Source organism: Zingiber officinale, chromosome 1A (genome assembly GCF_018446385.1).
Source record: "Zingiber officinale cultivar Zhangliang chromosome 1A, Zo_v1.1, whole genome shotgun sequence".
In the NCBI taxonomy this organism is placed as follows: domain Eukaryota; kingdom Viridiplantae; phylum Streptophyta; class Magnoliopsida; order Zingiberales; family Zingiberaceae; genus Zingiber; species Zingiber officinale.
Window position 1 is genome coordinate 161149178 of NC_055987.1, and position 72089 is coordinate 161221266.

At 36.3% G+C, this 72089-nt stretch overlaps 2 protein-coding genes and 1 pseudogene across 2 annotated transcripts; all 3 read right to left on the reverse strand.

Moving 5' to 3' along the window:
* Positions 1–14894: 14894 nt before the first annotated feature.
* On the reverse strand, positions 14895–17457 carry LOC122038216 (annotated as a pseudogene).
* Positions 17458–18718: 1261 nt separating this feature from the next.
* Positions 18719–24915, reverse strand: LOC122038213 (phosphoinositide phospholipase C 6-like). The gene is made up of 9 exons (XM_042597857.1): positions 24400–24915; positions 22450–22646; positions 22175–22310; positions 21840–22082; positions 21505–21734; positions 21215–21332; positions 19485–19637; positions 19300–19386; positions 18719–19185 (listed from the first exon to the last, which is right to left on the reverse strand). Exons 1-9 carry the CDS (start codon positions 24715–24717, stop codon positions 18892–18894), a joined length of 1776 nt encoding a protein of 591 aa, XP_042453791.1. The 5' UTR covers positions 24718–24915; the 3' UTR covers positions 18719–18891.
* A 1576-nt stretch (positions 24916–26491) lies between these two features.
* On the reverse strand, positions 26492–43341 carry LOC122038217 (dnaJ protein P58IPK homolog B-like). Its single transcript, XM_042597858.1, has 9 exons — positions 43013–43341; positions 40742–40907; positions 30989–31190; positions 30737–30897; positions 30571–30664; positions 30261–30473; positions 29019–29099; positions 27613–27831; positions 26492–26990 (listed from the first exon to the last, which is right to left on the reverse strand). The coding sequence occupies exons 1-9, from the start codon at positions 43110–43112 to the stop codon at positions 26808–26810; spliced, it is 1419 nt and encodes a 472-aa protein (XP_042453792.1). The 5' UTR covers positions 43113–43341; the 3' UTR covers positions 26492–26807.
* Between the last annotated feature and the right edge of the window lie 28748 nt (positions 43342–72089).

Here is a 72089-nt window from a genome sequence, read left to right on the forward strand (position 1 = left end):
AATTAAATCTACTAAAATTTTATTTGCAGTTACATGGTCTATTATTTTTTTTGATTGTGTCAACATAATAGTTAGGCTACCTCTACCGTAGTATTCTAGGCAATTTTTAGGATGGTCTGAAGCAATAATGCTGATGTGCTCACACACCCATACCTACAATATGATTATAAAAATAATTCATATTCATTACAAATTTCGTGATATATATGTAATCGGACTTACAACCAAAATATTTGGAAATCCCTTGAGCAAGGGGGCCTTGGGTATTGCATTAGCTTCCTGTGGTTTTAGTCTTAATGTAAGCTCCAAGCCAATGGCGTCTAATTGAGGAGTCATGAAACTGTATACTGCATTGCACCAGTTAAGCCTAGCTAAGTTGTCAAAATCATCTACACAGTCAATTAGGGAGAGCACAGGTATTCTGAGAATACTGCTACTACTACAAAACAGAACAGTTGCAAAAAAATATAGGATATACAGCTGACAGTGTAGCTTATCATTTGATCTCGACTTCCTAATCAGTTTCTCGAAATGTTTGGTAGAACAATCCGAATCTTGGAAAAAATCCTTGTACAGTGCGGTGGAAGCCTCATTTAAATCGAGACGAACTATCTCTCCATTATCGGGTAGGCCAAGAATCAACCCCACGTCTACCTTTGTAAATTTGAGTATCTTCGCATGGAAGATAAAGTTTTTTTCCACCTGATCCCATTTATCAAACATATTTTGGACCTGAGCTCTTACAAAAGCACTATTAGGGAGGTCGAGGATCCACGAAAAAGGTGTGTCTCGAATCTTCTGTTCTTGTTCTACAGTCAGTTGAACGGAAGAAATAAATTTTCTGAAGTGACAAATGGTACTTTTCCAATTCATTCTTTTAGTTCTTCCTCTATTGACATAACTTGGATAACTTGGTCGATTAGCACTCACACTGGTCAACACCTCTTTTGTAGGCATTGTGAGCTTAGCTACCGTATAACCACACCCAAAAAAACAACACTTAGATTCCGTAATAACGACTATGCTTTTATTCTAACATGGTCATAACAGTAACACAAACCCTAGGTTAAACCGTTATAGAAAGAACCACTAAATGAGCAACGGAGCTACGTACGAAACCGATGCTAGAACGCCAGTGATGATAGAGTCACACCTCGAACGGAGCTACGTAGAATGCCTTCGAGAAGAAGATGACGACCGAAGCAGGAGAGTGTGTGCTTTTATAGATTGAAAGTTGGGCTTGATATCCCATAATAAATATTTTAAATTTATTCGACTCGATTAATTTGTATGATTAATTATTATTATTTTCTAATAATACTCTTTAATATTAGGCCCCACGTTGGGCCTGATATGCGCTCATATCAGGCCCACGTTGGGCTTGATATGCTCTCATATCAGGCCCAACGGTGGATTATTTTTTTTTCAACACTTCCTACCACACATATATAGATTTAAATCATGATTTTCTAGCACTATTGAAATCCTTGCAATTTCATAATCCCACTCGAACTAAAATGGGTCAAATTAGAGGTGTGTAGGTCCATTAGTGGGTTTTGACCAAAACCCACTGATGTCCCTCCCCTACTTGGATTTACCTAGAATCAAGTTCCCTGTGAAGGTCTGAGTGGGGAGATGGTATATATGGTGTCAAAACGAATTTATACACCTTGTAAACTAAGTTATGGCTCCGTGCCAGTTGGGCCTGATATGCTCTCATATCAGGCCCAACGGTGGCTGAATTTTTTTTTCAACACTTTCTACCACACATATATAACTTTAAATCATGATTTTGTAGCACCGTTGGAGCTTTTGCAATTCCATAATCTCACTAGAACTGAAATGGGTTAAATCAGAGGTGTGTAGGTCTATTAGTGGGTTTTGACCAAAACCCACTGATGACCCTCCCCTACTTGGATTTACCTGAAATCGAGTTCCCTATGAAGGTATGGGTGGGGACATGGTATATATGGTGTCACAACAAATTTATACACCTTGGAAACTAAGTTATGGCTCCGTGCCAGTTGGGCCTGATATGCTCTCATATTAGGCCCAAAGGTGGCTGATGTTTTTTTTCAACACTTGCTACCACACATATATAGCTTTAAATTATGATATTCTAGCACCTTTGGAGTCCTTAAAATTCCAGAAACTCACTCCAACTGAAATGGGTCAAATCAGAGGTGTGTAGATCCATCAGTGGATTTTGACCAAAATCCACTAATGGTCCTCCCCAACTTGTATTTACCTGAAATCAAGTTCCCTGAGAAGGTCTGGGTGGGGAGATGGTATAAATGGTGTCAAAACTTATTTATACCCCCTGGAAACTAAGTTATGGCTCTGTGCCGTTGGCACAGAACCAACTGATGGTCATGCTGTAGACTTAAACCCTATGGTAGCACCTTCAAATGTTATTTTATTTTATTTTTTTAAAAGGACCATGGTAGTACGTGTTGAGTTTATAGAAGGGGGAGATAGAATCAAGTTTTAAGAAATGATTTAATATCAGGCCCCACGTTGGGCCTGATATGCGCTCATATCAGGCCCATGTTGGGCCTGATATGCTCTCATATCAGGCCCAAAGGTGGCTGATTTTTTTTTAACACTTGCTACCACACATATATAGCTTTAAATCATGATATTCTAGCACCTTTGGAGTCCTTGAAATTCCAGAAACCCACTCCAACTGAAATGGGTCAAATTAGAAGTGTGTAGGCCCATCAGTGAGTTTTGACCAAAATCCACTGATGGCCCTCCCCTACTTGTATTTACCTGAAATCAAGTTCCCTGAGAAGGTCTGGGTGGGGAGATGGTATTGTTGGTTAATCCTAGGAAGATCGTACTGGTTCCACTGTACAAAAATTTTGTACAAGCGTCGAACCTTTCCTAAATAACCTATTGTATTCTTTAGAAGTTAAATTAGGAATCGCAAACGGAACTTAAAATTATTGATTCCAAATTTAATTTATCTATTCTTAATGGTTTAGACTTGGATCACAAGCGAAACTTAACACTATTGATCCAAATCCACCTATGTTATAAATTCAATTAAATATTAATTTCCAAAATTGGCTTCCAGGTTAAACATGGCGAGACACTATGCTTTCTTGGATATGGGAGCAACCACCACTTCCTAGACAAAGCCTTTTAAGGAAAGCTAATATTTAATTTCCTTATATAACTCTAGGTTTAACCAAAAGGAACAACCAAATCACAAATTCGAAAAAAAAACACAAACTCGAATAATAAATTTGAAAAACTAGAATCTAATGCCTCTTGTGTTTGGAATTCATACAAAGAAAAATAACTAGCATGATGCGGAAGAAAAATACTAGTTATACCTTCTCTTTGTATGCTAATGACCGCGAGATCTTCTACCGTATTCCTCGCCTCGCCTTGTGCGACGATCCTCCAAGATGAATACCACCCAAAGAGCTTCTCCTTCTTCTCTATGTTTCGGCCACCACCACCACCAAGGAGCAAAAGAGAGCAAAGGGAAAAGAGAGGGAGAGAGGGCCGACCACAAAAGGATCACCAATAAGAGAATAAGAATTGTTATCTCATGAGGCCTCCCCTCCCCTTCTTTTATATTATTTGGCCAAGGCAAATAAGGAAAGACTTTTTTAAAAAATTAAAATCTTCCTCTTGTTTTTCCTTTTTCCTTTTCTTTCCTCTTGATTGATTCAATCACGAAACATGGATTGATTGGCTTGATTGATTTAATTTGGCCGGCCCCTTACTTGGGCACCAAGCAAGGGTGGTCGGCCACTTAAAAAGGAAGGAAATAATTTTTGTAAAAATTTTATAAGCAAAGAAGTAAACCTCTTATAAAATTTTACAACCTCTCTTTTAATTTCCTAATGTGGATGTTAAAAAGGAAAGTTTTAAAAATTAAAACCAAGTTTTAAAATTTAAAACTTCTCTTCTAAAATTTTCTTTTTTAACATGGTTAGAAAATTTTCAAATTTAAAACTTCTCTTCCTTTTTTCTTAAAACCATGAGGATGGTTAAAAAGGAAAGTTTTAAAACTTTTAAAATTTCTTTTAAACCATGTGGCGTAATTCAAATAAGGAAAGTTTTATATTTTAAAAACTCTCTTTTAAAACTTGTAGATATCTACAAAGAGAAGATTTTAAAAATTTAAAATACCCCTCCTTATTTGAAATATGTGGCCGACCTTCTTAAAGAAGCATATGGCCGGTCACCTCAAGGAGAATATGGCCGGCCCCTTTAGCTTGGTCACCAAGCCATGGGTCGGCCCCTTCTTGGACACCAAGATGGGATTTTTATGAATGGACTTGAGGCATTAATGAGGATACGACAGGGACCTAGAGGAGAAATCAGTTTTGGCCTTCCAATGAACTTGAGTATCCCGTGTTCACCCCGAACACACAACTCAAGTTTATCAATAATAACTCATTCCACTAGAGAGTTATTATTGTACTACCGCACCAATCCCAAATTACATTATGGGCTCCTACTTATCATGAGTGTGTTAGTCTCCATGTGTTTAAGATAATGAATGGCCATTATAAGTAAGTTACTGACAACTCACTTAATTAATATCTAAGTCCAAGAGTAGTACCACTCAACCTCATTGTCATGTCGGACTAAGTCCACCTGCAGGGTTTAACATGACAATCCTTATGAGCTCCTCTTGGAGACATTCTCAACATACATTACTAGGACACAGTTTCCTTCTATAATCAATAACACACACTATAAGTAATATTATTTTCTAACTTATCGGGCCTATTGATTTATCAAGCTAAATCTCACCCTTTGATAAGTTAAAGAAATAAATACTAAATATATATGTTTGTTATTATATTAGGATTAAGAGCACACACTTCCATAATTACTAAGGTCTAGTTCTTTTATTAAGTCAGTATAAAAATAACTTACCTAAAATAGTCCTACTCAATACACTTAGAGTGTACTAGTGTAATTTATTAGTCAAGATAAACTAATACTTAATTACACTACGATTATTCCAATGGTTTGTTCCTTTCCATCTTAGTCGTGAGTAACTATTTATGATTTATAAAGAACTGATAACATGATCTTCTGTGTGTGAAATCACACACCATGTTATCTACAATATAAATTAATTGAACAACTACACTTAACAAATAAAATATAGACATTTGACCAATGTGATTCTTTTATTTCAAAAATAAATGTTTACAAAAGCTAGACTTTTAGTATACACTCTAACAGGTATAAATAGTGTAAAAACTTATTTATACCCCCTGGAAACTAAGTTATGGCTCCGTGCTAGTTGGCACAGAACCCACTGATGGTCATGCTGTAGACTTAAACCTTATGGTAGCACCTTCAAATGTTATTTTATTTTATTTTATTATAAGGACCATGGTAGTGTTGGTTAGTCCTAGGAAAGCACACCGGTTCTACTATACAAAAATTTTTGTACAAGTGTCGAACCTTTCCTTAAATAACCTATTGTGTTCTTTAGAAGTTAAATTAGGAATCGCAGACGGAACTTAACATCATTGATTCCAAATTTAACTTATCTGTTCTTAATGGTTTAGATTTGAATCGCAAGCGGAATTTAACACTATTGATTCAAATCCACCTATGTTATTAATTCCATTAAATATTAATTTCCAAAATTGGCTTCCAGGGCTGCATGGCGAGACACATGACCTTCTTGGATATGGGAGCAACCACCACCGCCTAGACAAAGCCTTTTAAGGAAAGCTAATATTTAATTTCCTTAAATAACTCTAGGTTAACCAAAAAGAATAATCGAATCATAAATTCGAAAAAGAAGAAACACAAACTCGAAAAACTAATTCGAAAAACTAGATCTAATGCCTCTTGTGTTTGGAATTCATACAAAGAAAAATAACTAGTATGATGCGGAAGAAAATTACTAGTTATACATTCTCTTTGTATGTTAATGACCTCTTGATCTTCTACCGTATTTCTCTTCTAACCTCGGACGTTGTGTGGGCAACGATCTTCCGAGATGAGAACCACCAAGAACCTTCTTCTTCCTTCTAGGTTTCGGCCACCAAGAGTCCTTCTTGATGGATAGGTTTGGCCACCACCAATGCTCCAAGGGATGCTAGAGATTAGGCTTCCTTTCTCTCCTTCTTCTCCTTGCTTGATCCGGCCACCAAAGCAACTCCACCAATGAAGAGGTTTCGGCCACAATAAGGAGAGGAGAGAAAAAGAGGGGCCGACCACACCACCAAGGAAGAGAGGGAGGAAGAAAAAGAATAGAGTTGTTCCCTTGAAGGCACCTATACCCCCTCTTTTATATTCCTTGGTCTTGGCAAATAAGGAAATTTTAATAAAAAACTTCCTTAATTCCTTTGCTATGAAAAAGAAAATTTATTTAATTAAAAACAATTTTCTTTTCTTAATTATAATGGCCGACCACTTTTAATCCACAATCAAGGAAAGTTTAATTCACACAAGAATTAAAACTTTCTAATTTGTTTCCGGAAATTTATAAAAAAAATTCTCTAATAATTTTTCCCTTCATGATGGTTTGTAAAAAGGAAATTTTATAAATTAAAATTTTTCTTTTAAACATGTGGATGATTTCCAAAAAGAAAAGTTATCTTAAAAAATTAAAATCTCCTTTCAATCTACAAATAAGGAAAGATATCAAATCTTTTCTTAATCTTTTGTAGAAACTAATAAAAGAGAATATTTAATTTTTAAACTCTCTTTTAAATCATGAACATGGTTAAAAAGGAAAGTTTTCTCAAAATTAAAATCTACCTTTCAATCAACAAATAAGGAAAGATTTCAAATCTTTTCTTAATCTTTTGTAGAAAGCTATAAAAGGAAAGATTTAAATTTTAAACTCTCTTTTAAAACCATGGAATCCACATAAGAAAAATTTTAAAAAATAAAATTACTTTTAATTTAATAGGGTCGGCCACCTAAGCTTGGGTTCAAGCTAGGTCGACCACCTCATGAACCCATGAACCATGCCTTTGGCCGACCCTAGCTTGGACTCCAAGCTAGCTTGGCCGGCCCCTATAGGATGGGTAAGAAGGTGAGTATAGGTGGGTATAGTACTCTATAATTAAGAGGCTACGATAGGGACCGAGAGGAGGAATTAGTTTTGGTCTCCTGATGAAATTAAGCATCCCGTGTTCGCCCCGAACACATAACTTAATTTCATCAATAATAATTCATTCCACTAAAGAACTATTATTGAACTACCGCATCAATCCCAAATTACATTTTGGGCACCTTCTTATTATGCGTGTGTTAGTCTCTCTGTGTTTAAGATATCGAATGTTCATTAATTCAAATGAGTTACTGACAACTTACTTAATTAATATCTAAGTCCAAGAGTAGTACCACTCAACTTTATCGTCATGTCGGACTAAGTCCACCTGCAGGGTTTAATATGACAATCCTTATAAGCTCCTCTTGGGACATCATCAACCTAACTCTCTAGGACACAATTTCCTTCTATAATCAACAACACACACTATAAATAATATTATTTCCCAACTTATCGGACCTTTTGATTTATCAAACTAAATCTCACTCATTGATAAATTAAAGAAATAAATATTAAATATATATGTTTGTTATTATATTAGGATTAAGAGCACACACTTCCATAATAACTAAGGTCTAGTTCTTTTACTAAGTCAGTACAAAAAGAACTTACCTAAATGGTCCTACTCAATACACTTAGAGTGTACCAGTGTAATTTATTAATCAAGATAAACTAATACTTAATTACACTATGACTATTCCGATGGTTTGTTCCTTTCCATCTTAGTCGCGCGTAACTATTTATAATTTATAAAGAACCGATAACATGATCTTCTGTGTGTGACACCACACACCATGTTATCTACAATATAAATTAATTGAACAACTACACTTAACAAATAAATGTAGTTATTTGACCATTGTGATTCTTTATTTCTAAATAAATGTTTATACAAAAGCTAGACTTTTAGTATACACTCTAACAGGTAGCACGTGTTGAGTTTATAGAAGGCGGAGATAGAATCAAGTTTTAAGAAACGATTTAATATCAGGCCCCACGTTCATATACGACCCAACGGTAGTTGAATTTTTTTTCAACACTTCTTACCACACATATATAGCTTTAAATCATGATTTCTAGCACCTTTGGAGTCCTTGCAATTCCAGAATCCCACTAGAACTGAAATGAGTCAAATCAGAGGTGTGTAGGTCCATTAGTGGATTTTGACCAAAACCCACTGATGACCCTCCCCTACTTGGATTTACCTGAAATCAAGTTTCCTGTGATGACCTGGGTGGGGAGATGGTATAAATGGTGTCAAAACTTATTTATACCCCCTGGAAACTAAGTCATGACTTTGTGTCAGTTAGCACAGAACCCACTGATGACCATGCTGTAGACTTAAACCCTATGGTAGCACCTTCAAATGTTATTTTATTTTTTTATAAGGACCATGGTAGCACGTGTTGAGTTTATAGAAGGGGGAGATAGAATCAAGTTTTAAAAAATGATTTAATATCAAGCCCCACGTTGGGCCTGATATGCGCTCATATCAGACCTACGGTGGGCCTGATATGCTCTCATATCAAGCCCAACGATGACTGATTTTTTTTTCAACACTTCCTACCACACATATATAGCTTTAAATCATGATTTTCTAGCACCTTTAGAGTCCTTGCAATTCTAGAATCCCACTAGAACTTAAATGGGTCAAATCAGATGTGTGTAGGTCCATCAGTGAGTTTTGACCAAAATCCACTGATGGCCCTCCCCTACCTGGATTTACCTGAAATCAAGTTCCCTGTGATGGTTTGGGTGGGGAGATAGTATAATGTTGGAGTGTATACTGAAAGCCTAAGCTTTTGTAAACATTTATGTTAAATAAAGAATCACATTTGGTCAATTTATCTACATTTATTTGTAGTTGTTCAATTAATTTATATTGTAGATAACATAGTATGTGGTGTCACATATAGAAGATGATGTTATCAGTACCTTATAAATTATAAACAGTAGTTCACGACCAAAATGGAAAGGAACAAACCATTGGAAGGTCGTAGTGTAATTAGGAATTAGTTTATCTTGACTATATAATTATACTAGTACACTTAGAGTGTATTGAGTAGGACCATTTGAGGTTGTTTCTTTTATACTGACTTTATAAAGGAACAAATATCTCAGTTATTATGGAAGTGTGTGCTCTTAATCCTAATATAATAACAAGCACATATATTTGATATTTATTTCTTTAATTTATCAATGGGTGAGATTTAGTTCGATGAATCAATAAACCCGATAAGTTGGGAAATGATATCACTTATAGTGTGTGTTGTTGATTATAGAAGGAAACTGTGTCCTAGAGATACTAGGTTGATAATGTCCCCAAGAGGAGCTCATAAGGATTGTCATGTTAAACCCTGCAGGTGGACTTAGTCCGACATGACGATAAGGTTGAGTGGTACTACTCTTGGACTAAGATATTAATTAAATGAGTTATCAGTAACTCACTTAATTAGTGGACATTCGATATCTTAAACACAGGGAGACTAACACACTCATAATAAGAAGGAGCCCAAAAATATAATTTGGGATTGGTGCGGTAGTTCAATAATAGTTCTCTAGTGGAATGAATTATTATTGATAAAATTAAGTTGTGTGTTTGGGGCGAACACGGGATGCTTAATTTTATCAGGAGACCAAAACCAATTCCTCCTCTCGGTCCCTATCATAGCCTCTTATTTATAGAGTACTATACCCACCTATACCCACCTTCTATACCCACCTAAAGGGGGTCGGCCAAGCTAGCTTGGAATCAAGCTAGGGTCGGCCTAAGCATGGTTTAAGGTGGCCGGCCCTAGCTTGAACCCAAGCTAGAGGGGGCCGGCCATATTAAATTTAAAAGAATTTTAATTTTAATTTTTATTATGTGGAAGATATAATTTATTAAATAGAATTAAAATTAAAATATCTCTCTTGTAAAGAATCTACAAAAGATTAAAAAAAGAGATTAGATCTCTTTCCTTATTTGTAGATTGGTGAGATATTTTATTTTCTCTTTAAAAATTATTCAAATGTTGAAAAATTAAAATTATAGAAATTTCTTTTTATCAACCATGAAGAGATTTTTGAATAGAAATTTTATTTTTAAAATTTCCGGAAACAAATTAGGAAGTTTTAATTTGTTGATTAAAACTTGTCTAATTTATTCCTCCATGATGTGGCCGACCATTATAGTTTAATTGGGAAATTTTATTTTATTTTTCTCAATTAAATCATGTCAAGGAAATTAAGGAAATTTTATTGTAATTAAATTTCCTAATTTACCAAGGCTAAGGAATATAAAAGAAGGGGTGGGGGTGCCTTCATTGGAGACAACCTCTATTATTTCTCTCCCTCTTTTCCTTGGTGTTGTGGCCGGTCATCATCCTCTCCCTCTCTTCCTCTTGTGGTGGCCGAATCCTTCATCTCCCTTGGAGTTCTTGTGGTGGCCGGATACTACTTGGAGAAGAAGAAGAAGAAGGAGAGAAAGCTTGCATCTCTTGGAGCTTGGTTGGTGTTTTGTTCTTCATCTTTGATAAAGCTTCCTTATTGTGGCCGAACCTAGCTAGGAGGAGAAGAAGGTGGTTGGTGTTTTCTCATCTCGAAAGATCGTTGCCCACACAACATCCGAGGTTAGAAGAGGAATACGGTAGAAGATCAAGAGGTCTTTCTAGAAGGTATAACTAGTAATTTTTCCTTTCCGCATCATACTAGTTATTTATGGAAATAATACCAAACACAAGAGGCTTACGATTCTAATATTTCGAATATGTTTTTCGATGCTGTGTTCTTTTGTTTTATTTATCCTTGTGATTTAATTGTTCTTTTCGGTTAACCTAAAGTTATTTTAGGAAATTAAATATTAGCTTTCCATAAAAGGTTTTGTCTAGTCGGTGGTGGTTGCTCCCATATCCAAGAAGGCCGTGTGCCTCGCCACGTCAGTACTGGGAACCAATTATGGAAATTAATATTTAATGGAATTAATAACTTAAGGTGATTTGCGTTGAACGTGTTAAGTTCCGCAGGAGACCCAAGTCAAAACCTAAAAGAACGAATAGATTAAGTTTTGGATCAAACGTGTTAAGTTCCGCAGGCGATCCAAAATTTAATTTAAAAGAACACATGGTAGCTAGGAAAATGTTCAGACCTTTGTACAAAATTTTTGTACAGTGGAACCTCTAGGTTTTTCGAGTAGCAACCAACATATAAATGGTGTCAAAACTTATTTATACCCCCTGGATTAGAAGTTATTGCTTCGTGCCAGTTGGCATGGAACAGTGACCTGTTTTTTTTTCAATGACTCCTATCTTATTTTTCAAGGATGACTACAATTTCTTTGTCTAAGTTTGAACTTATTTATATTTCAAAACATATTTACATTACTTTGAAATTTCAAACCCCTTCCTGTTGAATTGAAATGTAGAGATATACTAAACCTATATGGTGTGAAGTATTAATTATGCCTTGCAGGTGATGGTTGACACTTCTCATACCTACAATACCACTGTATCATAAAATAAATACTACATAAAACGATATAACAGAAACATCACTTTCCAAAACTATTTTTCTTACAATCCTATGTATGTACTGCATACAAAACATATGGGTCAACTCCTCAAATTTACAATTAATTCAAGAACCAGGGGTTGGCGGCATTCTACAGGTCCTCCGATTATGACCCAGTTGTTTGCACCTGCTGCATTTGACTTTTACTTTCCCATTATGTTTTGACTCGATCCTTGCCTTTTTTCGCCTACCCGGCTGCACAAGGCTACGAGGACATAGAACTATAATGTTGTTTACTCCCCTAGGCCAAAATTCCTTGCTTCGACAAGGGTAAATACAATCTATGTATGTTGCATTCCAATTCTGTGAATGAAAATAATGTTCACAATATGAGAGTGTATCCATGTTCCAGTGAATGATGACGACAATTGCATGTGAGCAAGACAATCCTGAAATTTGAAACTCCCCGCAGTTACAATATTTTCTCTCCAAATCAACAATGTATGAAGCGCCCCATGTCTCTACTTCCATTTTAGATTGAGAGCAGGGGTGGACTTTATATCGTCTAGCTTTCTCCCTCCTTGATTCCATTTCTTTGGTAGCATGAGGTGTCAATGCAACATACCATTTCAACACTTCCTCCCTACGGTTAAAGAACCATTGAGCAACCTTTCTTCTGGTATTATCAATTAACCTGTTTATGGGAAGTTCACGCGTTTCCTTGAACAAAGCATTTAAACTCTCTACACAACCGGTTGTTAGGATTATGTACCTTCTGCCACTAAAGTGTGCATTAGCCCATCTTTTAGGGTCAATGTTCTGAAGCAATTTATGAGCATCTGGATGTTTTCAAGCATGGACTGCATTATGAGATCATATTGGAGTGTTGTGTTTGTTCGAGCTGCTGCCCAAAACAAGCCCAAACCTGACCTACTGCCAGTATCTGTTACCATATTGCAAGACATGTGGTGGCAACAAAAAATATGATTGGCGGTAGGGTAGACTTTCCTAACTGCTGATATAATACCGCGATGTCTATCTGATACTATAGTCATTGACTCTGGATCAACATCAAAGAATCTCTTCGTATGATCCAAAAACCACTCCCATGTAGACCCACATTCAACTTCAGCGATTCCAAAGGCTACTGGGAGGACATTATCATTAGCATCAATTGATATATCCATCAACAACACACCCGGATATTTGCCTCGTAGGTGTGTGGCATCAATTTCAATCAATTTGCGAAGATACTCTTCTACAAGCTCCAAAACCCCAAAAACAGCATTGAACTGATTATCTCCATTCCTGTGTAGTGCCACATAGGTTTCAGCATCCCTGACTCTTAGCTCACGCAGATATAGTGGAAGATCTCTATATTCTTGGTCATAATCTCCAACAACTTTCTTTATCGCTTTTTCTTGAGCTATGTATACTTTTCTGTATGATATGGTCACTTCAAACCTAGCTTTTATATCTGCTATAATTATACTTGGCTTGTATTGTTCATTAGCAAGAAATTACTCTTTAACAAAAGAAGCTACAAAGGATGAAGAGCATGCTTGATGATCAGTATTTTTCCTAATGGTGCCACATTGGTGTTCCTTTATATATTTCGTAACAATGAACTCTACATCCTCCGGGCAACTACTCTCCATTTACACGATTGATTGAAGCAGACGACTTTTACTTTATTTTTCCGTGTGTCAACTGGGTTATATCTCATATGTTTAACCATGGCATGTTTCACAAGTGCATTCTTGAACTCTTGTCGAAACGGAAAAATCTGTCCAACAAAAAATTCATGCTCATATGTTGCCTCTTCAATTGGCTTTTGGAGCAATCGAGAATTTAGAATATATGGATCATCAGCTATTGGGAACTCCTCCTCTAAGTCACTGTACTGCTATAGAGATATTTCATATTGTTCAATCTGCATATCATCAGCTAAGAATGTACAATTCTTGTACATCTGTATTACATTGCAATTCCTCTCTAATTCGATTATAATACCCTTCCTCCTCACTCTAAGTAGGCTCAAAGTAATGATCAAGTATTGTACAAGGATTCAGAACTTCATCTTCTTGAATACTAACTTCTTTATTTAGATCAAATGTGAAATTACTGGTTCTATTTCTATTTGTGTTAGGCACACAACTATACTGCGAAGATGATGGAATATTTGTTCTGGATACTTCTCCTACATTAGCTCCATGTCCAATGCTAGAATTTGTATCAAGTGTATTCCATATCTCAGAGAGAATTTCTTCAGTTATATGATCGTCCCTGATAAATAAATTTCAAACTAATTTAGTAAATTTGCAACTACATAATCAAGTGTTGTCGTTAATTTGTAATTTTGCTCAATTGAAACCACTAGGAAGGGTTAAGCGAGGAAAAGATTTATATGATATAAAATCCAACTTTTAACCAAAGATCACGTTGGGCCTGATATCGATGATATCATGCCCACGTTGGGACTGATATTATCGATATCAGGCCCCTACTGAAGTAAACACTTCTTGTAAATTATGACCACCACTGACTAAGCCCTAAATCCTAAATAAAAAATGGTTAGCCAAACTTAACTATCAACCTCATAAACTAACAAGACTTAAAAATATTACATCATATTGAAGGTATTGTTGAATATTTATTCCCCACACAATGAAAATAAACCATAACAATCATTTTTTCCACCACCCTTTGCTACAATACTGTAATTTTTATTTACCATCACTATCCTAATTTACAGTAATAAATCTATACATACATGTCTAAATCTTTAAATGTATTCTTCTACTAATTTTCCTCTTGTAAGAAGTTTGTCCTTCTCGGCTGACGTTCTTAACTGCAGTTGTCCTTTGGCCTCCTCTTGAAACTCTTATGCCAATATCCCGAAAAGGCGAAAACCTAACTGGTCTATTGCAATCCCGCCAACCAGCACGAGCAGTAATGGCAAGCGCAGGGTTCATATTTCTTTCGTGTTTATAACACCATGTAGAGGGATGGAGGGAGAGAGTCAATGAGATGACGTGTATCCGAATCATAAATTATTTTTTTAATTCAATTTGTGTCTTGGATGCTTGAAAAATGGTGATTGAACAACGTGGTTACCAGATAGTCAGAGGAATAATCTAAAAATTGAATTTGTTAAATTACACCTTTTGATAAATATCAACCTACGATGTACTTTTTGATAAATATATTATACCATGTACCCCTTTGATAAATTGTCGTTTATAGAAATAAAATTTGATGCAAGGTTTTTTATTTGCGATTAAGTCCTGTATTTCTATATATAAAAGAAACGCGTATGATCATTCTGATTGATTTTATTGATCACTAGCAATAAGCATGAAATTAAGCATTTAATTAATTCCAAAATACGCGTAGCGACTGGACTACATATGCATGAAAATAGAGGAAATTATTATAATGTTAAAATTATTAAAGGCCCCAAATAATTAATGGAACCATCCTGCTGCAGATCTCCAGTTTATGCTAATCCGGCGAGAAAAGGCACGGAAGTCAGCCATTGATCCCCCTGGATGAAGGCCGCCACCGTGAACTTGCTCGCCTCGACCGAGCTGTTGATGACCCTGTAGCCGGGCCAATTCACCCGCGGAGGCGCCGCGCCCGCCCCCTGTTCATGTACTCCCCGTAATACAGAGTTTTCAGCGCGAAACTCCCGTTCCACTCCAACCACCCCGCCGGCGCGATCAAGCTGTCGAGGGAGGACTGCATGAAGACGGTGCGGGAGTACTCCTTCCAAGGCCGACCGAGGTAGGTCCGGAAGCTGGACTGAACCGGCGCCAGGTCGGAGGCGGCCGCGACCTTGCAGTTATGAATGGAGATGCCGGTGTTCTGGTTGGGGTCCTCCCGCCCCTGCGCCGTGAAGATGTTCTGCTGGTTGTCGAGGGGGCGGCGGGCGTAGAGGCTGCAGTTCTGGAGCACCACGGCGGCGTTGCCGAAGATGAAGTCGACGGTGCCGTAGACGTCGCAGTTGCGGAAGAACTGGCGGAGCGAGTGGGCGTAGAGGGTGTCCTGGTAACCCACGAAGCTGCAGCGGTAGAAGGCGGATAGGTCGGCGCCGACGCGGAGGGCCACGGCCTGGTGCTTGCTCGGCCCCGCCGAGTTCTCCACCGTCAGATCGCGCATCAGAAACCCGTCGCCCACCACCGCTTCATCAATCACCATCAATTTCATTAGTCAAACAAGCAGTAAAGGACATCAATTAATGCACGATCGATTTGTCTTTTCCAAATGACTCCGGAAATTACGCTGTAAATTAATAAAAGCACTAATTAATTAATCAATCAATCGGTGGAAGGAAAAAAAAAAAAAATCTGCGTTCACGTTCTGTCGGAGGAGTGGACAAAACAATTCTTGACTTCCGAACGAGGGTCGAACCAAATTGTCCTAGCCGCCGTGTCTCCTATTTTAATGGGAGCCACCATGTGATGTTCGTTTACTTTAAAGTTTAAAGCGTTAGTTCTCTCTATATATATTCATGTTCTGTTTCCATAATGCACTTTAAAATGCTTGCTCTAATTGGGAAACTGCTACTTTTTGTGAGATCTGCACAAGTTTACTGATTGTTAATGCATGCACTCCTCCTAAATGGCAAAAGGGTTTAGCAATTAATATGTTGTAATCCACAGCATGAGTGCAAGGAATTCATAGCAATTATTTAGTAGAGATTCATGCATAGCGAATTAAAAGCAAAAGGAAAAGTCAAAAAAAAAAATGCAATTAATTAAAGCTGTCAGAATCAATTATTAATGGTGTCAGGTAACGAGGTGCAGGGAGGAGACGAAGAAATAGGTTCGAGTTAAGAGTTTACTCACCGACGGTGGCTGACCGGAAGGTGGTCCATCCATCCACCACGTTCCTGCTGGCTTTGATCACCGTCTTCCCGATCCCGTCGCCCATTAACATCAAGTTTTTCTTCTTCTTCGTCACCTCCACGTTCTCCAGGTACGTCCCCGCCTTCACGTGGATCACGAACCTCTGCTTCCCGTTGCTCGGCGCCGCCTCCACCGCCTCGCTCACCGTCGTGAAGTTCCCGCTTCCGTCTTTCGCCACCACCAAGTCCGCCTTCGTCTCGTTAGTCGCCGCCTGCAGCAGCCTCCGGTCCTTCTTGGGCAACCACGCAGGGAACTCGCTGACGGCGTCCAACTCGCCGTACCCCTCCGGGGCCTCTTTCCGGCGAGGTTCCCGCCGCTGTATCTTCCCCGCCATGGCAAGGGAGTTGCTGACCATGTGCGACAGGTGGTAGAGCCGGCTCTCGATGGCGTGGCGGTATCCGCCGTCGTGGCCGACGTAGGCGAAACCGTCGAGGCAGGTGTCCTGGTTGGTGATGGCGGCCGAGAGGACGGTGCGGACGTCGTCGATCAGGGAGGACGGGTTGCGGCGGGAGAGGTCGGACGCGGCGACGGCCAGCTCGTCGAGGGTCTGCGAGAAGAGATCGAGGCAGTCGGAGAGGGCGTAGCGCTCGCGGCCGTCCAGGGCGTAGCTGTGGTGGCGGAGGTAGTTGGAGCAATTCTTGGCGGCGGCGTTGACGGCTGCCTCAGAAGCGTTGATGGTGGCGCAGATGACGTCGGGGAGGGACTTGGCGTGGAGATCCGGGATGACCGAGAGGGTGGAGGCGCACAGTTCTGGGTACAGAGTGCCTTCGCAGTGATCGACTCCGGCGGGTGCCACCGGCGCCGGAAAAAGAAAACAGAAGACAATGCATGAAAGAGCGACCTGGCTGCCAAAGATCATCGCCATGAAACTCATTTTTGAAAGGCTGAAGAATTGTGGAGCGTTTTTAGTGACTAGTGATGAGGAAATCTCATCTCATTTCATTTCCTTTTTATGAATAAAAAAAAGATGGAACCCGAGGAGGATGGGGCCGATGGAGCCATCTTTTATTTGTGGGGAACATTTTCACGTGAATTGATTGAAATTTAAAACTGGATATAAATTTGCAAAAGTACGCGAATAGATCCGTTGAATTTCGATTCTTTATGAGCACCGACACGATAATTTTACAATAAATTTTATTGGGTAGAATTTGACTAATTAGAAATTTATATCCCCTAATTATAATACAGGGTAATGCTAAATGGCCAGAATCTGACCAGCTAGAATCAATACATGCAAGTGTATACATGGGTATTTTGATAATATTATCTGTGTACATTAATTACATGCATGTACATATGTATGCATTTTAATTAGAGCATAGGTAATTCTAGCTGGCCAGATTCTGGCCAACAAGAATTATCGTTATAATACATCCATGTGCATGTATGTAATTAAATACACATTTGATATTACTAAAATGTTCTTGTATATGCATGCATGTATACATTCTAGCTTACCAGATTCTGGTCATTTAGCACTACCCTTTTATTATTACGCGTGTGTAATATAAATCTTGTTGGCTAGAATCTGGCCAGTTAGAATTCTCTATCGTCCAATCATAATACATGCATGAACATGTATGTAATTAATATATGCATATAATATTATTAAAATACCTTTGTACATACATATATACAAGAATTCTAACTGGTCAGATTCTGACCATTAGCATTCCTATATAAATTATTTGGATCTTTGAAAATCCAAATTGTTTGGATTTTTTAGTAACCAAGAATTAATTATTTAGGTAAGAACTCATGCAATAGCGACGCTAGAAAATGCCATCAACAAACTACTATAACGGATTTTCTTATGAAAAAAATTATTTTAATTTAATATTATACTTGTCTTAGTAAAAAAAATTAAGAAAAATATATTTTTTAACGTTTCTTTGATCATAGTGTTGTCAATTTTAAGATATGGGACTAAAGAGAACTATATTTTTTTATATAAAATAATCAAAGAAAATTAATGATGAAAAAAATTTATAATAATATGCTATAGCTGAGTCTCGAACTCTAGATCACTGATTGTTTCGCTGGTGGAATTACTAATAAATCTTGAAATTATTTTTAGTGTGAATAGAAAAAAAATATTAACGTAAATGTATTTTAGGCTTCACCAAAATTAGTTAGTAAAAGAGGAGATTTTTAATAAAATAATAAGATAGTAATATATATATATATATATATATATATATATATATATATATATATATATTTTGCATGAAAAACTATAACCTTTAATAATTCATATTCGGCCTCATCTACAGTCCATTAACAGTCCTCTCGAAAAATCATACAAAAAAACATGTGCAATTTCACACAATTGCAGATCTGTTAAAAGACTAGCAATGACAGTAAAAATCAAAAGGAAACAATATCCACACCCCTCCTCTGAATTTGAAAGGAAACATATCGACGCGTTTTGTGAATTTACTCGAATTCAAATCTCATGAGCAGTCTAACGGATTTAAACTTCATTCCTTTACGATCAAAGAGTGGCACTGATCGGAACCCTTGTCGTAGCTCGGAAACTGGCAAGCATGTTTGCCCTGCGAAGTCATCTTTCCCTGACTTGTCGTGCTCGTGCACTTCTATCCTCAGCAGGGCGAGTTCAGGCACCGTCAATGGGAAGATGAACTCCTCGTCCCATACTGGGATCCAGTTATCCTCTATTGCCTTTGTTTTCTTCATTGTGGTGTCAGATGGCACCCCTGCGATCCCTAGCTGTTGAACAACGACTAATTATTTGTTTTATATAATGTTCAATAAATAGAATGAATTGGTTTCAGATTCATGTTATCAATCAGATTAGCAGATAAAGAAGGCAGGCTCGGTTACTCTTGTATAGAAATCTGGAGGTGAATATGAATCAAAATGTGTTTGGTTGAAATCCACGCGCCAACCATCGCCCATGTATACTTTGACCTGGAGAAAGAAGGAAAATGAAAAAAAAATCTTAAACCGCAGTAAAATTGGACAACCAGAAAGATGACATAACTTTCAAAAGGAGAAGAAAAAGATACCTTCAAGGTTTTCTTTACTGGAAATTTAGCTGTAGGATCAAAATCACCATCGTTTGGCCCATTCTTCAGCAAGAATTCAGGTTTCTTTACGTATCCGCATCCTCCATTGACTTTATAGAATCCATGCATCAACCACAATGACCTTCCATATCCCTATCAATGGGAAAGTGTTGAATATAATAGTAATGTCAAAAATGATATGATAAAATTGCAGCTAGAACCTCCGAGGAACAAAATATAGATGATGATGAGTCCCCCAGTCCCTGATAGCTGAATTCACAACATTTATACGAATATTATATTTCTAATAATACATTGTCTGAATATTTGAATCACTTACATTTTACCAGAAACTATCTGTCAGATAAACCATCAATAGTTTCCACCACAAATTAGCTACACCATGTGTAACCATATGCAAGCTTACATTTGGAACTTGATGCCTATTTGGGCTTTACATTTGGAACTTGATGCCTATTTGGGCTTACATTTGGAACTTGATGCCTATTTGGAAGTCTATCTTCCCTCTTAGAAATGGATCTCATTTTTGAAAAAAAAAATTATATCAATGTCTCAGAAAGAAGCCACTGAGTGAATGACATTTTATAAATGAGTTTCCTTTGTTTCATGAATCTGAGATGAAACAGTTCCTAATATAAACGCCTTGGAGACATGCAAAAATAAAGTAGGCCTTGGATAGAAATTACTATGTTAGTCAAAATATTGCTTCAAATTTATTTTACAATTATCAGAATTCACAAGTCTATCAGAAATTTTCTCCAAGAGGTGATTTTGGCATCATATGTAAACTGCTGCTTGGCAGCGTGAGCCAAGAATGTTTTTTTCCTCTTGAAGGGCTAAGTCTTTGCACAATGGTCTTACTCAAGCTCCACATCAGATGGATAATTGAATGCTCACTGCGTCCTAATTTTTCAAATATAATCACCAACAGTAGTCAAATGCTCAAAATATAATCGATATTGGCAAAAACAAGAGTGTAGTTCTCCCATGCTGGTTTCAAGCCTTCTGCTGGGACCAGGTTAGAGTTACTGCAACATTTGAAAACTGAACTATATTCTGTGGATTATCCAAAAAAAAAAATATATAGTTCTATCCAACAACAACAACATCAACCAAGTCTTATCCAACTAAATGAGGTCGACTATATGGATCCTTTTACGCCATTGAGCTCTATCTCCTACTATATAATCATTCTATATTTAAATAAATTTTATCTTGTTTTATTGTTGCTAACCAAGTCTTTTTTGTCTTCCTCTTCCTCATTTGATATGTATGTTTGTTATAGTTTCACATCGCCTAACTGGAACATTTATTGGTCATCTAAGTACATGCCCGTACCATCTTAAATGTGTCTTTCGAAGTTTTCCCTCAATAGATGCAACTCCGACTTTTTCTCTAATACTCTCATTTCTTATTATATCTATCCTCATATGTCCACACATCCACCACCTTAACATCCTCATCTCTATAACTTTCATCTTCTGCTTATGTGCTCGAATCATAGCCCAACATCCAACTCCATATAACATAACCGATCTAACTTCAATTTTATAGATTTTTTTTTTAAAATTTTAGAGGTTTGTTAGATATAGTTCTATCCTTGTGAAGTAATTAATAAACATTCAATTGGATGGAAACTTTTTGCGCGTGAAATATCAAATTAGAATAGAGTAAAAACAAAATAGCAAAGAACCCAAGATATGGCTCACCTGCATATTAAATGCCACCATCTGAGCACCATGAATCCATCCAACGAATGGGTTATAATTAGAAGAATTGACACGTGTACCCTTTGGATATATCCGAAGAAGATTTCTCTGCGTAAATCTACAAGAGAAAGTGAGTATCAAGAAGCTGCTGGCAATTTGTTTACAAGGTAAAAGAGTCTTGACGTCAAGAAAAAATTCTTAAATGAAATCTCCACATGGAAAGGAAAAAAAAGTGTCCTTTTTCAGTAATAAGTTAGTTGTCCACACAAGTTAAAATAAAGATCTAGTACCTCACTAGATCCAGACCATGAGAAGCAGCTGCCTTTGCAAGTTCCTTCTCACTCAAACTGAGACGTCTGACTTTATCTGGATCAACTTTTAGTGCATCACTTAAATCGCCCTTAGGTTTTCCAGCACGAATAGTGATCAAAGACTTGTACTCTGGTGGGGAACTCTGATTTACTTTTTGGTCATCATCAACATCACTATCATCACCATCATCTGAATTATCTTCTCCAGTCTGAACATTTTAGTTATTGTTATGGAGGATTGGACTCCAGGAAATTGTATTTGGATTTCCATGTAGCGAAAATAATAATAATATTAAATATTAGCAATATGATACCTTATCAGCAGATTCAAGCTCAGTCTGAACATCAGGAACCTCTTTCCCCCAAGCTTCATCATCTGATTCATTCACATCTTGGGTGTCACAATTATTTTCTTTGTCATTCTTAGCTTCAAGATACTCTTTTGGTGGTTTGGTTGAAATAATAATCCTTTCCTTTAATGCTTCTGGTGAAGGGAATTCATTAGAAGATTCTGATTCAGGGTAGTATAGCATGTCTCCAAATGTTTCTACAACCATCTAATAAATCAGTTAACTGTAAGAACTAGGTTTACAGGAAAACATCAGCAATTTCCACTCAACTGAGAAGGAAAAAAAGGTAAGACGATAACCTGGGCTACTTTGGCCTGAAGATCAGGAGTAAGATGGTCCTCCAAAGTTATGATGACAGGATATGGTGATGCAGTAAAGGCATACTCCTTGATGGACCTTAGGCATTTAATAAGCTCCACTGGAGATGTCAATGTCCTATGGAATGGATAAAGAATACAATAAAATAGAAGGAATGTGGATGTAAAAAATATGATTACAAAGTATTATTGAGCTGAACAAGATTTGCATAACACGCAAAGTTAAGACTGGGACATTAAGGGCATTGTTTTAGTACCTTCCATGGAGAATATCAATGTCATCTTTAGTAGAATTAGGCCACATATCTAACTCAATTACTCTAACACCATCTTGGAGTGCTTTTATAATTGGAACATCACTGCAATCACTGCTCAGCTGATTCCCAGTCAAGTATGAATTATGCCCTGTATAGATGTAATAGTGGGATAATGGAGCAGTCATATCTTGGTGAACCTGTTGATGAAAAATGTGTTATCTAGTTAATTTGCATACTTAGCTGGCAAGTCGAAAAGTTATCATGCAACAAGTCTATGAATTGTCTTAACATTAGGCTTGATTCTGAAAAGCATGTGTGTCAAGCACATAGCAAGAAAGAGAAAGTTCTTGCCCTAGATCAATAATCCTACACTAATATTTTTTTCTTTGAGGATGATATTTTCTCCTTGCAGCAAACACGTAGCATTACATTAGCAATAGCTTGAGAAATTGATAAGTGACTGAATTCAGATGATGGGCAATGTTGCTTCAATGTATTCCCAATTTTTTTAGTCATAAATTTCTATTGAAGATCAAGCATCGAAATATTTTACAAATGTTGCTCTAAAATGAATTCGTTGAGGTGTAATATATGATCATTTTTTAATGCAGCATTAGGCTGAGCCTGGACCGGTAAAGGAGAACAAAGCTTGTAAAATCAAGTTCGACCATATATATTAAGTTGAAGCTTGTGCAGATAAAAAAGATTCATCCAAGGTCTAAACATGGAAGTGCTGTGGCTGGACGCAGAAACTTACAACATAAATCAAAGAAAAAAAAAGAAAATTGTAGGAACACTGAAACTTTGGAGGCTTCTTGCATAGGTTAAACAGAGAGAAGCACAACAATTCATATTGCATAAATTTGTAAGTTTATATATTAAAGTCTTTTCTCTTAATGTTAAATTCTTGTCTCTCGAGAATAACAACCTCACATCCTCTTTGCTTTCATTTCAACAAAGAAAACATATATGCATACAATTTAAAACACATAATGTAACATTGCACAGGAGGTCATATTTATAAGTGACATGAACATAATTAGCATCTAAAGTGTCTATCACTTGTCAAACGAGTGCTTAGATTAGGGATTAAAATTACAAGAATTATTCCTCTCTTGGAGGAGAAAATCATCAAAAACAACCCTAATTAATTTCTCATTCTCAAATGAACAGGATCAATTTTTTCCTCCTAGAAAGCCAACTTACTTAATAGAATTACCTAAAGAGATTGTATATTGCATATACTATATATATATCCTATTAGATCAGCACGAAGATAAAAAAACGACCAGATTACTTGCTTATTGCTCATATTGCGGGTCAAGCTATTTCCCAACAACAATAATTGAGATGTAAGTTAACACTAACTTTATTTTTGTATACAGGGCCTGTGCATTTTTTTTTATACTTTGTTTTTCTCATAATTTCGTATATCAAGATAGGCGGTCTGGGACTCTGGAGCATATGAAGTGATAACATTGGTAGGTCTCCCCCTTCATCCCATAAAACCAAATAAATCCACGTTGTTCCCAATCCCAAATAAATAGAATGGATAAACTAAGTCATAGAATCGCATTGTAGCCCACGTGATTCATGAAGCGACATAGCCTTTTTCAACAAATTAAATGAACACCTAGCGTGGGAGGAAGAATGTGCAAATATAATGAACAGAAAAGAGATTGATTGAACCAAATCAATAAACTAGATCAATAGCATAGCATTGCAACTCTCCTGATTCAAACAGCAAAGTAAATTTTTTCTCCTAATCAATTAATCGATTACGTAGCGTGAGAGAAGCAACCTGCAAAGGTTATGATCATAAAGAAAATTAATCCCTAAATCACGTTTCTCGCATCAGATATATTTCAGCCGCTGATGCTAGGTAGTCCCTAAAAGAATGTCTCTTTGGATCGTAGGAGGAGAAGATGACGGCGGGCAAAGGGCTCTCACCTGAGATCGAACAGGAGGATTGAGATCCTCAGAGAAGAGGTAGTTATAGAAGTCTTCTACGGTCAATGCGGGCTTGGAGAGGATAGCAAGGAAGGGCTGGCGTGGGCGAAGCTGGATGGTCTGCTCGATGATCCGATCAGCATCATCGGGGGTGGCCTCGCCCTGCGCTTCGGTCAGGAAACGGCGGAGTTGATCGGCGTTCATGTGGGTGGCGCCCTCGGTGTGGGTTTCGAAGGCGGCGCGGACGTCGGCTGGCGGCTGGACCTCGGCGGAGCGGAAGCGGCGGGTGAAGCAGAGGCAGCAGGTGTAGGTCCCCATTGGGCAAGCGATACATAGATCGTATCACCCACCCTGCTGCTTCTCTTCTCTTCTGCGACGAGGAGGAAGAAGGGGAGGAGGAGGAGGAGGAGGAGGAGGAGGGAGTTAGTGTTGTTGGGAGGAAGAATCGAGAAGCCAGTGCTTCCTAACCGTTCGAAACGTAATATCCTACGCGAATCTTTCGGACGCCAATGCGAAGCGTATCTCGACTCACCTTTAGGATTTTAGAAAATGTAATATATATATATATATATATGATTATAATATTAAAGTTAAAGATTTTTTTAAAAAAAATTATTTTTATTTAAGATAAGTACCATAAAATTATATAGTAATGATATAATGTCTAACTCCCATCACATACGTTCGTATCACTTCCATGCCCCACACTTTTATATGTATCTTGCATATTTTACCTTACACACCTAGTACATATCTATTTTTTTAAATTTAAAAATATTTTATGTTTAATACTATAATTCAATCTTTAAATTCTAAAAATAAAAATTTATTGATATAATCAGAAGTTTTAAATAATTTTTATTTATTTGGAAAACAAACTCAAAAGCAATATTCAAATTAAAATCCCTCGTGCGAAAGAATTCGAAATTCATGCCCGGTCATTGTGGTTTCAACTTTCAACCAAGTCATTTGATCGTTTGCAGGACAATAAATAATTAAGAAAATTTCATTTCAAATGTCATCAATAATTTTTAAAAAATAAGCATAAAAGAAACCTTTTAAAAAAAATGTTGTCAAGGATAATGTTAAAGTTTCTTCCATTCAAAAATGTTGTCACAATTAATCCATTCCAATCTGCCACGTAATGGATCCGGTAGATAAGGCAGTAATGATTTGATTAACTAACAAGAGAGTAAAAAAGTTGTCTCAATAATAACATTATTACTTACCTTTAAAGTACTTTTGTATTTATTTTTTTCATTATTTTATCATATATTAAATTGCACTTAATTTGACCTTACCACATACCAATTCTATGTTTTTGCTGCCCACTGCCCTCTTTTCACACCGATTAAATCAGGTTTTCATTTACTGAGACACAGTTGGTTTATATAAAAATATTATTTTCTATATTCGAGATCGATTTCCAATAGGTATAGAATATCTCATTGATTGTATCAACTCGTTGAATATGCTGCTATTACGGGATAAAATCCTCCTCAATTTCCGTCCCTTCTGAATTATGGAGGGTCATCTGAAATTTTACGTTGGATATTTATGCATGCTCATGAAATTCGAACCACCAGCGACGTTAGATCCCATATATGTGATAAATAAGTCAAACTATTCTTATTCTTAGACCAAGAAAAAAAATAAATCATACATAACTATTAACCATCAGTGTAAATAATAAGAAGAAAAAAAAACATACTCAAACATATTTATCCCACGGAATTAATTGGATCGTTCATTTTCTGAAACAAAATAGAAGAAAAAAAAAATTTTATATTATTTATTTATTATTCTCCTATATAAAACTAAAAAATTTCTCCTCCTTCAATCTTACTCTCCGTCAAATAAAAAAAATCTCATAATTGTAACATGTCTTTATATATTTTACACCCATTTAAAATTAACCCCAAAACATATAGAAGCAAACACAACCATATCATATAATCGAGTGTAATTTAGATATTTATTCCGGTAGAAAGAACTCACTTTATAAGGAAAAATTATTTGTTCACGTCATCGCCACACACAGGGAAATACAGGTGATTACGACTCCTACAATATTTTTATAACGAACGAACCATCACAAATGCAAGATTGTATAAATTTATATTGGGAGACAATATTCATTAAATCTAGAAAAATGTTCAAAAAAAGAACTGCTAAGAACAAATTCCATGGATAAAGAATTGATACAACATATTCTCGATATATTGCTCGACTCATCTCATTCATCCTGACCACCACTCTGATGACTACTCTGGAGTCAGTAGTCAACTCAAAAAATTGATGCCTGCGTTTACCTTTTCGTTTGCAAAAGTTCCATGTTTCTATGACACTGTGAGATTGGTAAGCATCAACCATGCCATGAGGATTCAAGAACAATAACTTAAAAATACTCAAAAGTTGAACTGAAAACCGCCAGGGAATCCACCACCGCCGGGATTGCCACCATCGAAGTGAAAAGTATACTGTTGGCCATGGCCACCAAAAGGATTGAAACCTCCACCACCCATCCCCATACCCTCATCAAGATCCTCACCTCTGTCGTATCTTACACGCTTATCTTCATCACCCAGTACCTGTAAATCAAGATTTATAGAACAAAAATGATGAAATAACCAACTAATGCAAACCATTAGTCAAACAATCATGTCTCATAATTGTAAGACATGAAAAGACAGAACCAATTTATATTTTTAAAATTGATATTTGTTCATGATTATAACTAAAAAAATTGGCAGCCTAAAAGAGTTGACAATTGAATATGTTTATGCCGAAATATCAAAGATTATTGGCTACATGAATAGATCACTCGTTTGACACTGTTTCATAACCATAAGACCTACAACACTAGTGCATATATTGGTAATATATATTTTTTTTCTTCATCCTTCTTTACCCACTCACATCTAATCGCTACACTGACTGACGTTATCATTGTATGGAAAAGGGGGGAAAAATAAGAACAAGTTTCTTCACATGATTTTATGTTCAACTATTATACATCAAAGAAAAAAGCATATGGTCACCAGAAATCCTAATTAAGAAATTAGAACAAATACATAGAAAGCAAACTACATTGGATATGAATGCTTTGTTATTTACAGAATACTAGTTTATATCTGAACAATGACAGGCAATATAATATTGAAAATTTTCAAAGGCTAGGATAAAAAGTAAACATCTGGCTTCTGATATTACCTCATAGGCGGCAGCAATTTCTCGAAACTTGGCCTCAGCTTCCTCTCTGTTATCAACATTCTTATCTGGATGCCACTGTAAAGCAAGCTTCTTGTATGCACGCTTTATCTCTGCAACATGTGCAGTTTTTGAAACACCGAGAATCTTGTACCAGTCCTTACGTTGGCTTAATTTTAGTGATTTTTCAGCTCTCATCAATACTTCACGGATGATCGTGTCCTATTATCAGGATTAAAGTAAGATTTTGTCCATATATATGAAGTTTAAAATACTTTCATGTGCAATAAGTGATGATATGAGAATTGGACCACAATCATCCACACTAGATACTAAACAGTGGACATGAGGAATTTATAATAATAATAATAAATTGATTTATTCTTAGATATCATATCACTTGCTTTAGTAACTTCCAACAAAATCAGCAGAGTAGCAAAGAATAACTCATGTCTGTAGAGCAATGCTTAAGGCCCATCAATGGGGATAATTTCTAGAAAGAATATTTCAAGTTCTGTTTCCTGCTTTATCCTTTATGTTTTTTTCCTTTCCAATCTTCATTTGCATTACAGCATCAGTATCCATTCCGCTGCCAACTTTAAACATTTGTTCTGCTCCCACCAGATTTTCCCAGGAATGAGCTACACTCTAGTGACATAAATCAAAGACTGAAGAACTTATCATATTTGACAAAACATCATTTCCTTTCAAACAACCATCACTTAAGACCTCAAATTTTAGCACACAATTTGATTATATGGTTATTGTTTTCTTTACAACCCTAGTTATCTGTGAAAGAGCTATCACTAGCTTTTACACAAAACCATAATAATGAGAAACATACATAAAAGCGATGCATCACAAAAAGGCATGTTTATATTATTTTAACATGAAACATAAATTTCATTATCAATGCAATCTATGCGATAATCTCAAATCAATGAACCAATTTAATTCTTTCATCTTCAAAGCTTTGCAAGCATAATTATTAGGACAGGACTAGTTGCACCCACACGGAAAAGTGAGAAAGTTGTAATTTTTTTTAGATTACACTGGAAAATTTTACAACAGTTTTAACCATTATATCTACAAGAAGACAAGCCTGAAAACAAACTAATCAATATTTATCGTATAATTTTATGTACAAATAAATATTTGGGAGGAATATAGAAAGCACCATAAGAATTTTATATTTCCAACATGCAAATTAATTTTTTTTAGATTCCACTGGAAAATTTTACAACAGTTTTAACCATTATATCTACAAGAAGACAAGCCTGAAAACAAACTAATCAATATTTATCGTATAATTTTATGTACAAATAAATATTTGGGAGGAATATAGAAAGCACCATAAGAATTTTATATTTCCAACATGCAAATTACAAATTATAGAATATGAACTAGACCTGGGGAGACTTTTCAGCTGCTATTTTTAAATCTTGTACTGCTCCTTCCCAGTCTTCTGTTAGAAGTTTTGCTTCTCCTCTCTGCGAAAAAGAGGACAGCCAGTTCTTTACTAAAAAGCCACCAACTTCAAACGAAAAAGACTCCCGCTCAAATATGCAATTTGAGTAAGAACTACTATTGACTGCAATTTGGCACATTGGGTACAGAAGTATTTAATATTCTCCTTTTTGGGGTGATAATATCTTAGTTATTGCTAAACTAAATGGCCACATTAGATAGTAAAGATACCAAAATTTGACTATAAAAAATGTTGCATAAAATATTGGGTATTGAATTCAACAAACTCAACTCAAGATTCATGCTCATTGGGCTTTAGAAATTTTCACTTGCTATCTAAGCTTAATGCAACACTAGAATTTCTTCATGGGGCTTAGGACCATCATTAGAAAATTAAATTATATATTCATCAATATTCAGCAAGGGGACACCAATGATATATCATTGATAGGATAAAAAAGAAAGGGAAGATGGAGAGGACCTTAGAAAATCTTGTGTGATCATCATGTACCCCTTATGCTAAAAAGAAAGTATTATTAGAAAGTGGCATGACATGACCCATTATACTTAATGGTCCAAAGTGTTGGGTTGTTTGGAAGTAAAATGTATAAAAAATTAGCACCAAAAAAGAGAATACTATAATGGATGTATGGGGTACTAGAAAAGATAAATTTTAAAACTACTAATGTTGAAGAGCAATTTCTTGTAGCTCGGATGATGAAATGAGAGGAGCTACATGTAGAAGCTATGAATATGTTCAAAGGAGAACAATTAACTCTGGATTTAAAAGAGTTGAATAGATCACAACAGTTACGCTGAGAAGAGAGAGACTAAAGAAAACTTAGCTAATGCAATAAAATGATTTAAGTGGAATTAGATTATTACTAATAACTTTGCATAGAGAGGATAACACGTGTAATTAATCCAAATATTTAGGAAAAATATGATTTAATGAATCCTTCCATGAGAAGGTCATTAGCATTTGTACAATTTGTTCATAAATATGTTTAAGACATGGAGCAAGAAATAATTTGAGATGCTCATCCATAAAAAGAGTCACTGATATGAGTATCAGAGGATAGTAAACAAACACCTTGATCACTGTAGAACACTCTGAAACAAACCCGACCAAAAGGGCAAACAACAGGATCATTTATGCATTTAGCAAAAGAACCAAAACAAACCTGGACCAAAGCTTCAACAAGCTCTTCATCAATGTTTAGTGCTTCTGTGCAACTACTGATAGCATCCTTTCCTCTTCCAAGTTTAACCAAAACCTTACACAAACCAAGGTGAAGATGCACATTATGTGAAGTATGACTAGGGTCTAATGCAAGGGCAGCCTTGAAATCTTCAGCAGCCACACGTAGCTTACCCCTGGCAGCATTGTCTTCTGCCTGAAAATCAATAAACATATCCAAGATTACTAATTAGTTAGCATTAATCACATTTAAATCTTCATTACAGCTCTAAATTTTCATTTTTTGGTCTTACACTCTTTGTCTTCTTTAGCAACTGTTTCATACCAAAATAAGCTTTCTTCAGTTCACTATGCTCTGGATCTAGACGAAGTCCTTTTTGATAATGCCTGAAGTGTAACATTCAGCCACAATAAGAACTTTAAATGAAAGCTCTTCCTGACAAAATTCAGAAAACAAACCTTGATGCAACATCATGATCAGAGAGATAATAATATGCACGGCCCCGTAGCAAAAGTGCCTCCAAGTTATCTTCATCTTCTTTAAGTATGTAACCAGCCTCTGAAATAACACTAGAGTAGTCTTTCAGAGCGAGCATTAATTTCAACTTGAGAATTTTTGCCTGCAAATAACAAACATAAGAAGTGTAAAACTGCATCACATACACAAATCTCCAAGGTTACCTAGTTGAGCAACATATATCTAATAATTACCTCCAAACACCCTGATGAATAGACAAGCACAATTTTATTGATGTAATCCATAGCTTTTGGATAGTCACCAGACTCAAAATGATTGTATGCAGAATTTAATGCATCATGTGCCTGCAATGTCTGAGAAAGCTCCTTCTCAACTGAAGGAGACTTAGGCTTTAGCTCCAGAAATCTTTTATAGTCTTTTTCAGACTCCTCAAACCTGCATTTCTCAAAGGCTCTGTAAGTTCTCTGTCCTCAAAGCTAAGCCAGTCACAAGATAACAATTAATCATCATTACTATCATCATCAAGTCATGTTGTCCCAACTGTTTGATCAACTACATGGCCCTGACTCCTCTGTTGGACACTATGCAATGCTATCTCACTACTAAGAATCAAATTAATTAGATCATTTTACTACCCAAACAGCTAGATGATAGTCAATGTTTTCTATGGTCTCCTTCATCCCTCTACATCTACCACTTCAATAGATTCACTCTTCCAACTACAAAATCAGTTCGTTGTCTTTGAGCATACCCATACGATATCTATCTTCTTCTCATTTTATCATTTATTAGAGCTACAACACCTATTTTCCTTCGAATATTAATATTTTTTAGAATATTGCCCTTCCTAATAACTCCACACAGCACCTTAGAATTATCATTTCAGTACCAAAATGACAATTAATCTGCCAGTAAATATGGAGTTATAATTGTTGAGCTAATTAGGAAAATATCATCTAATACATTTTAATTAAAGATATTTTCATTTTCTGTTCATTGAGAGAACCATACGCATTTAAACAATTGTTAGGCTTGTAGGAAATGGGAACATGGGCACGCCCACGTTGCCCACATTTGCTTGGGACAAAATGTCCCCTTTACTCCTACAATAATTCCCATTATAAAAGGAGCGTCCAAGGGTGAGAAGAGGGCTTCAAAACGTGAGAGATATTCGATATGTGAGATTCGTTTTCACCGTGGAAGGAGACACATCCAAGCAACAGGGATTTGGTTTGTGGATCTGTCGAGAAGGTTCATTGTAATCTTCTCGCTAACGACAAGCACGGAGATTTGTTCTTCGTCTTCAAGAGATCACTTCGCTTCAGGAGATTACGGTAAGTTTTACGGTTTTCGTATTTTAGTATTTCATGCATTTCAATCTTCATTGGTATCAAAGCAATATGTTCTAAATGCATGAGAAAATTCCTAAAATACCTCTTATTTCTGTACGTGATTTCGTTGCCGAAATTGCGATCGATCGCTGTGAAATCATAACTAAGTCGTGATATGTGATCTGTCACCAGGCCTTGAAAGTAGCAACCCATTTCGCTGCCGAAATCGTGATCTGTCGCTGAGTGAAGTTGTGATTTGTTGTTGTTGTCAAGCGAGATTGCGACTGTCGCAATCTACCGTTGTTGTCAGCCCCGAACACAATGGCCCCTCCAACGGAGTGTGTCTCCGTTTTTGGCCGACGGGTGACATGGGGTTGTTGATGACATGGGTGTTGGCGAAGGTGAAGGCTGGTGGAGAAGAAGAGAAAAATGGAGGAAAAGATGAAGCATTTAGTGGTCTGTATGTTTTTTTTATTTTACGATGCAAGAGAAAAAAAGTTGGATTTTGGTAAACAAAAAAAAAAACCTAAACCAAAAAGGTTTTGTATGTGTTGGCAAAAAGAAAAAAAAACACGTGTGTTAACAAAAGGAAATGTTATTTCTATGCCTGTTGGAATTAATTGTAATTGCCTCAATTAATTGGGTTGGGTTTAAACCTTTAGGTCGGACTTAAACTGGATTTGGTTCACTGAACCGGACCGACTAGTTTGGTTTAACCAACCTATTTTTGGTTCAATTAGATCCCCATCTGATTCAAATCATTAGTTGATTTAACCAAACCAGTTTGATCCAAACCCGAATAAATTAGGCATGAACCAAATTTGATCAAATCTATAGATTTATTCTAATGGGCCAGACTTAATCTAATGGGTATTGGTTTGATCAAACGGACCTGAATTTGATCAATAAGTCTGAGATTGGCTTAAATGAGCTTAGATTAAACAATAACAGAATATAGGTATGGAAGATCCTTGTCCAATTAGATCAGTTCCAATTAAGGACAATAGACCAAATTCAGGGTCCGATTTCCCAATCGATCGATCAAGTGTGTTAATCCACTGGAGCTCTTCAAATAAAGAAAATTAGTTTTTCAAATTTGCTTATGAATTCTGTATATTTTTTTATACACATGTATATTTTTTTATACACATGTGTGAATTGAAATAAACTGGTTTTGTTACTAGTTTGTCGATTTTGTACTGACATTATTATTTTTCAATTCCATATGCCTCGAATGATATGCACAATAACTCGTTGTGATGTGCGACGGAATGAGCTATGGAAGCAAATTCAAAAAATTGAGTATGACCCATATTTTGGAGTCAGAGGACATATTGGACAACTTGATCGGTTGTTATGGAAACTTGAACAAAAAGAGTTTTCAATCTTGGATAATTATAGGATCTGAGCTTTGATTCAATCATTGCTAGGGAATCCAAAGGTGGTAGCACACCATATATAGAGGCTCTTTGAAAGACGAATCTCATATGTTTAGTTGTGTATAGAACTACTTCACCATGAGTTCCCAGAAGAGGATCCTGAAGAATTTAAAGAAGATCATGAAGAATTTGATGAGAATCTTGAAGAATCTAAGAAGTCTGAAGAAGGTTCAATGATAGACCAAATTGAAAATCCTAAAGTTGCCTCAAATAAGTCCAGGTTGAAGGGGATTGAGTTGACTACTGCACTAGTGTTTGTCCTTGTGGGAGTGGTATTGACCTATCTAGTTTATTAGAGTTCTTTTATTGTTACTGTTGTTATGTACGAATAGTACTAGTCCATATGATTTATGAGTTGTGTAATAAATTTTGTCGTTATGTACGAACAGAGTTATTTTATGTGAGTTTGTTATATGTTAACAATATGCAGCATGTTTATGTTAATAATATGTTCATTCATATGTTCGTTTATGTTTATTACTCCACATGATGCATGATAATATGATCAATGCAAAATACTCTTTCATTAGTTCATTATGAGTATAATAATAAATGATTATAAATAAATGAAAATCATCGTTGAATAATGATTACATCATTAATTTGGATGTATGTAATAGTATCAATCAATGTTGATTTGATTGGTCATACGAATGATGAGTGGAAACGTAGTTATCACTTGATTTTGTAAGCCAATTCAAATTAACATTGAGTCAATCATATATTGCATGCATATGAATTACACTGAATATTAAATAATGTGTTTATTTATGTTAGATCATGACAACTAAAAATAGCATAGCTGAACTCAATAAGGGAGAGAAACTAATGAGGATAACTATAAGATCTGTCATTTCAAAATATAGTATGTACTTGAAGAACAAGAAATTTTAGAGGCTGTAAATCAGATTATGATAGAACCTGTAGATGATTCGATTGCACAGAACAGACGAGATCTTGATGTCTATAAGGTATTGAAGAAAAATGATTCCACCGCAAAAGGCATATTGATTAGTTCAATCGTAGACGACCTAACTTTTGAATATGAGTCGTATCTTACAGATCATGGGTAGCCCTCAAGGAGAAATACAGTGGAGTAAGTTTGAGTAACAAGAAATTCTAGAGGCTGTAAATCAGATTATGGTAAAACCTGTAGACGATTCGACTACACAGAACAGACAAGATTTTGATGCCTATAAGATATGGAAGAAAAATGATTCTACCGCAAAAGGTATATTGATTAGTTCAATGATAGATGACCTAACTTTTGATTGGCGATCAGAACATATATGGATAGAACTTATAACGAAAATAGAGATCTTACGGCTCATGCAGTGTGGGTAGCCCTTAAGGAGAAATAGAGTAAGTTTGAGCAAGCTTCGACAACTGACGATCAGGTTTGACAGCTACAATGACGATCAGGTTTGACAGCTACAATAAGCGCCCGAATGTTTCGATGGTTCAACACCTTAAGGAGATGTCGAATATGATTCAGGAGATTAAAACTACTAGTCATGAGTTGACCAATAAACAATAGATTCGAGTAGTTATTCATTCCCTTCCAGATTTTTGGGAGACCATGAAGCAGACCCTAACTCCACTGATGTCTTTCATTGATGTCTCACGCCACGCAGAATTGGAGGCGGAGAGAGTAGAATCCGTAAGGATTTCTGAACTGGCATATGTAACTGTCGATTCTGTTGGATCATCTGGATCTAAGAAAAAAGAAATGGTTCAAGAAGGAGAAGGGAAAGAAGAAAGAAGTTGCTACTGTGGGATAGAGCCCAATCAAGAAGAAAGGAAAGAAGATCGGAGTGAAACCTAAAAGCAAGTTTACTTGCTTTAACTGTGGCAAGAAGAGTCACTTCGCTCGAGAGTGCACTAAGCCGAAAAAGGTAAATCTAAGCATGTCTTCTTTTTCTGAGCATTTTGTTGCTAGCTCGGTGTTGTTAGCTGATTCTTATCCTTGATGGATTATAGATTCGGGAGCAACCAACCATGTAGCTCGGGAGCGAGTTACATTTGTAGAGTATCGACGGATACCAGCTGGCAATAAATGGATCTATGTAGGAAACAATGCAAGAATTAAAGTCAAAGGAGTCAACACTTGCAAACTCAACCTCCATGGTGATAGTGTTTTGTTTTTACATGATGTCCTGTATGCTCCTGAAATTCGACGGAATCTTGTTTCCGTTATATGTCTTCTTGATTTAGGGTATTACATTAATTTTTACAGTCGGTGTGTTGAACTTAAGATTGACCTAGTAGCAATCAGATATGGTTTTTTTAACAAATGGTTTATGATTCTTGATGTAGAATCAGATGTCAATTGTGCTATTGAGGGTTGTTTTTCAAACATTACACTAATTAATGATGCAGGTATAACTGATGAGGTTTAGCATGCCAGATTAGAACATATAGGACAAGAACATATGAATCGATTGGCTAGAGAGGGTCTATTGGACACTTAAGCTAAGATTCACTTATCTATATGTGAACATTATCTTGCCAGAAAAGCAACTAAGAAACCTTTTGGTAAAGGTTATTAGAGCTGAATCAACTTTGCAATTAATTCATTCGGATATTTATAGTCCAATGAATGTGAAGGTTAGTACATTTATTGATGATTTCTCTCGTTCAGTCATGTGCATTTGATTTCTCATAAATCTGAAGTATTAGATTGTTTTATTCGTTATATGAACAAAGTTGAGAATCAAATGAAACGTAAGGTTAAGACTTTACACACTGACTGTGGGGAATATTTGTCTGATATAACATGTAATGATAGAAGAATTATTAGACAACTAACAATCCCTGGAACTTCATAGTAAAATGGGCTAGCTAAAAGAAGAAATAAGACTCTTCTAGAAATAGTTAGGTCTATGATAACGCAGGCTAATTTGTCAATCTCCTATTGGGGAGATGCATTATTAGCTACGATCTATATATTTAACAAAGTGCTTTCAAAGTTAATTCCATCTACCCCATATGAACGTTGGACAAACAGAAAACCAAATTTGGAAAATCTGAGACCCTAAAGGTCGGTTGCTTATGTTCATGATAGTTCTTACAAGAATGGAAAACTGAGACCTAAGTGTAAGAAATGTACCTTTATTAGATATCCTCAGACCACCAAAAGTTAAGTTTTCATAGGTGAACAACTAGATGGAACCATCTACAAAATAAATTTAAGAGATGCAACTTTTCTCGAAATAGAGTTTCCAACCAGACGTGATGTTGATAAAAGTGTTCCTCTTTTTGAGAAGAATGAGATATTATCAACAAGAGAGGTGTTAAAAGAGATGTCTTAGTCTAGTCAACAGAATAGGAGTGATTTGCCAAGTCATGAGTTGACTTCTCAATAGCCCAACTTAGGAATAAGTGTTCGTAAAATCAAATCTAAGAAGAGATTTTATATTGAGAATGAGACATTGATGACCATGATGATGGACCTCAATCTATTGAGGAAACATTAGGATGTAGAGTTAGAGAAAAATGGAAAGGTGCGATGGTTGAAGAGATGAAGTCTATGAATAAGAATCATGTTTAGGACTTAGTCGATCTTTCTCCTAGTCGAAAGGCTATTGAGAATAGGTGGATACTCAAATAAGCTGATAGATCGATTAACAAATACAAAGCTCGTTTGATTGCAGAAGGGTTTATCCAATTGGAAGGTATTGACTTTGAAGAGACATTTTCTCCCATAGTGAAATTTGTGTCAATATGAGTTATTTTAGCTGTTGTGGCACATTATAACTTGGAATTACATCAAATGGATGTAAAAACTACTTTTCTTTAACGATATGCTTGACGAGGACATGTATATGATTCAACAAGAAGGTTTCATTGCTGAAGGCCAAGAGAAGAAAATATGTAGACTTAAAAAATAAATATATAGGCTAAAGCAAGCGTCAAGAGAATGAAACATAAGATTCAACGAAGTCGTTTTATCTTATGGTTTCGAGATGATCAATGAGGATCATTGTGTTTTCCTGAAAAGTGAAATAGGAAAGCATGCTATTTATCATTATATGTTGATAATGTGTTAATAACTGCAAATGACATAGGGTATGTGAATGAAGTCAAAAAGTGACTATCATTACAATTTGATACAACTGATATGGGAGAAGATGAGTCCATCTTAGGAGTGAAGATCATTAGAGATCGCTCTACGAGACTTTTGGGTCTTCATAAGTGTCTTATATAAATAAGATGTTACATCATTTCAATATGTCTAATTACAACGTAGAACATACACTTATAGTGAAATGTATTGTTTTAAGCAAAAGTATGAGTTCCAAAACTCCTGAAGAAATAGCCAAAATGAAGAAAAAATAATATGCCAGTACTATTGGTAGTTTGATGTACACTATGTTGTGTACACATCCCGATATCAGTTATGTTGTTGGCTTAGTCAGTTGTTTCCCGTTAAACCAAGGACCGACACTCTGGAAAGTGGTAAAAAGGATATTCAGATATCTAAAAGCCACAATAGATTATTGTCTCTCTTTTCAAAGATCTGAGATGAGACTGAAAGGCTACACAAATACAAATTGAGCATGAAACCTTGATGACAGAAAATCCACCTCGAGGAGCTATACCTTCTTGTTGAATGATAGCACCATCTAATGGAACAACAAGAAACAAGCTTGTGTAGTGCTGTCGACAATGGAAGTCGAGTATGTGGCTTGTGTAGCGGTTGTGCAAGAAGTTGTCTAGTTGAGAAGGTTCCTGAAGCATTTGAAGATTGATAAGGTCAGTGGGAGTCCTGTCATATACTGTGACAATCAAGCTGCTATAGCCTTTTACAAGGATCCTAAATATCACAGCAAAGACAAGCATATATAAATTAAGTATAATTTTGTAAGGGATATTGTCGACAAGAAAAAAATAATTGAGTATGTCCCTACACTTCGTAAAATGTAACACTTTATAAAGATAATTAGAAATATGAAATGTCATGATACATTCAGTGTAAATGTCTATGTTATATTTGGATAAAGTCTCGGTGAGCATGTTGACAAGTTGAGATTGACCACTCACATGGACAATCATCTCTATATAAATAAAAGTAAGGCCGTTACTTACCCTCTGTTTGGATGGGGTGAAGCAAGATTCATTAATGGAAGGGGAAGGGAGGGGAAGGAAGGGAAAGTAATATATTTATCTTACCCTTGTTTGGAAGGGAGGGAAAGTTCATTTGAGAGGAAAGGGATGGAAATGAAGGTTAAATATACAAATTTACAAAAATATCCTCTTATTTTTTTAATAAATCTGCATGTGAAAAAATAAATAAGGATAAAATTGGAATAATTTCTTCTTCCCCTTCCTTACACCCCAAATTGGGGTGTAAGAAATTTCGTTGATTCCCGAGCATGCAAGGGGAAGCTTTATCCTTCTCTCCCTTCCCCTTCATGACTCACTCTCTCCCAAACAAGTGTAAAAATTCTTTTTACCCATTTTTACCCTTCCCTCTCCTTTACTCACCTCCTCCCAAAGAGAGGGTTATGGAGCAACTTATGTAGCTGTGAATAGAGACATACTCATAAGTTAAAATTGCCTTAATAGTTGTGTCAAGATGAGATCATTTGTGTTAATAATGATCGACGTAAATGAACCCACCATTTACTGAACCTGTTGAAAGTCAGATTTGAATTTATGAGTTGAATTCAGAATTAGGCATTAGGTATGTCTAGATCAAAATCTGTACGATGTTAAATTTAAGGAAAACATACGCTCTTTTTAGTAAAAAGAATAACATCGTAGCATGTGATTTATACCATATGTGTTATAGCGACAATAAGGATAGTAGGAGAATGGATCCTGCTTCTCCACTATGTGAAACCCTTGAGATTATAAGTTAATCTCAGTTTTACCCCAATTTAGCTGTTTACTTAAAGTTTTAATCAGTGACTGCTACTTTAGTATGTATCCTATGGCTATGGATGATTCGGTCTATAGAGCATAACTAGGAAAGTGACTGATTTGAATGAATAGATTCTAGCTAAAAAGGAAGATCAAATAGATTTACATCTTTTGATGCGACCCATTTCTATTATACATAAAAATGATTGTGAATATTGAATGTGGAACATGTTCTTAACATAATAGTCATTACAAGGGATTAGAGATGTTCATATTGATGTAAATGAAAATTATTTAATCTGAGTAACTAGCAAGACATGAATATCTCCAAAATAATAGTTGTGTGCCACGGGAGATTAGATGTTTCCTGGATAACAGATATGTACTACAAGGAGAGAGTCTATGTGCCATTATAAGTGTGTCTCTGAATCATTTGGAAGAACGGCTATATAAGGTGTAACAATCTTCTTAACAACAATCGCTCAATATGTTTGCTGTCGCATGAATCATTTTCCCTTAAATATAGATTGGATGTTTTGCTTAGTCTTTGTGACTTGATTCTTATATAAGCTATGTGACTTATTTAGTCTCTGTAACTAACTAATCTTAGTAACTTAATTATGACCAAGTCTTAGTGACTTACCTTAGACGAGTGGGAGATGTAGGAAATATGCCAACGTTGCCCACATTTCCTTGAGACAAAATGTCATAATCCCCATTATAAAAGAAGCGTCCAAGGGTAAGAAGAGGGGTTCAGAATATGAGAGATATTTGATACATGAGATTCGTTTTCACCATGGAAGGAGAAACATTCCAGCAACAAGGATTTGATTTGTGGATCTATCGAGGATGTTCATTGTAATCTTCTCGCTGACGACAAGCACGAAGATTTGTTCTTCGTCTTCAATAGATCACTTTGCTTTGGGAGATCATGTAAGTTTTACGATTTTTGTATTTTAGTATTTCATGCACTTCAATCTTCAAGGCTACCATAAACTCAAAAGCTCAAACTATTAGAAAAGGAATTCAATCAGTACCTTTTATAATCATAAAAATCTGCCACACATGCACAGGAAGGCAAACTGGAACGATCTATGGACTAGATCGTACAAGCCCAAATTGAACACATGGATGACTTATCGAGAGTATATATCGGTTAAACAATAACGCATATGATTCTGATTTTGTATTCTTATTTTCTAACAACAGGCCCTATCCATTACATATTTTATTGTGATAAGAGACATACTATAGATGTAGAAAAAATTCTCTTTCTATTGCATTAGTGGTTCATGACATCGTGAAGAAAATGAGCTTAAGATAATTAAGAATACTAATTGCACATACATACTTGCAAATTTGACGGAAAGATGTAGCACGAAGTTGATAGGCATCTGAATGATCTGGATCTACTCTTATTGCAGAATTTAGAAGTGCAATTGCATCATTATATCGTTTCAGCTTTATCATTTCAGAGGCTCTTTTTGACAAGTCAATGGCATCGCTTGGTTTGTTTTCTGCAAATGTGCTAAGTAGAATCACATTCCAATTTGAAACCATAAATAACAGAGATAGCAGAGATGCAAAAAGAAAAGCAACGGCTTGCTAAAACCATAATTTTTTTGTGGAATTAGGATTCTATTACAGTCATCAAATCCTCTACATATAGGAAACAAATTATAATTTCATTGTCATAAATATTTAGGATTTGAATATACAAAGAAAATTAGTCCATTTGTATTCAAGAATTAACTGGAAATCATGAGCATCTGACAAAGAATTCTACAAAATACCAAGATATTTAGTATTCGTATTCTAAGATTAAATGCTTGAGAAACAGAAATCCTATTCACATTTTCTTGCTTGAATCCAATCATTTTTCAAAATTACATTTTTCAAGGATTCATTTAATTGGAATTCCTTTGAAATAAGAATTGATGCCAAACAGACTATAAAGGAACAAGTAACATTGATTTAATAGGGATCGGTTCAATCTTCCAAACAGTAAGCCGACTGCCTATTGGCTACAGCAATTGGCCTTTAGGGGTTGATATTAAAATAATAGTAAAATGTAGAAAATAAGTATATCATATTAAGGATTATTGGTGTGTGACTGTGTGTATAACAATTGCATGTTTAATCAATCAAAACAAATTTGCAATCACAAATAAATAGATCATAATTACTAAGTAAAATACTAAACACAATGACAATAAAAACTCATGAAAAAAAGTATCTGTGTTGAAAGTAAATAAATGAGAAAAAATATAAAGGATAAAGGAAATCACATGGAAGGAAGAGAATGAAAAACATTAACTGAAAAATGGCAAAAAATCAATGTAGGCCATCAGCATCAAGTGAAAAGAGGGAGGCCATAGTCTAGTGGGACAAAAGGCTTGAGCAAACAAAGGTCTTTGAGTGGGGTAATAGGAAAAAACTAAGATCACTTTCTAATATAAAATGAACTGCCAACATATTAAAAAAATTATTTTGTTTTTTTCCTTACACCCTCTTGAATACCACTTTTAAAAGATCAACCTAACAAAGATCACCTAGAAACTATGAAAAACAGTCCCTTGCCAAAACCACCTAGGCCACCAATGATTACTTGTTTGTAATGCTAAGAAATACACTTTTTATGTGCTTGAATTATAATTAAACTATCCAATCTAGGACTATCTAACTCCAGCAGAAGCCTTGAGAATTGTAATAGTATCAAATTGTAGTCAAAGAGCATTCATTCTCTTTGTCCTTACGAGATGGAGAAAAGTAAAAGTGGAACAATTGATGATCTCTTCTTTTACTTTCGTGATTACTTTCCAAATTCTGTAGTGCAATATCCGACAACAATTTATTTCTTTGTTTCATTCTTTAGCATTGGTAATTCTTAAAAAGTTAGTTCGATACTCTAACCGAGGAACCTAGATAGCATGCCAAGACACTTTGCTTATAAGCACTATCCGACCTAAAATGTTTGATAAGATAATCGAGTCAAGTCAAACTAAGCTTTAGGGTTGTAAACAATCGAAGCCAAGCTTTATGGTGTTCAAGCTTGTTTGATAAGATAACCGAACAAAGCCAAACCAAGCCGAGCCTAAAATGAACCAAGTCATTGAAATGATTGTTCAAGCTTGGCTTGATCTATTTTTTATGAGCTTGAGTTTGGTTCATTTAGATGTTATCAAGCTCTAAATTCAAATTTGTTTGATTGTTTGAAACTTTTTCTTATTTGATTGGTTATTCGCTTGATAATTCAAACTTTTTTTTTTGTTCATTTTAAAAGTTTCTTTTCATTTAACATGTTGATAAGAATTTTATTAATGAATATGATTAAACGTTGTTCACGACCATTAACGAGCTGAACACTTTCAAGTTTGTTTGTTTAGTTTAACGAATTGTTCAACCTTATTTATTTAACTCTTGCATGTATTAAACAAATATAAACAAGATCTTATCAAGTTGATCATCAAGCTTGTTCACAAAAGTGTGGTTCATTTATATCCCTACTTAAAATAACATCATGGAACTATAAATATATCATAATTATTAACATTGCCATTCTAAAATCACAATCTACCAAGGCCCCAATCATAAACGAAACAGCAAAAGTATCATAGAGTACCTTGCGCTGAAGCAATAAGACAGTAGAAGGAAACAAATAGGTGGAAGAAGAGAAGCGGAAGGATCGCCGCGGCTGCCGAGCGTTGCGTCCTCATTACCATCGAGAAAAATATTCTTCACAACTTCGAACAAAACCGATGCGCCAACTGAGAAGAGAAGATCAATAGACAAGAAGGCGGCGGCCTGTGCCGATCAAAATAGACAGAAGGAACAAATGCCCTTCAAATCGAGACGGAGTATCTTCGTCGATGTCCTAGAGATCTCCCTCGCCTCGCTCAAGCCCCTCTTTTTTTTTTTTGTTCTTCTTTTTTTTTCCAGATTTGTTCAATCGGAGTCAAGGAAATAGCCACAACAGAAGCCTTCACAGACAGAAACCTTAACGATGGGTTTACCGCACCCGTATCTCAATTGAATAAGCCACGATGACCCACAACAGAAACCTTCACAGATTGTTGGTGCAAACTAGGGTATCGTCTATTAGGTAAATGAAGAAATCCTTGTATATGTTCTCTCTGTAAGGAACACGTCAAGTTGGCCAATGAATTATCTCCACGTAAACTAATGATTCATAGCGGCTTGAGTGAACCGTTCAAGATTGACATTTTCCATTAATTCCATTGAAAAATTCCAATTTACCGCGAGACTTTAACCAACTTATAAAAAATGCCCTGATACAAACTATCAACGTGTCCTTCAAAATTTTAATTATATGTTACTCTCCCATCACTAACGCTGTTAATATTAACAGAAGAAACAGTCCCACATCAAACCTTTAACGCTATAAGATAATGTTACATACTCGTACTAGGCTCCCCATAATTTAGTTATATCTTTGAGATCGATAATACTCAAATCATTTATTATCATCTTTTGCTATCTTATTTTATCATATAATTTATAAAAAGATGCACGCAACTTTCCGAATGGACTAAAAAGTACACACTACTTTAATTTACCAAAGGGCATATTCACTTACGTGTTCTTCATATTTTACTCTTCCCAACAAATCTAATAATTTTTTTCCTTTTCTCTTTTCTATGTCATTTTTTTTATCATTTTTTCCCCTCTTCTTTGTCCTCTCTTATATGTATATTGTTGGTATAGTTAGCACTAACAATCTAACCTAGAGTTTTGATAATGTTAAAATAGGTTAAGTTAATTTAATTATGATCTAATACTTTAACTAAGTATGCAGGAGAAGCCCAGACTAATCGACGAGTTGACCAGATGTCTAGCACGAAGTCCAGCTAGGTCAACGAGTCGACTTGATAGCTGGCACGATGTCCAGACTGGTCGACGGGCTGACCGGATGTCTAGCACGAAGTCCAGCTAGGTCGACGGGTCGACCTGATAGTTGGCACGAAGTCCAGACGGGTCGACGGGTTGACCGGACGTTTAGCAAGTAAGTTAAGGTAAGTCACTAGAGGAGAGTGACTATGAGGACGTGCTCCCGGGTAGGGAACTTAGGCGTCGATCCAACTTAGATCCATTTCGGAAATCTAAGTTGAGATCGTGACTAGATTCTGATCTCGAGGAGACGAAATCTAATAACTATTCTTTTTCTATTGTGCTAACTTTTGTTTTGCAGGGTAGTTTAAACTATTATTTTACCTCGGACTAACTCTTTCTTGCAGGAGAAGGACTTTCTGGAGAAAGGTAGTCCGGGCGCCCGGAACTGGTCCGGGCGCCCGGAAGGGAAATTCTATCCCCGACAGCTTGGAGCACGTTGATTGATCCGACGACGTCACGGTCCAAGCGCCCGAAAGGGATCCGGGCGCCTGGAGCCTCCTATATAAGGAGGGTGAGTCCTGAAGCAAAGAACAACAACGACATTTGCTCTACTGCGTCGTGCTCTTGCGACGTTGCGAAGCTTCTCCGACAACGTGCTGATTTTTCTTTCCTTTATTGTCGTCGGTATTTCCTTTTTTAAAAGTTCTTGTACTTTCATTTGTAATATTTTTACGAATTATTAGTGATTGTCCAACGAAAGCACTCAACGAGTGCGGACCTTGGAGTAGGAGTCGACCAAGGCTCCAAAGCAAGTAAATCGGTTCTTGTTAGCATTGTTCTCTTTCTTTTCTGCTGCGTACTTGCTACGATAATTTTTCGATCGATATTCATCCCCCTATCGACTTTTACGATCCAACAAGTGGTATCAGAGTACGTACCGCTTTGGTTTGGTGCAACCACCAATCAAACAAGGGGGTGAAATTCTTTTTCAAATCTTATTTCTTTCTTTCGGCTTTAAGTTTTACGTTATAATCCAAACTGGTATTATTACCTTTTTGGAAGATTTTTCATAGCAATTAAGTTGAACTGGTGCAACACCAATTCAGTTTTTAATTTTTTTTATTTAATCCCGCACTACTAATCTAAGATCAAGTCTTGGGATTTTTTTTCCTTATTTGTTTGTGTACAAGGTAAAATGTCTCAAATCGAAGGCTTCAGCACAGTCCGTCCCCCGACCCTCTATTCAACGGTGACGATTTTTCTTACTGAAAGAAGCGAATGGAGGTCTATCTGAAGACTAGGGGTGTCAATTCGGGTGGGTCGGGTCGGGTTGGGTCGGGTTGAGTTTTTTTTTTTTTTTTTAACCCAACCCGAACCCGACCCGAACCCGAGTTCAACCCAAAAGACCTAAACCCGAACCCGAACCCGATCAACCCGATCAACCCGAACCCAACCCATATAACCCGAAAATCCGATTCAAAACGACTTTTTTGGGCTATTTTCCCTATAATTCTTCACTTTTATCTCAATACTCCATCATTATCATACAAATATACATAAAAATATCTAAATTTTTAAAATAAAATTTGATTTAACTCCAAAAAAACCCACAAAACCCTATATTTAAGTCAACCCGGGTCAACCCGGGTCAACCCGAACCCAACCCGACCCAACCCGGAAATTTTTTACTCTCCAACCCTCCAACCCGAACCCGACCCGAACCCGAAAATGCCCAACCCGAACCTGATTTTTTTCGGGTCGACTCGGGTTGGGTCGTCGGGTCGGGTTCATTTTTGACACCCCTACTGAAGACTGATTTCGACCAGTGGTTCAGCGTCACCAGAGGATACAAGGCGCCAGTCGACAACTCCAGAAAACCACTGGATCCGGAATAGTATGTTGAAGCAATCTAGGTGCCCTAGGTTTTGATGTTTGGGCAAAGGTTTAAGTTAGGTTTATTGTTGTATTTGATATGCATTGTGAGTGTGCAGGATACAGGTACAACAAGGAAAGTCCAAGTGTGATCTTGGCAAAGGAGGAAAGTCCAAGAATGAGTCTTGGCGGTGTAAGTCCAAGCATGTAGTCTTGGCAACGTAAGTCCAAGTGTGACTTGGCAATGGATGAAGCCCCGGAGGTGAGGAGCCTCTTGGCAAAGGAAGCCCCGACAATATGGACAAGGCCGAAGGAAGCTCCAGAAGGCAAGACGTGAAGGATGGGGAGACATCCGAGGGACGCGAGGCTGATGGAGGAGGCTAGAAGGCTAGGTCTAGGTTGGTCGGGCGAGAACGAGTGCTGAGTGAATGTACTCGAGGCAAAATCCTAAAATTAGGGATTACTGCAGCGTTACTGTAGAGTTACTGTAGCAGCACTGTAGCGTTACTGTAGCAGTCGACTGATGATTGTAGCAGTCGACTGATGCATTGACTGGTAACGGGCAAATCAGGTTCTGATTTGTTCCAAGCTCTATAAGAAGGAGCTTGGTATGGCCGGCCAAGGTGACGAAATTAGACTTGGTTAAAGCCTAATTAGTAGTCACCAAAGTGCTCAAGAGATCTTTGTGTGCCAAGAGGTCTTGGTTGGAGTTGTGGTGAGGTTTCTCCACCCACAAGGAGGTTGAGCTAGCCGGAGTTTGCCGGGGACTAATCCACCGACGGATTGAGGGATCGTCCACCTTACGGACACGCCGTGGAGTAGGAGCAAGTTATCTCCGAACCACGTAAACGCCTTGTGTTAGGGTTTGTGTTTGGTTTGTTGTCTTCTTCCTTCTTGTTTTAGGTTAACTTTCGTATTTGTTAGTTTGTTTTTGTATTCCGCTGTGCACTAACATTATAGGAAGTAAAGTTTTGGGTGAGACGCTATTCACCCCCCCTCTAGCGGACGCCAAGGTCCTAACATAGTAGACTCCGGACATGAAAAGGAAAGCCTCAACAGACTTCAAAGCCCTCAACACACTACAATGCGGACTGACGATGGAAGAGCTGAACCGAGTGGGTCCACACCAAAATGCGAAGGAATTATGGGACAAGCTGGTCGAGCTACACGAAGGAACAAGCGACGCCAAGATAACTAAACGTGACCTTCTTTTAAATAAACTCTTTAATATTAAAATGCAGGAAGAAGAAACGGCAAGTCAGCTCCATGCAAGGATCAAAGACATCCTCAACAGACTTCACGCGATAGGCTACCAAATGGAGAATCACAACTTAATCAGGTACGCTCTAAACGCGTTTCCTCGAAATGCATTGTGGGCATCCATCGTGGATGCCTACAAAATTTTGAAGAATCTCTCTAAGTTAAAATTAGACGAGTTTTTTGCGAACTTGAGTTACATGAGCAGACTAACGCCAGAACTAAGAAAGGTATCGCTTTGTTTGTAGGTTCCTCTAAAGAAAAGATAAAGACCAAGCCTGAACCTGAAGATGAGTCTGACCGATTCAGAAGACGAAGAGTACCTGGTGAACCTGGGAAGGAAGATGTTCACCAGGAGAAAGAAGAACTTCAGCAGAAAAGACCTGTAGAAGATCAACTCCCCAATTGAACCAAGGAATGTGACTTGCTTCGGGTGCAACAAGAAAGGTCACTACAAGAACGAGTGCCCGAAATTGAAAAGCGACAAGTCGAAGACAACCAAGAAGAAGACTCTTAAAGCAACATGCATGGGACGACTCATCATCAGAAGAATCAGAAGCCGAGGAGCAGAAGCACCAAAGCCCTCGCGTTGATGGCTTGCGAGTCCAAATCGGAGGAAGAATCGGAAGACAGGTCCGAACTCGAATCGAGTCATGAGTCCGTACTTGTTTTCGAAGATCTTAAAGAGGTATACCATAGCTTAAATAAGAAATTTTTAAAAGATATTTCATGTTTAGATAAAAAATTAACTGCAATTGAAAATGAAAATAAATTGTTCCTTGAGGAAAACCAAAACCTAAGGAACAAATCACAAACTCTAATCCAACTCAAGACTTAACACATGAGGAGGAAAATTCAACACTAAAATTAGAAATTAATAAATTAAAAGGCTTTTAGAAAAATTTACAACAAGATCAAAAAATTTAGATCTTATTTTAAATAGTCAAAAAGTCATTTACAATAAAACCGGACTTGACTACAAATCAAGTTCAAATAAAACATTTATATCACTAATAACTCAACATAAACAACAAACTAAAGCTTGGGTTCCGAAAGCATGCTTAACCACGCAAGTAGGAATTAACCAATATTATATACCCAAAGATAAAATATATTATGTAAAATCAAATAAATCAAATCAAAAGCCAAAATACAAATCTAGACCAACTAAACCAAAAACAAACTATTTTAGAACCTACCAAAAATCATACTATCATCAAGTTAAATATAATTATAAAAGTAATCGACATAAACCCAAAACTAAAAGCTAAATTGGATCAATAATTCAGGGAGAGGCTCCAGAAAAGCTGGTACCTCCAAAACTAACTTACCCGACAGGGTAACCAAAAACTAATCTACCCTCCAGGGTAATTAGGACTAGTTTTTTTTTATAAAAAGGGGGACAACAATTTAACTTGACCAACGGTACTGGTGGAGTTTTAGATGATAGTACGCTAGGGAAACTCTATCTATGCATGTTTAGGAAGATATGGCTTCGACCTAGTGTATTTGACTTAGTGGAACTAACCGAGACTACCCCTTACGTGGATATGACTATTTGGAAAATCTCGAAGGCATGGTTACTCTAATGATGTTCAAGTGACTCACCATAACCCAGAAATTTATCCAAATAATGTATGTTTGTTGAGCTCAAAGTTAAACCTGAATTTAACACAAAGTTAAACAAAATCCTAAAACTCGAATTTAACTCATCTCACAAAATTATAAGATTCCCTGATTGAAAATTTAGATCGGGTGAGATGACTAAGGATCAAATTAAATTAAATTGAAAATTCGATTTAAAAATTATTTTAAAATTTTTTAAAAAAATTTAAACTTAAAAAATAATTTTAAATCTTTTTAATTTAAAAATTCTTTAACTTAAAAATTATTTTAAATATTTTTAACTTAAAAATTATTTTAAATTTTTTTAACTTAAAAAATTATTTTATACTTAAAAATTATTTTAAATCTTTTTAACTTAAAAATTATTTTAAACTTAAAAAAATATTTTAAATTTTTTTAACTTAAAAAATTATTTTATACTTAAAAATTATTTTAAATCTTTTTAACTTAAAAATTATTTATAACTTAAAAATTATTTAAAATCTTTTTAACTTATTTTAAACTTAAAAACTATTTTAAATCTTTTTAACGTAAAAATTATTTTAAACTTAAAAAAAGTATTTTAAATCTTTTTAACTTAAAAATTATTTTAAACTTAAAAAATTATTTTAAATATAAAGATTATTTTAAACTTAAAAAAATATTTTAAATCTTTTTAACATAAAAATTATTTTAAACTTAAAAAATTGTTTTAAATCTAAAAAATATTTTTAACTTAAAAATCATTTTAAATCTTTTTAACATAAAAATTATTTGAACTTAAAAAATTATTTTAAATCTTTTTAACATAAAAATTATTTTAAACTTAAAAAATTATTTTAAATCTTTTTAACTTGATTTTAAAATCTATTTAACTTAAAAATTATTTTAAAAATTTAATTAACTTAAAAAATTATTTTAACTTTAAAAAATTATCTTAAAATTAATTTAACTTTAAAATTATTTAACTTATCTTAAAAATTAATTTAACTTAAAATTTATTTTAAATTAACTTAAAAATTAATTAACTTTTAAAAAATCCATGGTAAAAAAAACAGGGGCGGGTGCCCCTGGTATTGCCTTCCGGGGCACTCGGACGGCACTCCGGGCGCCCCGCCCCGACTTTTTGTCCGGTCGCTCGGACCACCCTATATAAGGGGTGGCAGGGGCACCCCCTCTCCTTGCACCTCTTTCTTCCACTCTTGCCAAGGTTCTCACAGAGCTTTAACGCAAGAGGGATTAAAATTAAAATGTTTACTTTCTTCTTCGGTTATTACGCTCCTGTGAGTCAACCGAGGTCATCATTTCTAGTATTTTTTCACGATGCGTTGGTAAATTTTCGTTCCTCTTCTAAATATTTTTAAAATATTTCCTATAATTTATTGCTTAGTCCAATTTTTCTTTAATAAAGTAGGAAACATCCTAATACTGGTGTTGGGCCCTCGACCGCTAGTACTGGCCCTAAGTTCCCTACTGAAAAACTTAGGATTAGATTTGACTCTACCATTTATATGTCTATCTGGACTAGGTGTTTAGATAGACAATTTTTTTTACGCTCTTGCATTCCAGCTGTAGAGGTCATTGACTACTACAGCTTGCAGAACCTTGTTTACTGTACCAGTTCAGTAAACATTGGTTTATGTATTGAACTGTACAACAACTTAGTCAGGGTAGATGACCTTACATATACTACTAGGGTAGCTGGTACTGATATCACGTTATTCCTTACCGTCATCCAGACCTTTTCAGTGCTACCCTCCTAGGGATCTACCATTTGGTGATCCTTACTCTCATATTACCCTTGATATAATTTATTCGTATTTTTTTTTGGGAGAGCGAGTACCCATTGTTACTATGTTTAGGTCAATGTCCCTTGAGTTCAGGACTATGTCCTCTATAGGGTGTTAGTCTCCTGTATTTTGTTGTTGACCACTCGCAACGTCACGATGATGCACCCATTTCACTCTTTTCTCCTTTATACCTTTTGTCATAGGTTAGATATAGACATTAGCCTACATATCTTTCAGGTTATTATCTACTCAGCCGGAGTCACCATCGGCACATGAGTTCATATGTCATACTGTCACATTTTGATAGAACATATTGCCTCTCTACGTATTAACGTCATCAGAGGTGATGTCTGAGTCCTGACTGAGTTTGATGTTGTAGGATCCAGGAACTTTTCTTTAGGAGGTATCCATACCGATGATGAGGGTGTCCTATCCTGGTGGAGGGGGGCACAACACCAGCCTGATCTAGATATAGAGCCAGATGCCCAGGGGGAGGAAGCAGAGCAGGATGAGTTTATGATCGCACTATTCGGCGAGGCCGCTCCGACCCTAGCCCGAGCACCACGTCCCACTCCTTGCACTCTAGGCGACTGAGTTACCGGACTTGAGCTATCTATGACGAGTCTCTGTCAGGAGGTCTCCGATTTTCACCGAGATATGTGGCAGGAGGTCTTCGACTTATGACGGGAGATGCGGCAGGAGGTCTCTGACTTGCGACGGGACATGCGACAGGAGATCTCCGACCTTCGACGTGATCTATCCAGCTCTCAAGAGGATGACCGGATCCTTCATACTGAGCTGATAGAGATGTTATGCTCCTTGGGGTCAGGACAACCCTCCTCATCATCCTGATAGACTAGATCACTACTGTCTATGTGTACTTTATTTTGACTATTATTTTTTTATATTGACTTATTTCATCTCAGATATTGACTTGTCTTGTTCTGATTAATATACTAGGATTCTTAAATTACAGAAATTGTTTTAAAAAATGTCTTTCTTAAATTCTAGGATAAAACTTTTATGTTTTCAAAAATTTCCATTTTTAGAATTTTCGAAAATCAGCTTTAGCCTTAGAATAGATCAATCCCTTAGAAAGCATACTCCTATAGATTTAAGGTTTGAGCATCTCACAAATACATTAGGGCTAACTTGGTTGTGTATTTCTGAACTTAGAAAGGGGTGAGATGTATAGGCAGATTACTTAGACTTAAGATGCTTATTTCAGTGCATCAACATAAGTCTGGGCGTTAAATACAAACCACACATCAATCATGTTAAGTTATTCAATTTAGTCAAACACTAACTGATTACACTTAATTTAATCTGACTAACCAAGTGAAAGTTGCTATCCTCTGATAGTTAGCAAGTAACTAATCGGTTAGATAATTATTTTTTTTATGTCAGGTTCAGGGGGAGAATTAATTAAACTTATTTTCATATTTAGTACCAAAATTATTTTCTCCGCCTTGAAAATATTTTTGAAAAGTATTTCCTTAAAATATTTTTTTTAAAATTTGACCTTATAAACTTATTTTTGCAAATCTAAATCTATTTTTGAAAATTAGTTTTATAAAACTAAGTCTTTGAAAATTGGATTTTATAAAAGTTGACTTTTATATAAACTTTATATATAAACTTAGTTTTGGAAATTAGATTTGTAACTTGGATTTTATAAACTTGACTTTATTAATCTTACTTTTGTAAAGTAGGTATATTTGAAAATTAGCCTTTATAAAATTTATGTTTGAATTCCTTTTTCAAAAAGCTAGTAGATAAAGTTTAAATTTTACAAAATTAGTAAGTTATTTTTCTAAATTAGCTATTTTTTCAAACTTAGATGTTTTTGAAAAAGTAAAAGATAATATTTAAAGCAAATTTTCTATGTTTTCTACTTTAAACTCCCCCAAGTCAATCTGACTTTAGTTCGGATTCTCAATTGCAGTTTTTCTTTCACTTATCTATTCTATATTCTTTTTTGATGAATGGTAAAGGGGGAGGGTTAAGTGGTTTAAGTTAGTTAACAAACAAAATATAAAATATCAAAACCTAAATCCTAACCTAAAAACCATCTTAATTGATTGCTTACTTTTTGCATATGTTTTCACTAACTTAACCCAGGTTGTCATTGCATCAAAAAAGGGAGATTGTTGGTGCAGTTAGCACTAACGGTCTAACCTAAATTTTTGATGAATGACAAAGTAGGTTAAATTAGTTTAATTATGATCTAACACTTTAACTAAGTGTGTAGGAGAAGCCTAGACTAGTCGACGGGCTGACCGGATGTCTGGCATGAAGTCCAGCTAGGTTAACGGGTCGACCTGATAGCTGGCACGAAGCTCAGACTGGTCGACGGGCTGACCGGATGTTTGGCACAAAGTCCAACTAGGTCAACGGGCTGACCTGATAGTTGGCACGAAGTTCAGACGGGTTGATGGACTGACCGGGCATCTGGTAGGTAAGTTAAGGTAAGTTACTGGAGGAGAGTGACTATGAAGATGTGTTCTCAGTTAGGGAACTTAGGCGTCGATCCAACTTAGATCTATTTCGGAAATCTAAGTTGAGATTGTGACTATATTCCAATCTCGGGGAGATGGAATCTAATTACTATTATTTTTCTATTGTGCTAACTTCTGTTTTGCAGGGTAGTTTAAACTATTATTTTGCCTCGGACTAACTCTTTCTTGTAGGAGAAGGACTTTCTGGAGAAAGGTGGTTTGGGCGCCCGGAAGGGATCCGAGCGCCCGAAGTTGGTCGGGGCACCCGGAACTGGTCCGGGCGCCCAGAAGGTAGATTCTATCCCCGACAGCTTAGAGCGTGCTGATTGGTCCGACGACGTCACGGTCCAGGCGCCCGGAAGGGATCCGGGCGTTTGGAGCCTCCTATATAAGGAGGGTGAGTCCTGAAGCAAAGAACAACAACGATATATGCTCAACTGCGTTGTGCCCCTACGACGATGCGAAGTTTCTCCGACAATGTGTTGATTTTTCTTTCCTTTATTGATGTCAGTATTTCCTTTTTTAAAAGTTCTTGTACTTTCATTTGTAATATTTTTACGAACTATTAGTGATTGCCCAACAAAAGCACTCAACGAGTGCGGACCTTGGAGTAGGAGTCAACCAAGGCTCCGAACCAAGTAAATCGATTCTTGTTAGCATTGTTCTCTTTCTTTTCCCTACGTACTTGCTACGATAATTTTTTGATCGATATTCACCCCCCCTCTATCGACTTTCACGATCCAACACATGCAACCTCTCTTTTGTTTCCTCTCTTATCTTCTCTTTCCTTTCTCTTTTGCATGCATCCATGCATAATGTGGATCTGATATGTAAATCATATTAGGCCAACAACGTTTAGGGTTTAGTTAATTTTTTTATAACATTTTAACACTTTCAGAGAAGTCGAAATAATTAATGGAGGGCACCATTGGACTAATTGTAGCTTGAGAAATCCACGGAACTTGAAATGATTACAATATAATGTTTCTAGATCAATCAGTGGGGTTTGATGGAAATCCACTGATGTACCTAGATAGATCCGATTGGACTCATTTCAGATCTTGTAGATTTCTGAGATTATAAGGAGTCCAACGATACCATCCATTGTTTATTTCAACTTCTCCAAAGGTGTTAAAATATTATCAAAAAATCAACCCAAAGTGGGTCTGATATGAACCGTGAGCTTGATATGATTGTATCATGCCCATGTTGGATCTGAAATGGTTCCATATCAGACCTTATTAGGTAAAAGAAGCGGGTTAGGTCTGGGTCCTTCAATCCATAAACACGTTCATTCCATCTCTAACTGGAACCAACCAACCACTCGATTGATCTCATCTATCCCCATTAGAAATATGTTGGAGTTCATTTAAAAGAATTGGTTTTGCTTTTTATGTCATATTAGCTTACACTTGACCTCCGCATCTTTCCTTTCCTTTATTTGTTTTTGAATTTAGTATAGAATCAAACTTTCTAAATTTATACTAACCTTTCCTTAAGTAATCTTACAATGAATTAGAGTTTTTCCCATTGTAAATGAGTACAGGTTCATCAACGAATTCCATTGAACCTGATATGATTCTATATCAGGCTCACATGAGGTTGATTCTTCTAATAATATTTTAACACCACTGGAGAAATCGAAATAAGCAATGGAGGGTATCGTTGGACTCCTTGCGACCTCAGAAATTTACAGGACTTGAAATAGATTCAATTGGACCTATCTAGGTCCATCAGTAGATTACCTAGACAGATCCAATTGGATCTATTTCAGGTCTTGTGGATTTCTGTGGTTGCAAGGAGTTCAATGGTGTTCTCCATTGCTTATTTCGGCTTCTCTAGAGGTGTTAAAATATTATCAAAAAAATAAACCCAACGTGGGCTTAATATGGTTCCATATCAGGCCCAATGTGAGCCTGATATAGAACCATATCAGGCGCAATGTGGGCCTGATATAAAACCATATCAGGTCCTATTTGTTGGTGCAGGAAGCATCCGACGATCGAACTCAAGTTTTGATAATGGCAAAGGGATCCAAAGTTAAGTTTAATTGTTATCTAATGTGTATGTTTGAGTGTTTCAGGAAAGTCCTAGCTGCGGTTAGGCAAATGGAAAACCCTAGGGGTGGTAACCCTAGGTCATAGGGGGTGTAACCCTATGCGGAAAGTCTTGGCGGGTCGAAGCTTCAGGCAAAAATCCTAGGGGGCGGTAACCCTAGGTTAAAATCTTGGTATCACGAACCATGTAGAAGTCTGAGTGGGTCGAGGATCAGACATCCAGCATGAAGACCGGAAGCATCGGACGCAGAGCAAAAGTCCGGTCGGTCTGGAGGACTGAACTGGCAAAAGGTAAATCTCTTGAGTGGAGTAGGTGAGGACGCGTTCCTAGTAGAGGGAACAGTAAGCGTCGGGTCGACCTAGGGTTTTCGGTTGGAGATCCGAAGTCAGACTCGGACAGTCCGTTGACTATCGATATTTCAGTTACTATGTCTATTATGTGCTAACTTTGTTTTGCAGGGTATGTGTTTGGGACTAACACATTTTTGCAGGAACAAAGGAGCAACTTACACCTCAGATGAACAGTACCCGAGACGCCTCCATGGAGCTTCGAGGCACCTCCATGGAGCTTGGAGGCACCTCAGGTACAAGGCGGAAGCTGGCTGCGAAGTGGAGCTGGAGGCGCCTCCATGGGACTTGGAGGCGCCTTGGATCGCTACTTGGAGGCACCTTGGAGTGGCGTTGAAGGCGCCTCCAAGCGGATAAGAGGCAGCGATCTGGAGCTCATCTCAGCGTTTTATCCGGGATAAGAATTGGGTTTGAGGCGCCTTAAGCTAGCATTGGAGGCGCCTTAAACGTCCAATAAAAGGACATCTCGAGCAATGACCGAGGACATCAATTCAAAGCTTCCCTTCTCCTGTGTTCTGCTCAAGAATTGCTTCGGAAGTGCTGTAGCGACATCTCGACGACCTGGAGCTTCAGTTTCGATTTTGTTGTTGTCGGTATAAAGTTTATTTCAGTTCATAATTGTATTTAATTTGTAATACTCTTCGAGATTATAGTTGTTGCCCAACGTAAACGTTCAATGAGCGTGGGCCTTGGAGTAGGAGTCGTCACAGGCTCCAAACCAAGTAAACAGCTTGTGTTTGTGTGTGTTGCTTGTTTTTATTATTTCCGCTGCGTTATTCGATTGTTTTCCGATTCCGAAACGAGTGAAAGCCACGAGCGCTATTCACCCCCTCTCTAGCGCTTCTCGATCCAACACTATTAGGTAAAAGAAGCGGGTTAGGTCTAGGGTCCTTCAACCTATAAATACGTTCATTCCATCTCCAACTGAAACCAACCAACCACTCGATCGATCTCATCTATCCCCATTACAAAGTCGTTGGAGTTCATTTAAGAGAAATTCGTTTTGTTTTTCGTATCATATTAACTTACACTTGACCCCCACATCTTCCCTTTATTTATTTTCAAATTTCATGTAGAAGCAAACTCTCCAAATTTGTACCAGCCTTTCCTTAAGTAATCTTACAACGAACATGAGTTTTCCATTATAAATAAGTATAGAGCAATCAACGAATTTAGTTGGGATTGATTCTTCTGATAATATTTTAACATAATTGGAAAAGTCGAAATAAGTAATGGAAGACACCGTTAGACTCCTTGCGACCTCAAAAATTCACATGATCTGAAATGGGTCAAATCAGATCTGTCTAGATCCATCAGTAGATTTTGTCCAAAACTCATTTCAGGTCCTATGGATTTCTGAGATCGCAAGGAGTCCAACGATGTCCTCCATTGCTTATTTCGACATCTCCAATGTTGTTAAAATATTATCAGAAGAATCATCCCAATGTAGGCCTGATATGGAGCTATATCAGGCCCAATAGAATTCGTTGATTGCTCCGTACTCATTTACAATGGAAAAACTCTTATTCGTTGTGAGATCACTTAAGGAAAGGTTGGTATAAATTTGGAAAGTTTGCTTTTACATGAAATTCGAAAACAAATAAAGGAAAGGGAAGATGCGGGGGTCAAAGTATAAGCTACTATGACACGAAAAGCATAATCAATTTCTCTTAAATGAACTCCAATGGCTTTCTAACGGAGATAGATGAGATTGGTCGAGTGGTTGGTTATTTTTAGTTAGAGATGTAATGAACGTGTTTATGGATTGAAGGACCCTAAACCTAACCCGTTTCTTTTACCTAATAGGACCTAAAATGAGTTCAATTAAACCTATCTAGGTCCATTAGTAGATTTCAATCAAAATTCACTGATTGATCTAGATTAATAAGATTGGAATCATTTCAGGTTCCATGGGATTTCTGAGGCTGTAAGAAGTCAAACGGTGTCCTCCATTGATTATTTCGACTTGTCCAAATGTGTTAAAATGTTATCAAAAAAATTAACTAAATCATAAACGATGTGGACCTAATTTAATTTGCATATCAGACTCACGTTATGTATGCATGCAAAAGAGAAAGGAAAGAGAAGAGAGGTTGAATGCATAGGAGAGAGAAAAAAGAAGGGAAAAAAATGATATAAAAAAGAGAGAGAAAAAACTAGATTTGTCAGAGGGATAAAACAAAAAGAGCATATAATTGAATGTACTCTTTGGTAAATACCAAAGTACCATGTGTTGGTGCAATTGACACTAATGGTCAGATCTAAATTTTGATGAATGATAAGTGGATTAAATGTAAAATACCAGAAAATAGAGAATAATAATAAGGGAATTTTTCGGAATTTTTGAAAATTTTTAGAGAATTTTTCGGAGCTCGTACGGACGAGTTAACGGGGATAAAAACGGGGTCCCGGAAAAGCCTGTTTAGGTTATCCCATTTAAGTGAGGAAATGTTTATATTTACATTTCCTTTTTCTTTTATTTTCTTTATTTTCTTTACTCGTTTTTCCCTTCTCTGCCTCGTCGAAACCCGTGTGCCGACTCCTCCTTTGCGCGCACCCGAGCCGTCGGTTTGCCCTAACCGCCGACCCCGACGGTTTTAATTGGTTTTTTAAGTGGAGGTTTGCCCTAAACAGATAACATCATTATGTGGAGGTTTTTTAAGTTAGTTTGTATTTTCAATTGGTTTGGCTAACTTAACCCACCTAACCCTCCCCCTTTGGCATTCATAAAAAATAATCATGTTTAAGGTAATTAAAATGTAGACTTCGGACAAAGTAAGGAATCATGTCAAGTTAATCTGGGGGAGTTTAAAAGGTAGTTTTACTTTTATTTCTTAAAAAATATCTTGAAAAATAGTTGATTTATAACTTAGTAACTTTGAAAAATAACTAATTTTTCAAGTATAGTTTTAAAATTAAGGAAACTGATTTTTAGGAGTTTAGTAAAAAAAACTCTATGTTCCATAATTTTCAGTAACATAACGATTTTTAATACTAATTTTTGTAAAATTTAACTTTCAAATCAAATTGTCAAAATTAAGTGAAAACCAAATTTTAAGAACTAGATTCAGGATAATTTTCAAAGTAAAGTTAAATTAAATTTAAACTTTACTTTTAGTTTTCAAAGGAGTTTGGTAAAAGTAAGATCATATTTTTAAAATATTTTTGTAAAATTCGTTTTCCAAAATCAAATTTTCAAAGTTCAAAAGTACTAGTTTCAAAACCATGGTTTAAAATACTTGAAAAGTTTAGTTTTCAAAGACTAAGTAAAAAGGATAAAAAGTTTGTGAAAAAAATTTCACAATTTTAAACAAGTTGTTTTTAAACTTTGATTTTCAAAATTAAGTTTTAAAATTCAATTTGAAAAACTGAATTAGTTTTATTTCTCCCCCTGAACCTGACATTAAATTTTGGAAATATTTGCTAAAAATATTCAAAGTAGAATTTTTTTTTTTAAATTGAGGTAGAATTTTCTAGAGAGATTTTAAAGAGAAAATTAAAAAAATAACACTTAAGGAGATAATTAGAAAATAAACCTCCCCCTTAATTTGATACTCCTTTAATTTATTAATCTTCCTTATTTATTACTCCCCCTTAATATAATGCTAAGGTTTGAGTGTGTTAAATTTCAAGCCCTAACACATTTGTCTACCTAAGTGTTCTAGGGGATTTGGTAACACTTATATTATTTACATATTTATCTCTGTATCCTGGATATAATTATTTATTTGAGTTTGATTAATCAATAATTAATATTAGATTCAGGCACTTAAGCTTCAGTTTAAGGTTTAATAAGATAAACTTTATTAAATCAATAACAGTTAAGCATTATCAATAATTTATTGATTAGTTTTTACTTGATTTAATAATTTAATACTTAGTGAAATAATTTAAATTTCATATTACTTGATTGAGTTGGTCAATGAAAGTGTTAGTTATAATAATAATTATTATTTTTATTTATTTATAAGTTTTTTTTTAAAAAAAAAGGATTTCTAAAATAGCATTTAAATGGAATTTGAAATGATTTTTATAATATGTTTTATGTCAATTAACATAGGTTTGATTCAGTTTTGATATTAGATTTAAATTAATATTAGTGGTTAATTTAAGTTTAAGTTTAATTTTAAGTTTAAGTTAAAATTTTTAATTTTAATTGTAATTTCAATATTAAGTTTTAATTAAAGATTTAATTTTCAGTTAAGTTAAATTAAAAATAATTTTAAGGTTAAAATGATGTTTAAGATTAAAAATGAGTTTAAAGTCAAAATAATAATTTTAAAAGTGAAAATAATCTATAGAAATAATTTCTTATTATTACTATTTTTTTTAAGATAACATAATTTTATTATAGTGACAAAATAAAAAGAATTTTTAAAAATGATACATAATTTTTAAAATAGTTTTAAAACAATTTTTAAAATAGTTTTTTTTAAAATGATTTTTTAAAACTTTTTTAAAATAATTTTTTTTAAAAATAATTTTTAAGTTAAAATGATTTTAAAAATATTTTTTCAGTTAAAAAAAAAAAATTTATATTAAATTATTTTTAAAATAATTTTTAAAACTTTAAATGAATTTTTAAAATAATTTTTAAATGAGTTTTTTAAATAATTTTTAAAAGATTTTTAAAATAATTTTTTAAAAGAGTTTTTAAAATAATTTTTTAAAATAGTTTTTAAAGAATTTTTAAAATAGTTTTTAAAGAATATTTTAAAATAAGTTTTTAAAGATTTTTTTTTTAAATAGTTTTTAAAGAATTTTTTTTAAATAGTTTTTAAAGAATTTTTTTTTAAATAGTTTTTAAAGAATTTTTAAAAGAGTTTTTAAAGAATTTTAAAAATAATTTTTTAAAGAATTTTTAAAATAGTTTTTAAAGAATTTTTATTTTGAAAATAGTTTTTAAAGAATTTTTAAAATAGTTTTTAAAGAATTTTTAAAAGAGTTTTTAAAGAATTTTTTTTTAATTGTTTTTAAAGAATTTTTAAAAGTGTTTTTAAAGAATTTTTTAAAATAAGTTTTTAAAATAGTTTTTAAAGATTTTTTTTTTAATAGTTTTTAAAGAATTTTTAAAATAGTTTTAAATAATTTTTAAAATAGTTTTTAAAGAATTTTTAAAAGAGTTTTTAAAGAATTTTTTTTGTTAAAATTGTTTTTAAAGAATTTTTAAAAGAGTTTTTAAAGATTTTTTTTTTTAAATAGTTCTTAAAGAATTTTTAAAAGTGTTTTTAAAGAATTTTTTAAAATAAGTTTTTAAAATAGTTTTTAAAAGATTTTTTTTTAAAAAAAAATAAATAAGTTAAAATAATTTTTAGGTTAAAATAAAATTTTAATTTATAATAGTTTTTAGGTTAAAATAAATTTTTAAGTTAAAAAAAATTAAGTTTAATTTTTAAAATAATTTTTAAGTTAAAAAAAAAATAAGTTTTAAAATAAATTTTTAATTTTTTTAAAAAATTAAGTTTAATTTTTAAAATAGATTTTTAAAAAATTTAATTTTAATTTAATTTTAATTTAATTTAATTTAATTTTAATTTTAATTAATTTTAATTTAATTTGAAATTCAAAATTTAATTTTAATTTGAAATTCAAAATTTAATTTTAATTAATTTTAATTTAATTTGAAAATTAATTAATTTAATCCTTATTCATCTCACTCGATCTAGATTATCAATCAGGGAATCCTATGATATTGTGAGATAAAATTGGATTTAATTACAGAGTTTGGTTTAACTTGTCTTAGATTCAGGTTTAGCTTTGCTCTCAACAAATAGGCATTCTTCGGATGAACTTCTAAGCTTGGTGAGTCACATGGACGTCATTAGAAGTTACCAACCTTTCGAGGTTTTCCGAATAGTCCTATCCACGGAGCTTAGTACTAAACCTTGGTCTAACTGGTTAGGATTCATTTAAGGGTAGCTTCGGTCAGTTCCACTTGGCCAAATGCACCAGATCGAAACATATCTTTCTAGACATGCGATGCCCAAGCTTCCCTAACGTACTATCATCCAAAAACTTCACCAGTACCATGATTCAAGTTAAACTTGGTCTCTTTTTAACTAATCCTAATTACCCTGCCGGGTTAGTTTGTTTAGGTTACCCTGTCGGGTAAGTTAGTTTTGAAGGTGCCAGCTATTCTAGAGTCTCCCCCTGAATTATTGGCCTTTAATTTAAATTTTCGTTTTAGGTTTGTGTCGATTCATTTTATAGTTATAATTAACTTGATGATAATTTTTATTTTGTTGAGTTTTAATATTTTTAAATTTTGATTTCTTTGATTTGTGTTTTGGTTTTTGATTTAGTTTAATGTTTAATTTGTAATTTAAATTTAAGTTTTTAATTTTGAATTAATTAAATTGGTCAAATTATCTTTCTTTAAGAGAGTGTATTTAATATTTGAATTTTCTTTCAATTTCAATTTTATTGGGTTAATTGAATTATCTTTCTTTAATAGCTTATTTTTAAAGTTTAAGTTTTTATTTAAATTTGAATTAACTAAACTGTTTGAATTATATTTTCTTAATGGTTTATCTTTTAGCTTTTTATTAATTGTTAATTTTGAAATTTCCAGATTATTTTTGTTTAATATGTTATCTTTAACATTTAATTTTAAGTTTGTTAAATTCAGTTTTGATTTTATCAAAGTGTTTGATTTTATCCTTATATTTTCTTTGCCTTTTAAATTGATATGGTTAATTGAATTTATTAGATTAGTTTTATCTTTAAGGTTTAATTTTTTATTAATTAAATTATCTTGGTTTTGGATAGTATTTTCTAGACTGATTTTATCTTGATTATTAAATATTTTATCAAGGTATTTATTGATTTTATCCATTTTCTCATTTTAGCATTTAAATTGAAATTTATTTTAATATTTGACTTATTTATGTCTAAATGCTCACCTAATTTTAAATTTTCTGAATTAATTAAATTATTTGAATTGATTTGGTCATTGTTCTGTTTGACCAAGTCAAGGTTGATGCCAAATTGATCAGAGTCTTGATTGACTTGATCAGAGTCTAGATTATTTTGTGATTTTGAATTTAAATCATTTAAATCTAGGTTATCATGCACCATACTTGGACTAATTTCATACTTATCATCATGCTGATTATTTAAACTACTATTAGCAGGGGTATTTTGGTAAAAATTACTAACCTTGAGCGCAACCCCTAATTCAGTAGGCTTCTCCGTTGGATTTGACTCGAGTCCATATTTGACTTTAACTTGATCTTCTAGCTCCATTGGCGTCTCGTGAAGCTTGATCAACTGGGTCCACAGCTCATATGCATTCTTGTACTTTTCTAATCTGCATAAAATATTGTTAGGTAAAACATTACAAATAATGTTACTTACCTTTTTGTTCAGTTCCAAGTTTTGAGAAGGTTTCCTCAAAATTAGCATATAATCGATGTCTACGCTTCCTAAGAAGCAATCCATTAATCGCTTCCAGTAGTTGAAGTCTTCATGATCGTATGGTGGTGGTTCGCAGGGGTTCCGTCCTTCTAGAAGAGTCATAATTTCCCGACAAGAGAAACAAACAAAAAAAAATCCCAAGACTTGGTCTTGGATTAGTAGTGCTGGAGAAAGAATATAATATTGTACTAATTTCGAAAAATAATAAAATATTATATCTAATTTTTCTTTCAAAAAGTCCCCCCTTTGCCTGATTGGTGGTTGCACCAAATCAGAGCGGTACCTGCTCTGATACCACTTGTAGGACCGTGATTGTTCGATAGAGGGGGGGGGTGAATATCGATTCGAAAACTCGAGTGTAAAAGTACGCAGCGGAAAAGTAAATGAACACAATTGATTTTACTTCGTTCGGAGCCTGTGACGACTCATACTCGAAGGCCCGTGATCCTTGACCACTTTCGTTGGGCAATCACTAGCAATTCGAATGTGATTACAAAAAGAGTGCAAGAAATGCTAATGAAACAAAACACAAAGCTATACCGACAGAAAAGAAAGCTTAAAGAGCAAGGGCGCGTTGTCGGAGCTTTGTTAGCATCGCTGGAGCACAGAGCAGCAAAGCAATCTGGGAATTCTGAGATATGTATATTTGAAGCTCCACCCCTGGGGCTTCTTTTATATGCTGCTCCGGGCGCCTGGATCCCTTCCGGGCGCCCTGGTGCGACGTGGCAAGTCCAGTCAGGATGCTCCACGTGGCGAGGTGACGCAGAGGATAAAACTTGCCTCCGGGCGCCCGGATCCCTTCTGGGCGCCCGGATCCCCTCCGGGCGCCCGGATCCCTGGCCTCCGGGCGCCCGAATCCCCTCCGGGCGCCCGTACCACCTTTTTCCAGAGATTCCTTCTCCTACAAAACAAGGTTAGTCCGAGGCAAAATATACCATGCAACACAGATTGTTAGCACAATGAATTAACAGAAAAAGTATGACTTAGATTCCGTCTTTCCGAGACCGGAATCTAGTCACGATCTCGACTTAGATATCCGAAATGGATCTAAGCCGGATCGACGCCTAATGTTCCCTTCCTGGGAACGCGTCCTCGCAGTCACTCCCCTCCAATGACTTACCTCACTTACCTGCCAGACGTCTGGTTAGCCCGTCGACGCGTCTGGACTTCGTGCCAGCTATCCAGTCAGCCCGTCGACCCGCTTGGACTTCGTGCCAGCTATCCGGTCAGCCCGTCGACCTAGCTGGGTTTCGTGCCAGACATCCGGTCAGCTCGTCGACCTATCTGGACTTATCCTGCACACTCGATCAGAGTGTTAGATCAACAATAAACCTAACTTAACCTATTTGTCATTCATCAAAACCTGGGTTAAATCATTAGTGCTAACTGCACCAACAGTTTCTTCCTCGCCGGCGCTTGATCAAGAGCCGAACCCCTCTCCTCTCTGCGCCTTCTCCACCGACAGCACCGCCGGGTGCTCTTCCTCCTCGTTGAGCGACGCGCCGACGCCACCCCAGCCGACAGCCGGCTGCCTTTCCAGTGCCGACGCCACTGCCCTCTCTGGACGGAGCAGCGCTAGCCGAGCCCTGCCGACGCTGTGCCCTAGCCACTTAACGCCGTCAGTCACTCTGCCCTCACCCACTCACCGGAGCGTCGCGCCGCCTTGATTTGCCGATCGCCGCTCGCCTTAGCATCACAACTCCTTTCGCGTGAGGCTAGGTCATCACTGCCAATTCCCTTATCTTCCGGTGCCGAGAGTTGCTCGTGAGCCACCCGAACTTCCTTCCTTGTGTCGTGCCTTAGACCTCTACTGTCGCACCATCGCCATCTCACGGACGTCGCCGTTGTGTCGCCGTAGCCCTCAGCCTTTCGAAAGAGCCACGCCCAGCCGATCAGTCCAACACCTCCTCATTATCAGATCTTGGACCAGGGAGATCCCACGCTTTCTCCTCCCACAGGAGCATCTGCCCTAGTTTGGGACAACACCACGTTGCCCTATATCGCCGGTGTCACCCTACCTTCTGCTTTGCTCATGATTTCAGCAGCGGTTTCTTCAGCCGGGTGTCTACAAAGGTGTCACTGGAATTGGGGTAAGGCGTTCTTGGTTTTAGGTTTATAGAGATTTGAATTCTATTATTCTGTTAGGGATGTTTGTGGAGTTATTTGACCGACCATTGATGATTCTATTATAGTCTTTCAGGCAGCAGTTTCTCCTAGCTCCAGCCATTGTTTACCAAAGGTAGGTTTTCTTCGGTTGTGAGCCTACAAAGGAACATCTAAATATGGGTAAGTTTTGGAGTTAAATTCATTTCTACATTTAATTGGTTTAGTGGTGATTGATCGTGGATGTGTTAATTGAGGATTAATTGATATATAATAGATTATATTAAGATAGGATCTGATTAGTGGTTGATTAATTGAGTGTTTGTCCCATTTGGTAGTAGATTGGTTATTTGATTACAGATTTGGGTGAGTTGTACATATTATATAATTAGGGGAGATCTGATTTCTTAGTTGTGATGGATGGATCATTTTCCCAATTAGATGGGAAATCTGTTGTGATTTGATTTTTGGATTAGAGATTTTTTTTACGTATAAATCTAAATCTTGAGGACATAATTGAGATTAATCATATCAGTTAGGGGTTTTCCTAATTAAGTTGGGTTGGATTTAGCTAATTGTTGTTTATAAAATTAGCTAAATTGTATGTCACGTTATCTACAGGACTTTAATTCGAGACGGTGTCTCGACGAGGGATCTATTTCGGATTGGACCTTTCTATTGGAGGCGGGTACTTTTGACTTATGTCATTTGATATGCATAGTAATGAATTTAACAAATAGCAAAGATTATGTTTCTTATCTGTTTCGGTTAATCACTACCCAATACCTGTTACATGTTTGGTTGTTTGTTTGTTTTGCATCTCATGTTATTATTTACCTGATTACACATGCTTAGGGGTAGTGATATAACCATGTTTCACTATGTTCAGGACCTAAGTGAGATACCCTATCTGATCTGTGAACTCTTGATATGATTTATTGATTATGGTGCACATCATGTATGTATATAGATTTGGTTCAGTATATTACCTTGCTTAGTGTCATGCACCATTCGCATGATTGCATGCTGTGTGATAGATTGCTCCATTATTGTCGAGCACATCGCCAGTTTCATCACTGTTCGGTGCTCCGTTGTGACGCTTATGGATAGCGTGACGCAGCGTGGTAGCACGTCAGTTTGCTCTTCCAGTGCTCTGTTGGTCCGCTCATGGGTAGTGTGACGCAGCGTGTAGCACGTTAGGGATCCCTCCCCGTCATAGTGTACCGGGAGATGAGAGCACTGAGCTCCCCCATTTATGATTTGGGGTAGGAGTATGTATGTACTCCGACAGCATCCCGTTCTCTCGGTCACTCATCAGGAGTAGTGATGCGGAGTGCACGGTTGTCACAGCCCTACCCACTCGGTCCCACTTTTGTTGTGAGTTGGCTGACTGGCGTCAGGGGTGACCATGACATTGGCACCATATGCATGATGCATTTATTGTTGCGTTTATGTTTGCTGCATTTATATGCTGCACATTGTTTGGATACCTATGTTTGACATGCATACAGGATTTCTATACCTCTCGGATTGCTTGTTTTTATACCCAGGTCCTGTTAGTACAGTATTCTACTGTTTACTTCAGTTTGTATTCACCTTTATTACATCAGGAGACTGTACGCATGATTAGTGCTAGGTGTTATTTCCTTACTTTGCATATCAGTTGTGCCTACTGAGTGTTGGACTCACCCCGCCTCCATTGTTGATATTTTCAGGTTGAGGCTATCCGAAGCAGTTCCAGTCGCTAGTCCCCATCTGCACGTAGTGCTAGTCCTCAGCTGGTCTTGAGTTGTTATTTTATCTTAGTTTCTCTATCAGACTTTGTTTTTAGTCTTGTATTGTTTTACTTATGGATATTGTATGAATTCTTATCGTTTGATGGATTTTTTTTTGTATGATTTGGACTTATTCTACTACATGCCTGCCTGGACAGCAGAAGAGGTGAGTTCATCGGATTTGAGCTTTACGAGTGTAGTTGAGTAGGATTGATTTTGAGTCATGGTATTACTGCTTTGGTTTGCTTATATTTATATAAACTGCATGGTGATGGTTTATTTACTTGTTATTATTCCAGCCGCATGTGGCTGAGGTATATGAGGATGTAGAAAAGTTTCAGATTGTCCGTCGTACAGGGGAGATGCTGCCGAAATTTTCTCGGACAGGGACTCCTCCGGGGCGTGACAATTTAGTGGTATCAGAGCCAGGTTTTACGATCGTTGTTTTCGTATTTTGGATATTCGGGATAACCTGATACCAATTTATATGGTATCAGAACGCCAAGGTTTGGCGATACTAGTTTGATTTCCGTGTGTTGGATTTTCGAGATTTATCTGATACCAATTTATTTGGTATCAGAGCGGGTTATTATACCTGCTTTTGGTGTTCTGGATATTAGGATATCTATTTCGGTTTGTACGGATTTCCGTTATGGTTATGTTTCGGACTTCCGTTTCGGATTTATATGGATTTTCGGTGATTTTCTCATTTGAAATTTTGAGGTTAATTTGGGGACTGGACAGCGACGGAACATCTCCAGACGGCATATAGGTATGATGTTTATTTTATGATAGTTATGACATGTATTAGCACTTTATCTTTAGTACCTGTCTGGTTGTTGTAGCCCATATTACATGTGATGGGTTAACCACTGATCTTGGTCGACCTTAATAGAGATCAAGGATTATAGGTCTCGGGTGATTTTTTTTCATATCATACCATCAGTAGTTTTAGCTTCTGTTACTACTAGTAGGAGATGGAGGCACATACCAGCCTCTGCTATTGTTAGCTGGGTAGTGGATGATACTTATATATTCCTGTTGACTTAGCCAGTAGAGTTTTTATACTCATATCTTTTGGATATTAGGGTACCCGATACAATGAAAATTGGTCATTGGGGAGTTATCAAGTTTGATCATTGTTGAGAATGGTTTGAGGTTGAGGGATATTGGAAGATCAGATATTGTGATATGTTGATTTCTAATGGTTTGTGAGGGTAAATGTTATGTGGTTGTCTGATGATCTATTACTGGATATTTGTTTTGATGATCTATTAGTGTCAACTATTTTGATGTTCTATTATTTGGGTTGTCGTTGATGGTGGCATAGTGAGTGTCATGTATGATATTCACAGGTTTGATGATTATAGTTGGTGATCAGATTATAAATCGGGTGCTAGAGAGTTTACGGTTTAGTGTGCCTATGAGATTTTAATAAATCTGGTTAGTTGTGGTTAGTTAACAGGATGATAAAATTCATATTTGCTTCCTCTGATATTGGACTATGTGGATAAATAATGATTTGATGTTTTGAATGTCAACTTGCTCTCATGGGGAGTAGAGACTGATTCATCTGATATTTTGTGGGCTGATATTTTTGAAGATAAAAATGAAAGTGTCTTGATGTTCTTGAATTCTGACTGTCTTTTGGGTCGTACACATTTATACATATGATTATTGTGGGTTTCTAGTAGATTATACCCGAGTGGTTAGACATTCATGTCTGATTGTTTATTGGAGGTATTTGTCAATTAAAAAAAAAACTATGTTGTGGAATGTGCACATATGTTTGAGTGTTTTATTGGATGTATTTTGTCGATTTAATCTGAGTTGTGATATGTGCAGATGTGTTCGGTGTAATATTTGAGGTATCTTGTTTATTATATGATTGTTCTGAGAGTATACTCGTGTCGATTATGATTTGTTGGAAGTATTACGTTGATTATACTCTTGGCATAGGTGTATATATGTCATGTGAGTGTTGTTGAGGTGTATTGTTGATTATACCTATGTTGATATATGCACATGGGTTCGGTATGCATTGTTGGAGGTATCACGATGAATCATACCTATGTTGCGAGTATGTGTGGTGTGTACAAATTAGAGGATTATGTCGATCATTACATATGTTGTGTGAGCAAATGTGCCAGGTGTATTGTTGGTAGTAGCATGATGATTCTACTTATGTTGAATGCAGGATGTGGAGTGTCTGCATTATGTCATTTGTTGGATTACCCTGTCAGCCCATATTCTTATCAGTGGGTGACTCACTACGATGTTGATAGATTTGACGATGAGTTGATGTGATTGTTGGATTGTTATACCTTTGGCTGCCCACAATGATATGTGGTTGAGTGATCTCGTGCAGCCTCTAGTTGGATAGTAAGGTGCCTTGGACGCTTATGGATCGTTGAGCGGAGCTCCCACATATTATAGTTGGTTTGTGATAGAGCGTTGCTCTTACATATTTTGGATTGTTGTGGTGGGGCGTTACTCCCACCTATTACAGATTGTTTGTGGTAGAGCGTTGCTCCCACATATGTGGTATTTCGTGTGATGGAGCATTGCTCTCACACTGGAGGATTTATTCTTTGGTGATCTATGTCGTTGGTGATCAGATCTGTTTATTGTCGAGGGTCTTATGGATTGGAAATGTCTGTGATACGGACATTATGTGTATTGGTTTTACCATTAGGGCTTGCGGAGCCTTAGATGTTTTCATGGGCTAGATGATTTGGGTATCCCTAGGATATTGGATCAGAATTCGTTATCGTTATTGACGGCGTGATGTTTTATTCCTGATCTGAGGTGTATCACGCACATCATCTTTGCATAGTTCTAGAGATGTTTCGATGGAAACGTCTAGATGTGAAGATCAGTAATGCGTATTTTGATTGTCTTTTGTGAGATGTTTGAGACACACGGTCACCAGTAGGAGTATACCGTGGTTCCACAGGAGATCGAGGTTGTTACCGTTGGAAGTAGACGGAGTCTATAGAAGAGGCTCACAACTTTCTTTGTTTGGCTTGATATTTCCGGAGATACGTTGAGGGTTTCTCTCGGATAGCTATGTCACTGACACGCCTGACCTGGAAAGGCGTGAAGTTCACTTGGACTGAGGATGACAAGACCAGCTTCTAGGAGCTGAAGCGGAGACTAGTGTCGGCTCTGATTTTGAATTTTACCTTCTAGAGAGGACGGATATGTCCTCTGCACCGACGCATCTATTGAGGGTTTGAGCGTTGTTATGATGCAGCACGATATGGTAGTCTCCTATGCTTCTCGTCAGTTGAAGGAGCATGAGAAGATTTACCCGGTACATGATCTGGGCAAGTCGCCATTATTTTTGCCATGAAGATTTGGCGACATTATTTATATGGCGTTACATTTGAGATTCTCACTGACCATAAGAGTCTCAAAGATCTGTTTACTTAGAAGGAACTTAATCTCCGACAGAGGAGGTGGATGGAGTTCCTGAAGGATTATGACTGTACGATTGACTATCACCCGGGGAAAACTAATATGGTTGCCGACGCACTTAGCAGGAAGTCCGGAGGGACTTTAGCTAGCCACCGAGTTTTATTTACAGACTTGGTTCAGAGTTTCTCCGAATTAGACCTTGAGGAGCAGGGATAGACAGAGCAAGGTATTTTTTGGGTTACCATGGTTGCTCAATCCTCGATCAGGATGAGGATTCAGGAGGCTAGGTTGGAGATCAATATTTACGGTCCATTAGCATCCGGATAGTTTCCGGGCAGCAGACTGAGTTTCCCCGAGATGAAGCGGGTATTATATACTTCTGAAGCAGATTGTGCGTATCTCAGTCCCATCTGGTCTTACGGGAGCTACTTCAGGAGGCTCATCGCTCTCGATTTACGATCCATCCAGGCGGGACTCGCATGTATCGAGATTTGAGATGTTCCTACTGGTGGAACGGTATGAAGGACAACACGAAATTTGTAACTAGATGTCTTGTCTGTCAGCAGGTAAAGGCTGAGCACTATAGACCTGCAGGATTACTTCAGCGGATTCCTATTCCTGAGTGGAAATGAGAACATATTACTATGGACTTTGTGGTGGTATTGCCGAGGACACGACGAGGTCATGACGCGATTTGGGTTATCGTTGATCGATTAACCAAATCCGCGCACTTCTTAGCGATCCGGAGGACTGATTCCCTGGATCGATTGGCAGATCTGTATTGCCGAGAGATCATTAGATTACATGGTGTCCCTTTGACTATTATTTCGAATAGAGACCCCCGATTCACGTCTCGTTTCTGACGGAGTCTGCAGCAAACCTTGGGCACACAGCTCCGTTTCAGTACAACTTTCCATCCATAGACAGATGGACAGTAGAGTGGACCATTTAGACTCTAGAGTACTTGTTGAGGTCTTGTGTATTGGATTTTAGTGGCAGTTGGGGGGACCATTTGCCATTGGAGAGTTCGTTTACAGCAACGGTTTGCATTCGGCTATCCAAAGGCCACCGTTGAAGCGTTGTATGGTAGGCCTTGTCGGACACCCACCTTCTGGGAAGAGGTTGGAGAGACCCAGATGTTGGGGACCTCATAGAGCTTAGCATGAGGCAGAGTTGGTCCGTACTATTAGACGGAGAGTGTCAGAGGCACAGGACTGTCAGAAGAGTTATGCTGACCGGAGTCGGAGACTCTTAGAGTTCTCCATTTGCGATCATGTATTTATGCGAGTTTCACCCACGAAAAGGGTGAAGAGGTTGGCCTCAGAGGTAAGCTAGCTCCGCGGTACATTGGCCCTTTCGAGATCTTGGAGAGGATCGGAGCGGTAGCTTACCGATTGGCACTACCACCGTCCCTGGCAGGAGTACACGATGTATTCCACGTGTCTATGTTGAGGAGATACGTACCTGACCCGACGCATGTGCTGACAGATGTCTCAGTTCCAGTTCAGCCTGATGTCACTTATGAGAAGGTTCCAGTACGGATTCTTGACCGGAAAGAGCGTCAGTTGCGGAACAAGACTATCTGGCTGGTTAAAGTCGGATGACAGCATTATTCGGATGAGAAGGTTACCTGGGAGCTCGAGGATACTATCCGAGCTCGATATCCCCATCTTTTACTTGAGGTATGTGATTTAAGTTACCGTTCAA

Bases quoted from the DNA above. Each gene is read 5' to 3' on its own strand.
- LOC122038213 (XM_042597857.1), bottom strand. From the start codon at position 24,717: ATGGGGACCTACACCTGCTGCCTCTGCTTCACCCGCCGCTTCCGCTCC. The intron at 21,333-21,504 runs GTACTAGATCTT...TTTCTCTTGTAG, and splicing joins CATGGTCTGGATCTAGTGAG to ATTTACGCAGAGAAATCTTC. The intron at 19,186-19,299 runs GTAACCGAGCCT...GTTGTTCAACAG, and splicing joins CTCCAGATTTCTATACAAGA to CTAGGGATCGCAGGGGTGCC.
- LOC122038217 (XM_042597858.1), bottom strand. From the start codon at position 43,112: ATGGTAATGAGGACGCAACGCTCGGCAGCCGCGGCGATCCTTCCGCTT. The intron at 30,898-30,988 runs GTAATTATTAGA...TGTTATTTGCAG, and splicing joins ATTCATCAGGGTGTTTGGAG to GCAAAAATTCTCAAGTTGAA. The intron at 30,474-30,570 runs GTAAGACCAAAA...ATTGATTTTCAG, and splicing joins TGCTAAAGAAGACAAAGAGT to GCAGAAGACAATGCTGCCAG.